This window comes from Bos indicus, chromosome 4 (assembly GCF_029378745.1).
Source record: "Bos indicus isolate NIAB-ARS_2022 breed Sahiwal x Tharparkar chromosome 4, NIAB-ARS_B.indTharparkar_mat_pri_1.0, whole genome shotgun sequence".
NCBI classification, from domain to species: Eukaryota; Metazoa; Chordata; class Mammalia; order Artiodactyla; family Bovidae; genus Bos; species Bos indicus.
The window spans coordinates 69,865,677-69,926,624 of NC_091763.1; the positions used below are offsets into that span (position 1 = coordinate 69,865,677).

Genomic DNA, 60,948 nt, shown 5'->3' on the forward strand with positions numbered 1-60,948 from the left:
GGAAATGAGCGAATTAGATTTACACCCAAAAAACAATGGCTAGTGAGGCATATGGAGCTTGTTTTTCTCATTCATATCAGTTTCAATTGGCACATTCTGCACTCTAAGAAATGCCATTTTCACAGTGGTCCCCATAGTGAGCCTAGAGCAAAAAGTCAGAGAGGAAGCAGGTGGGAAGGAGGCAGAACAGGGCAGGTACAGAGGTCTGTAACACCCACTTGTACAGACATTTACCTACACGCAAGTGCCTATAAGCACCTCCTCAATCACTAAACTTGAGTGAAGACAGTGGCATAGCATACACAGAGGAATCTGTGCCTGGCTGAAGTCTACATTTTCTCTGTTTAGTTAATGGTTTCCTTTCCTTAGATAACACATTTTTAACCTTGTGTGAGGCAGAAACTTCCCACTATAATGTAGAGTTGTGCCCTTCTTTTCTTGCAATGGCCGGATGTACCACTGCTATCCTTTCTGTTATTACTATGTCAACTGCATGGGTCCCACTCTACTCTGTGAGCATCTTCAGCTTGCAGCACCCAGAATGGGTCCCTTGACAGGACAGAGCTCTAATATCCTCAGACACAGAGAAGAGATGATTCCCTGTGCCTTGGATTCCAGCTGCCATGGCTATGGAGCCAAACTCCTTGAAGAGCAGTCAGTCAGCCAACTGGGGCCTTGCCATTAACTGAAGAAAGGGATCAGCCATGTAGGAACTAATTCAGTAGTAGAGCAAAAAAAAAAAAAAAAAAAAAATGGAAAGAAAATAATCTGATTGCCATTTCTAATTCTTTACAAATAACTATTCTTCCCTGGACATTCTCTCATGGTGACAATCATGAGGCAATATGCTTATGGGATAAGAGGCAGATTCAACAAACACCGTTTAGCTTCTGTGACAGGGACAATGCATGCTCCCCAAATATGAGCTCTCTTCCATTTCCCAGCCTCCCTTGCTGTTAGGAGGCCATGTGACCAGTTCCAGCCTATGGGCTGTGGGGGAAGTTCTGTGGGTCAGTTCCAGGCTGAGGCAGTCAAGAGCCAGTTGGCCACTTCCATCTCCTTCCCCTGCTAGAGTCTCCCTGAAGGCCACCTGCTCCTGAGAGCATAGCTACAAGATGAAAAAGGGCTGCCCAGCCAGCAACAGACTTTACATGAACAAAGAAATGACCCTTGTGTTCAATCGCTGATATTCTGAGGTTTCTGTGTTACCACAAGGTGGAACAGTCTCCTCCGGGCCTCACACTGTGAGAATCTAGGTAGGAAACACAGAAAGGTAAGAAATAATCCTGATATTAAGGAACTTATAATCTAAATTGAAAGAACAGATAGGCAAATATTCCCATATCAAATGTTGAAGTTGAGGCCACAAAGCTGGTAAATGGATATAGATTCAAATGGCTTCATAAGAGAAAGGTGATTATTACATGTGGGTAAAAGGACAGACTAACAGACTTAGGTCAAGGATCTAAGAGATCAAATTTCATTAAGTATGGTGGCCATGCATCTGAGGTGGCATGCTAACTCCTTCTAACTATAATATGGAATGTTTTAAAGCATGAAGGAAAATAGAATAGTGTAATGAACCCTCATTCCACTCAGCACCCAATTTGAAGGTTATTGTCCTTTGCCAGTAAGATTTTCTCTACTCCATATGCGTCTTTCCCTTTTGTAATTTTTTTTTTTAATTTTAGAGGCCCTACTTACTCTGCTGTCACGTAAGAGCAAAAGAAATCTTATAAACATCAGCTAAAATGTCAAGAGCCACCTAACCATGTTGTGTTTGCTGAGCTTACACAGCAAAATGTCTAGCCAAATTGCTGGCAGCAAACACACATAACACATGGCCACGGAGGGGGACAGAGCCAGAGACCCAGACGGGCCCTTCACAAAGCACCTACCAGAAGAAGAAAGACCACAAAATGTGGATCTGTCCTTTAACTGCTGGGACACATGGTCCTGAGATTCAAGGAACTGTCAAGAAGGCTGTATTCTATCAGGTAACATGGCAAGTGGCCCCTGACTCTGGACCCTATTTTTGGCTTATCACCAAGAATAAGTGGTTTCTATGAGGCAAGGCTATGGTTTTTTCGGTGGTCATGTATGGATGTGAGAGTTGGACTGTGAAGAAGGCTGAGCGCCAAAGAATTGATGCTTTTGAACTGTGGTATTGGAGAACACTCTTGAGAGTCCCTTGGACTGCAAGGAGATCCAATCAGTCCATTCTGAAGGAGATCAGCCCTGGGATTTCTTTGGAAGGAATGATGCTAAAGCTGAAACTCCAGTACTTTGGCCACCTCATGCAAAGAGTTGACTCATTGGAAAAGACCCTGATGCTGGGAGGGATTGGGGGCAGGAGGAGAAGGGGATGACAGTGGATGAGATGACTGGATGGCATCACTGACTCGATGGATGTGAGTTTGAGTGAACTCCGGGAGTTGGTAATGGTCAGGGAGGCCTGGCGTGCTGCGATTCAAGGGATCGCAAAGAGTCGGACATGACTGAGCAACTGAACTGAACTGAACTGATAAGGCAATGACCCAGAAAAATATTCAATCGCTGGCTCTGGAAGTGAATGGCTGCCTCCTGGGTTTGAGCCTGTGACTTTGGCATAACCACATCACTACCATCCAACCGGATGAGTGACTCTATGGCCTCATGGCCAAGTTCCAAACTTAGAATTATGTTTACTGCTACTATAGAATCAGAGAGGATTTTAGAATCTGAGTGACAGAGAGGGACAAAGTATGAAGACAGACATAGACAGAGACACAGAAGAGGACAAGAGTGAGGAAGCATCTATCCATCCATCTATTCCATCCACACAATGGTGAGACAAAGGTAGCAAGAAGGAGCCAGCAGAAGGGCCAGGCTGAGAGCAGGTGTGAGGCAGACAGGGAAGCACAGAGGTGAACACCAGCTTTTCAAGTCCATCATGAAGAACTCTACTCCAAAATCAATCCACTCCAAGAGAAACTAACAGGCAAGCTGCATCCTGGGCCTTCAGTTTTCTACAAAGCACAGAGCTCAGGCAGCTTTGTCGAACCACCCGTGCAGCACTCTCTGGATGGGTATGAACAACCGGCCTTTGTTCTATTTTCCCAGCTTTAGTGGAAAGGAACAGAAGCAATCAACACAACAGCATATCAGAAGTGGATTATTGGTTTAGAAGGGGACTCAGATCCCAGAACCACCCTCCTCAACAAGATAGTGCAAAGGTCTGAAGAGAAAGCAGAAGGTTGTGGCAGGGGTGATGTGCCAATTAAGAGGACATGTTTGGAGTGACTTGGTGTGGCAATGAGAACAGTGCATATAAACGATCAAAAGCAGGCAGGACCCTCTCCCATCAGTCACAGAGGATGCTTAAGGCCGGCTCCTTTGAATGCTGTTTTAGTAGTGGTCTCATACAATACATCTTAAGGAACATTTATACTGTGTTCACTGTGCATTCAACTGTGGCCACTTCAAAGGTTTAGCCAAGTATTTTATGGCCATGGTAAAGGGTTCTTATTGATTTAAATTACAAGCTTGGCTCCCGTCAGCTCCACTTGAGGGCAAAAATGCAATAAAATATCCCTCAGCACAAGAGACAGACATATCACATTGAAAATCTTAAGAGATCCTTTTCACTATAATCACTTTCAGTGCTATTTATTTATATGGGCAAGGTTATCAGAGAGATTTGTCTACAATCTTTAGGCTTTGGGGAGTTTGTCTTGGTTTGGATGCTTGCTTTTTAAAAAATCTAGTTCAGACTTGGGCCAAAAAAAGGTCATGAGTGCATTCCACCTCCCCTGGTTTAGTTCTGCACCACTCCCTGGCTACTAACAGGGGGTTCTTCCAAGAAGAGTGACAGTGACATACTGGCTATCATGGCTGAGGGATTATGGTTTTCAGTCCTCTGATCATTTGCATATCCAGCAGGCCAAACTCAGATGAATGAGAGGTGTCACGCCGTGAATGACAAGCCTGTCAAGGCAATGGAAGGCTGTCCCAGAATTAACTGTCAGGGAGACAAACTCCACTCTGGAGACAGAACCAGGAACAAGCTATTGGAAGACTCTAAAATTGAGAGGGGTTCGAAGCTGTCAATATGAGACACTGTTTATCTACTCACTAAACCCTGTGATAATCAGCACAAAGGAAGTTGCTTTATGCTGAGAAAAATGGAGAAAATCAAAGCAGCATGCTCTGGTCTGTTTCATTCCTGGTTCCCTTATAATAATTTGCCTGAAACATAGCCAAGACAGAGCTAACCCCTGGACATACACAGAAAATAGCAAATGACTATTATGTATCTGACATTTGAAATAACATGTTTCTGGAGGGTTGGCATTACAAGACTCATTTCACTTCAAAATGTTATTCCTAATGTAATTTTTTAAAATTCATAAGAGGCACTTGCTAGAATTCAGTGTAGCACTAAAGTCACTCAAAAGACAGAGGTCAAATTCATTTCATTTCTTTTATGTTTTCTTCTCTCTGCTAGATGAAATAAATGATTAAGCCTAGAACACTTGGCAGTTCAGCGAATGTGCTCCATGGCACCATTACAAGATCGATTTTCTCAATACAGGAGTCTTTCTAGGGTGCACATTGCTTAGCTGACATCTGTCGCCGTTGTCATGGCAGCGCTCTCTCCAGCATAGTGAGAGGTCAGGCCTGACAGGAAAGGCCTCGCCAGCTCTACCCCAGTCACTTCAAGGTTAACAGCCAATGGACCAAAGAAATAGGCAATTATAGTACAGTCAATTCCGGTTAAGGAAATATCTGAGAAGTAAATATGGCTGATAAGTGAATGGAAATGAAACAGCCAATGCTATTGATGCAATCCCATAATATCAATATCATTTTGTGGTGCAGTTTGGTTGTTTCTTGTAAAATTTCCATGATCAAACAAATCTAGCATGAGAAAGGATAAGCAAAACTTCATCATGCTGCCATTAATCTCTGTACTTGAAGAACAGAATTCCCACAAATGGAGAGATGAAGAGCAGAAGAGCAAAGGTTCTTCCAGGAAAAAGTGCAAAGAAGATTCCCAGGGTCTCCATCCCCTGTTGGTTTAGTCCCTAATTTTTCCAGCTGCGTGTGTGCCTAAAAAAGATTCTCAGCATCTTGAAGGAAATTGCATAAAATAATGTTAATACTTCTCATTGCAACCTCATAAAGTTATCAGGATAAAAATTCTTCCTACAGTTTCAACAACCCTGAAAAATATCAAGCTTTCCAAATTACCTACATGTTGGAATTAATAATTTCCCATAATATACATTTCTACTAAAGCATAACTTTTGATAGACATTCTTTGAATAGAATTAGAAAAATGACAGTGGAACTAAACTGTAAAGATTTTCAATTACAAGTTGCATACCCCAGGAATTCAGTTACTGACAACTGCTGCAGGTTGCAGTATTTGAAATTCATTACAATACATGCAGTCATATTACCCACTCCTGATTAAATCCTGCAGTTAGTATGAAGAGATCTTTAGATTTCATCAGACACTTGAAAGAATGACAATGACTCTTCTTCAGCTGTGAGATTTTGTTACAAGAATGGAAAATTAAGTGTAAAAAATAAACGTATGTCACCATGGTAACTTGTCTCAGATTTTTGTCAAAACGTTCTTGTCTCTGGTCAGTGTAGACCATAGTGACTGCTGAGGTCTTTGGTCCATCCTTGGCCACATCAAGAGGTGGAAGCTCACCAAGCAGTGGTCAAGTTGCACTTGTCAATTTGCTACCCAGAGTTTCCACTAATAAACCGAAGCCATCCATGTCGTTCACCACCTTCATGGGTGGAAGCTGGCTTAGCACCTAAACTGGCGAGCTGACAATATTCCCTTCAGCCTCACCATCTCTTAAAAACCAAAGACTTCATTTGAAAATCCAGCATTATTTTAGAAAGGTTCTGTGTGGATGAAAGTGTAACCCACTCCAATTAGCTTAAGCACAGAGGATTTTATTGTAAAGACACAACAATCTTGAAAAGGGTTAACAGCATAAACAGGAAACACACTACCTGCAAGCCAAGTAAAATAAAAACTGGAATTGGAAAACCAGAATCCAGGTTTATTCTCTCTACATACATTTCATCTCTACCATGTTTTTCTTCTTCTTTTTTTTTTCCTTGTTTCTTTTTTTTTTTTTCAATTTATTTATTTTAACTGGTGGCTGATTACTTTACAATATTGTATTGGTTTTGCGATACATCAACATGAATCCGTCACAGGTGTACACGTGTTCCCCATCCTGAACCCCCCTCCCACCTCCCTCCCTGTACCATCGCTCTGGGTCATCCCAGTGCACCAGCCCCAAGCTTCCTGTATCCTGCATCAAACCTGGACTGGCGATTCATTTCTTATATGATATTACACATGTTTCAATGTCATTCTCCCAAATCATCCTACCCTCTCCCTCTCCCACAAAGTCCAAAAGACTGTTCTATACATTTGTGTCTTTTTTGCTGTCTTGCATACAGGGTTATCGTTAGCATCTTTCTAAATTCCATATATATGCATTAGTATAGAAGTAAGCCAGAAAGAAAAACACCAATACAGTATACTAACGCATATATATGGAATTTAGAAAGATGGTAACAATAACTATGTTTTTCTTCTTTATCTCTCTCTTTCGGCAAGCTTCCCCTGCTTTCAACGTCACTTAACCTGGCACAACCTTTCAGTCTGGCGCCATCCTCATCTTACTAATTCAGCTTCTCAATGTCTGAATTTCAAATCCACATAAGACAGAGCCTGATGAGCTCAGCCCAGACAATAGATTGGCTCTCCCACAGTCAGGTGCCCAGGTGGATTTAACCAGCCAGAGTGGGCATAAGAGCAGGCATGGTTATGCAATTTAAATATGACAGACCAAGTCCACCACTTCAGTAAGGCAACACACTCAAAACATGTCTTCTGTGTCTTCTACAATGATCAGAGATGACACATAAATTGAAAATCCTCCACATGCCCAAAAATTTCACCAGTGAGCAAGGCTTCTAAAACATAATAATAAAATAAATCTTAAAAAGGATGCTGAGATGGTTATTGAACAATACAACCACGAACTTGTATTAGTTTCAATATTATCAGAGTCATCCCCATCAACGTATAAAAAACAACCTTGCCTAGCCACAGAAAAAGTACACACTCTTAAGCCTTGACCTTTACAACAGGCTTGAGCCAGCACTGTGCCCTAGAGAGTGGCCTGCATTTGCCCTGCATTTCCGTCAACATGAACCGTTCTGCTCCCTGTTCAAGCTCCACCTTCTCCCTTTCTCTGTGTCTCCTTCCAGTGCTTCCAGTCCATATTCACCCTGGACCACACTATAATTAAGCATAACTAACGCACAGTAGCTCTCAAAGAATAACCAGCAAGTAATGAATGGCCCCTGGAAGTAGGGTATTTGCTCAAGCAGAGAGTTTAAATGGATACTTGATGTCATTTGTTAAGAGAAAGCATACGGAGCCTGTCCTTGAGGGCCAACTCAGATGCCAATGCCTCATAAAACCTTCCCTTGACTACACAGATGAAAAATCAATAATCTCGCCTCAGAGGAAGCATTTATTGTCTCTATCACTGTTTTCCAAATGTAAGAACTTGTGGATCCTTGAAACTGTAAGCGCACAGACCTCAGTCTGAGAAATAGTCCACTTGCAGTTAAACCCTGTCACCTAACAAGCCCCTTGAGCCACAGTCATAAAAGCAGGACCTGAAATTAATATATGGCATGCCTAAGTTATTAGACTGACCCTCCAATGATCCAGAATATTCTTTTACCAATGTTTAGATCATCACTAAAATAAAAATACAAATCATCATCATCACTAAATTTCAATTTTAAATATCTAATTGTTCTATGCAGGGCCTGCGCAGTCTGACATACCCAGAAGGCTAGAATTCCAAGTCACTGGTCCCACATGGAATTAACCAGATACCACCTCTGCCATTTTCAATGTGGCTATGTAACTCTAGCTATTGAAAATAAACACCCTCTGTAGTTTGGTAAATTACATCTTCAAGTTACACTTGGTCAAAGCCATAAATTCAAGGCTTGTTTTGGGCGGTGACAGATTTCTAACTTATTCACCTATAAACCTAGTCAAAACACTGATCCTGGCTTTTAACAGACCCCATGATTCTAGACAAACCATCTGAGCAGGAACACCTATCATTCGCTAAACAAGAGCACAGAGAACTGCTCTATATGCTCACAAGTTATGAAAATACACTATTGACTCCATCTGAGGATTTTTCTGCTTATTTACCATCTCTGGTCAAAACTGAGGATTTCTGTATTAGACATAAAGATGACTTCTTTTATCTTTTGTCCTATTCTTTGAGTGCTTTTTTTTTTTTTTTTTCAAATTTGAGCTGTGGCTATTTTTCAGTTCTTTATTCAATATATAAGATGCCAAGAATTGTGCTGGGCATCTGAGAATACAAATATCTCACAGCATAATGCAGGAGACAGATATGTAAATAAGCAGTGCAATGGAATAACTTCTGCAAACAAGATATATATTAAAGGCTATGAAAAAGAAGAAAATTGTTAACACTCCGGCATTTCAGGAGAGTAGCAAAAAAAAGAATCTTTTCAGTCGCATATTGTTACTAGTTATAGATAGCTGCATAACAAAGACCCCAAAACATAGCAGCTTAAAACAGGTTTCTTTTCACTCAGTTTCTGTGCGTCGAGAATTTGAGTTAGCTCACGGTTTCTCATGAGGTTGCAATCAGGATCACTCACGTGGCTATTGGGAGGCAGCCTCACTTAGTTCCTCTCGGTGGGGTTCTCCATGTGGGGCTGCTTGAGTGTGCTCATGAAATACCAGGTGAATTTCCCAAGAATGAGTGAGCTGAGAAAAGATGGAGACAGAAAGACAGGTCCTAATTTTGGGCATCATCACTTTCTACATATTCTCTTCCTTAAACATCATCAAGTACAGTTCACACCTAAAGAGATAGCGACCAGACCCCATCTTTGGAACAGAAAACTATCAAAGAACTCATGGATATATTTTTCAATCACCATGAGTACTGAGGAATGAATAGGAGCTCTCTACAGAGAAGCTTAGAAAAAAGAGAGAAAGAAAGAGAATCTAGAGCAGTCGAGGTGGAGGAAACAGCACGGACAGGTGTGAAAAGCCTTGAGTTTCCAGAAAAGTAAAGCATTCACTGGAGATGTTCAAACTTATCTGAGCCTTTTAATTAGATAAAATCTTACAAAGAAGCCCAGTATGCAAATCAAAGAAAATGAGCTCTACCACAGCTGAAGCTAGGTAAAGGAGGGAGAGGGGGAACTCCCTCACCCAGGCAGCCTTTGTGAAAACTCTTGGAGGCCCTAGAATACCAGAGTTGTTTGAAAACCACTGCTATATACAGTGGCTGTTATTGGTTATCTGTAGAAGCAAGGCATCGGAGAAGGCAATGGCACCCCACTCCAATACTTTTGCCTAGAAAATCCCATGGACGGAGGAGCCTGGTAGGCTGCAGTCCATGGGGTCGCTAGAGTCGGACACGACTAAGCGACTTCACTTTCACTTTTCACTTTCATGCATTGGAGAAGGAAATGACAACCCACTCTGGTATTCTTGCCTGGAGAATCCCAGGGATGGGGAAGCCTGGTGGGCTGCCATCTATGGGGTCGCACAGAGTCGGACACGACTGAAGTGACTTAGCAGCAGTAGCAGAAGCAAGGCATACTCTCAGTTAATCTTTGTCTCATCAGGTAAGAAATTGTGCTCTTGTTCTGTCACTGGGCTACAACTAAATAAAAACAGATAAAATTATCATTTAAAGGAGAACAATGATCTTACTGCAATGCAGAAAAACCCCAATTTTCCTAATGAGTTATATTTCAAGAATTCACTTTAAGATGGCTCTTAAAAAAAAAAAAAAAAAAAAACCTCTGTATAAGTTGCTGCTGCTGCTGCTGCTAAGTTGCTTCAGTCGTGTCTGACTTAGCGACCCCATGGACTGCAGCCTACCAGGCTCCTCCATCCATGGGGTTTTCCAGGCAAGAGTACTGGAGTGGGGTGCCATTGCCTTCTCTGTCCGTATAAGTTAGCTACTGCCAAAAACATGTGTAACAAACCATCTCAGAACTCACTGACCTAAAAAAATTATCATTTATTCTCACATATCTACAGGCCAGCTGGAGGTCAGCTAAATTACATTGATTATGCTTCAAGTTGCAGGTCAGCTAAAGGGTAAGCAGTTATCTACAGAAAGTTCATCTCACAGAGACCAGAAGTGCAGAAAGGCACAAGGAGGTAAGCAGGAAAAGACAAAGCCTCTTAAGTCCTAGGGTTAGATCTGGCATACTTTTGCCTACATGGCTGGAGAAAACAAGTTTTATAGGTAAGCCCGAAGTCAAGGAGTAGGAAAGTGCACTCTGCCTACAAGAGGCTAAAACAAGAGGGTGAAGCACTAGAGCCAGTCATTCAATCCACTACATTCTGAACACATTTTCCCATAAAAACAAAACTTTAGTTGTAGCCTAACATCTTAGCTCACCAAAACTGATTTAATGCCAAGAGGAATAACAACAGTAGCTAGAATCGAGTATGTACTAGATGCAGGCACACTTTTTAAGTAAACTGAGTGTGTCTTTCCAGCTTACTTTCTTCACCCACTTTCGACAATGTACGTGCTCTGCATCTTCATGGTTGCCTAAACCCCTCACCTCTGTGCCTCACTCATGCCTCGTTTCCCTCCTCCCAATCATGTCGGTCCCCAGATTTAGAACTTGGAACACCTGCATGTAGAACCTCTCAGCTGGCTGCCAAAAGGAAGACCATCTGATCAATTCAATTCGCATTCACATACGAATAGCCCACCGCTTCTTCACACTCAAGACATCTGTTTATTAAGGGGTTTGTCCCATAGCCTAGTGATCCTCCCACCAGTGAGATTCAAGATAGTAAACTGAGAAGAGTCAGAAAGCCTGGAATATTTTCAGAGAAGGGGAATGTGTCCTAGAGATGCCTGCCAGTTACTCTCATTATGTGAAGAAAGTGTCATTCATACACGGGGAGCCTGCTGTATTCATTTTATTACTCTCAGTTCCAATATTTTCTTTTCCTCTCTATGCTGCTACAGGGAATTGAACTCACCAAGAGAAGATAAATGTCAGTGTTGTGATTTACATCTCATTACAGGACTAGTGTTGTTTCCCATTTTGAAATTTACTCTATAGGCCAAATCTTTGAAGACATTCTTTTTTTTTTTTCCTTTTGACATTAAAATGACATATTTCAAAATTTCCTTTCGCCATTAAAATGACATATTTCAATGTGAAATATACCTACTCTAACTTAGGAAGAGCTTAATGATTTGGACCTTGCATTGGGTTTTCACGTGAACATCCCTATTTTAAACAAATAAACAAAAGAAGAAATTACTGTCTTGAGAACATTGCAATTAATCATCTTTGAAAAATGTGTTTACTATTAAAGACATCATAAAGAAAGATACCATGGATTACACTTTAGTAACACCACTTTTCTACCCTGTACAAATGTCTGTGTACAGACAAAGGGCAGTAGAAAGTTGAGGATTGAAGATACCATGTAAAAGACTAACCTGAATAATTTGGACCAAAAAAATACAGCTTTATTGATTTTGAGGTATGAATTTATGTATGGTTCTTCATTTCTGCTGATGTTTTCATGACAAAAATTAGCAATGCCTCGTGACAGTATGATTATGTCATATTTTAGCCATTTTGATCAGTCTTTGAAATAGTCAATATCCCCCGCCATTGCTTTGCCACACAAATTATGGTACCCAGCATTAAGGTCCCTGAGGATGGGCCGGGAGGAACAGTTATTTCTCTTCTTGTCTAGTCAAATGCCAATAACCACAGAATCAACTTCAAGGAGGCTGTGTTAGGTCAAGGTTTGGGGTGTTTTAGCTTAAGAACTCCTTCTCACATTTTTTATTACATATTTGGCCAGAAATCATACAAATTCCATGCTACCCAAGTGGGGGGAAATGCTTTTCTCTTGCTTCTTAACTGTGAAAGGGGGTGTGTGATAGTATGGTTGGAAAGGTAAGTCCCACCCTTACCAATGGCAGGGTAGCCAACCAATCATGAGCTTGCCCTTCTTATTGTCTCATTTAGCATGAACTCACAGGTTAACCGGAGAAGGCAATGGCACCCCACTCCAGTACTCTTGCTTGGAAAATCCCATGGATGGAGGAGCCTGGTAGGCTGCAGTCCATGGGGTCGCTAAGAGTCAGACACGACTGAGCGACTTCACTTTCACTTTTCACTTTCATGCATTGGAGAAGGAAATGGCAACCCACTCCAGTGTTCTTGCCTGGAGAATCCCAGGGACGAGGGAGCCTGGTGGGCTGCCATCTGTGGGGTCGCACAGAGTCAGACACGACTGATGTGACTTAGCAGCAGCACAGGTTAACAGTTGAAATGAGGCATGGGGTTCAGAGCAACATCTCAAATTCCAGGTCCCACATTTACCAACCATAATGATGTGGGCAAGTTACTCACCTCTCTCTGCCTCAGATTCTTTACCTACAGGTGAGGATAACCATATATACCTCTCAGAGTAATCATAAAGATGGAACGAGTCCATGTGTTTGAAGTGTTCAGAACAGTGCCTGGCACATAATAAGCACTATATTTGGGTTTGTTGTCCTCGTCACGTCATCATCATCACCATCATCTGTGGATTCCTTTTAGCTATGCAGTCTCCCTTTCTCTTAACTCCAGATACTTGAGAGTAGCTAAATCAGCTCATAGCTGATTCGAATTCTTGGATTCCTTCTTAAACATTATTGTTGGGAGTATAGCTTGGACAACCACCAAGATCTTGACATGATCTAATACAGCTGAAGATGCTCATTCTCTATGAGCCAGCAAAGCTACTCTCAGGCATATACAATGAGGAAATTCTTAGATCTGTGCACCAAGAGACTAGATTGGATTAGAATATTCACAGCCACATGGTTTGTAATAACAAAAAAAAAAGGAGACATTCAGATGGCCATCAACAAGAGGATGGATAAATAAGCCTAGAGTATTCCTATAACAGAATAACAAACAGTTGTGAGTATGAATAAATTATGCTACATGTATTAACTTGAACAAATCTCACAAATATAATATTGAGTGAAAAAAGTTAGTCATAGAAGAATATATCTGTATGATTCCATTTACAGAGGGTTCAAACATTGGAAAATTTGTCTTTAAAGAGCAGGAGAATGATATGCATGAAATCATGATAGTGGTTTACCTTTGATAGCAAAAGGGTTGCTCTTGGAGTCTCCATGGTAGTAATAATGTATTTTAATTTGGGTAAAAGGTATGTAGACATTTTATTGCAAAGTTTTATAACTCACATAGGTTATAAAATTTGTAAGTATTTTAACATTTTATTCAAAAGCTCTTCCACGAAGAAAAAATAAAACCACCACCTTGCTAGTGCCCCGCCCTGTTTCCCTCCTGTGGGGCTCCACACACACTTGTGTGCGTGTGCTAAGTTGCTCCAGTCGTGTCTGACTCTTTGTGACCCTATGGACTGCAACCCCCCAGGCTCCTCTGTTGATGGGATTTTCTAGGCAAGAATACTGTAATCCATTGCCATTTCCTTCTCCAGGAGATCTTCCCAATCCAGGGATCGAACCAGAGTCTCTTACATCCCTTGCGTTGGCAGGCAGGTCCTTTACCACTAATGCCACCTGGGAAGCCCCACAGACTCACGGCAGCACAAATTTAAGCCAGCCCCAGTTTCTCCTCTTCAGTGCACTGGGGAACTCTGCTGCAGGTATTTTTCTGTTGTTGTTCAATCTCTAAGTCAAGTCCAATTCCTTGTGCAACCCCAAGAACTGTAGCATGCCAGGCTTCCCTGTCCTTGACTATCTCCCTGAGTTTGCTCAAGCTCATGTCCATTGAGTCAGTGATGCCATCCAACCATCTCATCCTCTGTCACCTGCTTCTATTCTTGCCCACAATCTTTCAGAGAACCAGGGTAGGGATGTGCAGTAGGGTCTGGTTAGGAAGGTACTCTGCCTCTATTGACATTTTTATTTTCTTAATAGAAGAATGCAATATTATCCCAAAATGACATGGACACCTCATCTTACAAACACTGCTCTGCCCATCGCCTCACAGGCAGAGTTGGGTTTGCTTTCCCTGTTTGGTAAAGAGGAAATGGAGGCACAAACCACCACACTCCTACCACCTAACTGTGCCAGTCACTCTGCTTCCTTCAGGGGGCTTCTGTTCTGTTGATCCCCAAAGGTGCCTTCAGACACTACCTCTATAAACCATCTGCAAGTTCTTTTGGAGGTAGGAGAGTTATAAATCTTAAATTTAAAAAACAATGAGGGGAACGGCACCTTTGGGATTAAAGCCCAACTCTCCTGATTACAAGTTCCATAACTGAACGTCTTCTAAGTGGGATTTAAATCCATCTGCGGTGTTTGCTAGGCACCACGTGCAAGCTCAGAGTTGGGGAGAGAGGAGGGAACGCTGAAAGCTGGGGCCAGTGGCACACCTGCAGTAAGGGCACAAGTCACGGACGAGAGCCACCAACCCCCACCATGGGCCCCTCCCCGCAGCCACCCAGGGCTCCTCTTTGCATCACGTATTTGTTTCTAAGACTCGGGGATGGGAGACGAAAGAAAGGAAGGAAAGGAAGCAATTTTTCTTCTTAATAGGTTTGCTCTTCTTGCTCTGGGTGGAATCAATGCAAGTGGGGTTGAACACACTCCCTAACTTTCCCTCCCCTCAACTGCTTCCTTCCATTGTAAATAATTCAGACAGAATAAAATAATCATGTGCTGGTAATTACCACCACCCCCTGCCCCTAAAGAGTGATGACTGCAATGTGGTCTTCCTGGATGTTATGGTGCCCGGGCTGCTAGCAAGTTGAAGCTGGGATGTGTGTGGCATCTGAAGTTGAGGGCAGGAGGGCTGTTGGTTGTTCTCCCCGAGCAGAAGGACAATGAAATGATGCCGCTGTGCTTCCGGGGAAATGGTTGGCATTCTGCTAAGGGGCCTGGAAGCAGCACAACGTAAACCAGCTGCTCTAAAGCAAATTCTCCTTGTTTTTCACCCTAATTTCTAGCTTCATGCATCAGAATAAAGCTTCTATGAGAGGCTCCAAGGCACCCCTACCCTCATCAAGAAAACGTATGCCTTTTCTCCCAGCTTCACCACTTCACAGAATTTTTATTTAGTGGGCTTATTTCTTCATGCCAACACCTTGCCACCTGTGTGGGCCTCATTAGCAGGAACCTTTAGGAGAGGAGTAAGCAGTTGTTCTGCTTCAGAATATCAGTAAAGTTCAGGCAGCAATGGCACTAGTTACAATAAGAGAGTGAGCATGTCTCGACCCCGTAGAACAAAGTGGTGGCAACTCACCAAAAAGGGAGGGAGGGGGTCTCCCAAGAAAACTGTGTGTGTGAGCAGTAGTGGGTAAGGGCTGTGTGGTGGAAAGGATGTCATTTGGATAACAGTCATTTACAGGGACTCTCTGCTTAATAATAGTTCCTTCAAAAAAGACGCTCTGCAGACTCATCACCTTCACGGAGAATTAAAGAAGCTGTAAACAATAACTTTAAAAACAGCATAGATGGGGCTGTTATGATCTCAGCTTGTTACTGACACTCAGCGTGCACGCATGCAAAGTTGCCTCAGTCGTGTCCGTCTCTTTTGCGACTCTAAGGACTATAGCTTACCAGGTTCCTCTTCCACGGGATTTCCCAGGCAAGAATACTGGAGTGAGTTGACATGCCCTTCTTCAGGGGATCCTCCCGACCCAGGGTTCTAGCTCACATCTCGCAAGTCTCCTGCATAGGCAGGCAGGTTATTTACCACTAGCACCACCTGGTCAGCCCAATAGTCTTTAAATAAAAAGTTGGACTAAAGAGACTAAATGCATAAACAGGTAGATCAAACCCTGGCTCTTCCTTCTTGCTCTTACCCAGTCCTCTGAGCTGGTGGGGCAGCCTCAAGCAGTGGAGGGAAGTAGCCTTCAAAGCTCGAGGATTCCCCAGGCTGCCTGATACGACAGGAGTAGAAGCTGACCCCTTCTCTCTGGCTGTTTCTCAGGCCAAGGGTGACAGAGGCCACGCGGCTCTCAATCTGACCTGTCCTATGCTGTAGGTACTAGGCACATATGGCTATGCACACATCAATTAATTTTAAATAAGATTTAAAATTCAGTTCCTCATCTCAAGAACACAGCGGCCACACATGGCCAGTGGCCACCCTAGTGGTCAGAGCAGACACAGAACACTTCCATCATCTTAGAGAGTTGTACTGGACAAAGCTGCTTTAATACCGGCACACTGTAGAAGAAATGCAGGTGTGCTGACCACTGGGGGGAAGTCTTTCACAAGAGAAGGAACAGGATTCCCAGGGTGATATCATTTCCACATTTGGTGCAACTACTGAAATCAGGAAGTATCCACGGGAAACTGCGCAACACCCAGTGTCTTTAAAATCCTATTTCTACATTAGTGAGTCTTAAGATATGATTACAGGACCTTTTCAAGTACTTAATAAGTATAACCCTCAATTTGGTTAATTTTCCTCTTCCATTGGATGTTCTTACTTACTAGCATAGGGAAGTTTTTGGACAGAGGAAAAAGCATAATCTGGGTGAAATTATTTTCCATATTGTAAGAGAAGAGTAGTGACTGCAACGATAATATGAATTTTTGCATTAAAATATTACAAAATACATGAGGTGGAATAAATTCCAAGATATTAGCATTTGGAGTCGCAAAGAGCTGGACACAACTCAACAACTGCACAACAGCCCACAACCCCTCTGTTCTACCTGAGAGAGAACCAGGGTCAACCCTCAGGTGCTTTGTCTCCCAGCTTCAATCAGGAATCAGGCACTGTGCCTGGCTCTGGAGGGTAAAAATGACCCAGAGAGCAGATGCCAACCTCACTATCAACCCAGGGAATGGGAAGTACAACAATAGGCTGCCCTAGAAAGGCGTCCAGCAGGGAAGGGGCATGAGCCTGGATGAAGTCTTAACACCATGTGCAAAACTCATTTTTAAATGCCATATTTAAATAACACAAATATTATGGTGCTAGAAGATTTCAGTATGTTTTACTCTAAAAACAGCCCAGACTGTGGAATATTGGTGTACTGCACTTAGCATTACCATCACTGGGGGGAAAGTGGCATTCACATTTCTTGTTCCTATAATTTGAATACGATCAGAAATTTCAAGAGATTTCTTCTGACATCTAGAGCATCACACATTTGTTTCAAATATTATTCATCTTTTTTAAGGAACTCTGATATTTGACTTGACGTGTGTTCCTCTTGATCTTCCACCTCAGTATCCAGACATTTACTCAATCACTTATTTATTCATCTATTATTTTTTCCTTTGTTCATTTACACAAATGTTTTCCTTTCAACAAAAACATAGCAAGCATCTGCTGTATGTAAGGCACTAAGTACAGAGCTGTGGTGGATTCAAAGATGCATCAAAAGCCTCTCCAACTAGCAGGCTAGGAAAGACTAGACCTTCTGTTCATCTGGTCATCTTCCCAAGCCCTGTTTACAGGGAGAATCGCCATGTGCTGAGATCTATGTTAGGATCTGATCAACTTTCTTGTAAGATTTTGCAATCATAAAGGAGAAACAAACAATTAACCTTATAAAGGCGGTGCATGACTACACAATGATTGCTAAGGGAAGTATAGGCAAAGAAAGTGCTTGGGGGTTTAGAAACAGGGGTGCCCGCTTCCCACCAGGAGAACAGTGTCACTCCCTGAAAGAGGCGCCTTTTGAACTGGATCTAAGAGCTGGAGGCGCACAGGCTGAAAAGACAGGTCACAGGGGTTAACGGGGAACCTAAATGTTGACTGGTCTAGAAACTTACTACCCGAATACCATCCCAACTAACAGTGGAATGCAGACTCCAGCACCTGCCTTTATTAATGAAGGGCAGTCACTTTATCCATACTTGTAAATACCTAAGAACTTCTGTCTATTACATCTACTCCGTGATTGGTGCTCCACATCCCAGGAAATAATTATATCATCAGTTATAATGCCAAGCAGCCACCAACACCAGAATTCACTTGCATTCCAACTTGGTTCTTCTCCTTTCCTTAAATGTTTACCTGATAGTTCAATTCATCTTCAGAGTGATAGATCTTTTACAAAAGCCCCAGGAAGTGAAGGAAAGGATTCGTTCTCAACAGGTAGAAATTTGTAATGCAGGTGGTAAGAAGAACCCTGGACTTGAAGCCAGAAGACAACTTATGCCTGCTCTGTCATTTAGCAGCTGGTGACGCTGGGCAAAGCATACACATGCTCTAACCCTCGCTTTCTTATCCTTCCATAAAATGGAAGAAGACAAATCATGTGTGCCTTCACTCATCTATAAAATACTGGGGAAATAGCAGCTATTACTACATTTAGATAAGAGTTTGGAACAGTTACTGTTAATTCATCATCTGCCAAAAATAAATCTAGAATAACTTTTTCTTTGTGAATAATGCCTTTTTCCTCAACAAAATACTAATTTTCTTTCTAATTTAAAGCTACTCATTCTTAAAAAAAAAAAAAAATTTATAATCCACATTGATGTGAGTTCTTCCTGCTCTTTTTTATTTTCTTTCTAAGCTTTTGTTTGTTGTTTAATTTAGGAAAAGCACAAAGGACTTATTTTCTGATTTAAATTTTGAAACTTATCTTTTTATTTCCTACTGTGTGCTTAAATTCATATTTCTTGTCAGGGAGGATATACACGCAGTACCAGGCATGGGCTCAGACCTCAAAGATATTACAATCTGACTAGTTACTTAAGGTCCTTATGATTGATTAGATTTTTCATCAGAAATGTGCACTTTATCCCCCCAACCTCCATGGGAAGAGTGTGCTTCCCTACCCCTCAACTTTGGGTGGGCCAAGTAAACATCTTTATCCAAAAGGAGACACAGGCTGGAGCTTAAAATGTGCTTGTGCGGTGGGGCTTGCCTCCTTGTACTCCTGCCATCATCTGGAGAAAACACTGTCCCAGTTAGCCCCTTGGTCCAAGTCAGGCCAGACCCAGATTCGCAGGACGAAGCAGAGCCAATCCAGTCAGCCTGCAGATCCAGGAGAATAAGTGACATAATATAATTCACACAAACTGGTAACCCAAGGCACACAAATTGCAGAATCCAGCATTCCACACACTGGGATTGTCCCTGCCTCCCTTGGTAACTGTACCTGTTGATAACACCATAATCTTACTGTATTATTCATGAGAAGAAGTGTAAAGAAGGGCCCTACCTGAAGAATGTTATTTTACTTTTCTGTCATTGAAAGCAATGATTTACTCCAGCTTTGGCCAAAATAAAGCACAACTATGAACAAAAGCTAAAACTGGCCCAGACTACAAGTTGTGCTCTGCAGTGGAAGTTTCTGGAACTCAAGCAATTATTTTTCCTTTCAGTGCATCCTTCCTTTTCTTTAAATATAATTTGTTACTTTGGAATAACTTTAGACTTACAAAAAGCTGCAAAAATAGTATAAATGATTCCTATAATCCCTTCTCACAGCTTCCTCTAATGCTATCATTTATTTGGATTTCACCAGTTTTTCTCCTAATGGCCTTTCTCTGTTCCAGAATCCAACAAAGACTCCCACAATCCTTTGTCTCCTTAGTCCCTTCAAATTCATGATAGTTCTTTAGTCTTCCTTGGCAATCATGTCCTTGACACTCTTAAAGATTACTGGGCAGTTATTTTTCATAATGGGTTTGTTTGTCTGATGTTTTTTCATCACTGGAGTGAGGTTATGCATTTTTAGTAAGAATACGGTGATGGTGTTTCCTTCTCAGTGTAGCATGGGGGGCCGGGCAGGGGAGGAACTGTCTTATTACTAGTGATAGTAACCTTAACCTTGATCACTTGGTTAAGAGTGTATCTGATGGGTTTCACCACTGTAAAGTTACTATTTCTCCTTTACAGTTAATAAATATATTGAGAAAGATACTTTGAAGTTGTACAAATATCTGTTTCTCTTCAAACCTTCAGTGCTGATTTCAGCGTCCATTGGTAGATCTTGTTGCAACAACTGCTGTGGCACGTGCTGAACAGCAGATCACACCTGGAATTAGAGGGAAGCAGCTAATGAACCACCCCTTCACTTTCAAATCTCTATTTAACCAGTAATGAGATTTGAACTAAGTGTGCAAAGGGGTAAAAAAGGTCCAGTTCCTGAAACGAAGGTGCCTCCGGCATAATTTCTGGGCTGCTTTGCAGAGTCAACTAAACAGCAGCTGACAGATCTTGCTTAGAAGGCAAAGAGAACAACTGGGACTGCACCCAAGTCCCATGCTAACCAAGGGGAACAAAGCCATGACACAGACGAGAAAACTGCAGTACTATGTTCAACACAACCAGGGGCTCAACTTGTTCAGCTGGCTACCTTGTTTTCCATTTGTAATTATAGTCACAAAGAGACAGCCTCCTCGCGTGCGACCCTACAGCAGAGCCCCAGACAACATCCTCATTTTCAATAACTCTTCCCCTTTATCTCACTCTGCCTGATGCCTAATAAGCTGATTGCTATTTACTTTGGACCAACAGCTAATCTGTTAATGATTGATTTTAAATTTTTACGGTCATTTGTCTCTGGCAGGACCTGAGACTGCAAAAGGCAGTCCTTTCCTACCTGATGAATTGGCTTTTTCTTTAAGGAAAAAAAAAAGAAAGAAAAAAGAGGAAAAAGATTTAAGTCAAAAGTCTTCATAGTTGCGTTCTGCTGACAAACAACTGACATTCAGTGAGAAATTTCAATGCAAAAAAAAAGAAAAAAAAGAAAAGAAATGTTAACTCTTCCTCTAAAATTCATCTGCTTTTGAAATAGTCAGCAAATAATAAAAGTGGACATTTTGCTAATGGTGGCATGGGGTAAAGACCTTCTTCCATACGAAGTAAATTGTAATTGTACCATAAATTTGCAGAGACTGAGATTCTTAATTAACCAAATTGATGCTCATTGTCCAACTGGGATGGGATATCTAAACTAATGTCTTTACTGTCCTTTAAAACGATCTAAATTGCACACCATAGGATATGCATATTTTTTGCAGAAAAGTAAATTTTACTTTCAGTGAAAAAAAGAAAAGTCTATTGAATAGACAATGGTTAAACTTGTATCACACAGCAGTGCTCTGCAATTTAATCACTGCTTCTAAAAATGAAACCATAGATAACTACAGTGTTCTAAAAAGTAGAGGGAACACCAGGCATGAAAACACTGAGTGCATTTATAAACATCGCTTCTTCCACAAAGTCAAGCTTGCCTCAGAGATGCCATCTCTAATTTTGTAAATGAACACAACCCCATGGCTAGTATTCCCATCAAATATTTATTAAAACGCACCCCAAGACCTCTCATCTCAAAATGGAATTAAACTCATCCAAGTGTCTCTGAAAGATGTGAGTGATTTCAAATGTGAACCAGCATTTCCAAGAAGTGAAAAGGAAGGACACTGGTTCGAAATGATGTTTGGGTACCTGTAAGTGGTAGCAGGTCTTCCTGGAGGGCCAGTGTTATAAATTAGCAGATTCGACATTTTACAGAGCCTCTAAACGGAAAGGCTCAACTGTGTGAAGGATAAAAGCCCTGATCTTATTAATATTTTAGATCCTGCAAGACAGTGAGGCTCCATCTGCTGTCAGCACTACGTGAGAAAGAACGGAGGCAGAAGGGGGACAGAAACCGCGGCCTCCCAAATGGTCTACTGACCTTCCTGAGAGGCAGATATCATGTGACAGCGTTTGCCTATCTCAGCAGACATGCTGGAAAACAGGAGAAAGTGTTAAATATAACCAGGTGGACAGTGATGAATTGACATACTGAAAAAATCGAACGCTTCAGTAATCAGCCTAAGGATCTGATATCAACAACATTTTTCAGTTTTGTCCAAATTCATTGAAAGGTGTACTTTAGCAAGTTCACTTCTCATTGGTAAGACCTTTCATCTTTATGCTGCTTTTCTGATTGGATTCTGTGTCATCATCAGTTTGGGTGGCTCCGCACACAGGAAGCAGACAGACTGTTCACTTGTGAGAGAAGGAGGCCTGGGATAAGCACAGATATAAATGGGTTTTACTCCAACATTAATTAAAGAACTATTAAATATCTATCACAGTGGTTATTTAGAAAGAATTATTAGAGCCATGGTATATGAAAATGCATCAGGTACTGTGTTCTAACAGCACAGTAGACCTGAAACATTAACATATTGCCTTCTATTTTGCAGTAGGAAGCTTCTATAATTCTAATTATAGAACTCTAATTAATGTCTACATGGCTTCAGATAACTCCATTAAATCATTGGAATATTTATATTATCCAAAGACAATCTCTATCCATTAGAATAAACAAATCCTTTAAAATAACTTTTAAAAATGCTACTGATAAGCTTTTCTTTTTATGAGACACATAAGTCATATCATTTACTTTAAGGTTTATTCATCTCTGTAGCAGTATTCCAAAAAATTCTTTACCTCTAAAACACTTTTTATCCCTGGTACAGATGGATGTAACAAGACTGTCAGCTGAGGTCCTTCCCTCCTTTGAGTGTGAGTGATAGTTGCTCAGTCATGCCTGACTCTTTGCAACCCCATGGACTATAGCCTGCCAGGCTCCTCTGTTTATGGAATTCTCCAGGCAAGATTACCGGAGTGGGTTGCCATTTCCTTCTCCAGGGGATCTTCCCGACCCAGGGATCCTGCATTGCAGGAGAGTCTTTACCATCTGAGCCACCAGGGAAGCCTACTATTAATCTCCTTTGAGACTGAAATAAAAACTTACCCAAGTCTCCAACCCTAATCTTGTGGCAAGTTCAATATTCTTCCCTAGATTTCTGAGAATTCCCAAGAGTTTGTGTTCTCATAGTCACTTCTCTCTCCCCAGTGACTTCTTTGGGGTGAGTTCTTGATCTCACTGTCTCTCATCTTTTATAGCTGCCCATACCAACCAAGATTTTGAAGGTAGTCCCTTTTACTTAATTTGGGCCAAAACACCACTCCAGTAAAGTATCTATGTGGAGGAGACTTTGTTTCCTTAAAAGTCTCTCATCAGGTCCCATCATTTGCCGCCACCTCGCGTTCTGCCTTACTTCATCTGTCTCTTCTCTTCTTTCTCCTTTGCTTGCCCCCATTCCCAAATTCCTGTAAACTTATTCCACAGAGCAATTTGCTATCTCTTAGCCTAGCTCCAGACTGTTCAGACTATCTCCTGGGGACCTTATCTTCATAGCCAAATACTTCTATTAAGGTGGCAGACAGTCTCCTCCCTAAAAGGAATTCCTGGCTGGCTCTTAAAATAACAGCATTTTCCTCCAAGCTGCTCATATATTACAAGAGATATGTGACTCATTCCTGCAAACATTCAGGAAAAGAAACACAAAGGACAACTAACTTTGTGATAAGCGCCATAGGAAAGCATCTACAACAGAAGGCCTACAGCAGACAGCAAGATAAGATCAGAACCTGGAGGCAGCTATAACTTGGGAGGCAGGATTCTGAGGCCATCCTGGTTTCAAATTCACCCTGGAAAGGACCAATAAAAGGGTTGATTCATAGATAGCCAGAGGGCGAGGGCCGTGTTGAGCTGGAAATGAGCTTCTAGCCCAATGTCTTCCTAAGACTCTGAGCTCCTGGCTTTTCCCAGATATTTTAGTGTTGGAACACCACAAATAGTGTTGTATGTGACTAACTTCCTATTGCAGACTAAGCCCGAACTTAAGATGAGACAATTCCCTGCTGCATGGATGGGTAGAAAGAATTCCAGGAACTGACCAGAAGTCAAATTCTTTCCCTTTACCAGCTTGAATACACAAGATAAAGCATCTTTCCACTACCTGTAAGTGTCAAGCCGATCAGAACTATATGGAGATCATTCAACCTGTGACTCACAAACCCACATTAGATCAACAGCCTTAACGGGATGTTGAAATACCAGATCCAAGAACTCAAATTGAGAGGATGACTTGATTCATTAGCAAATTCAGACACATCCTAACCCCTTTAAGACAATTTAAGCAGAGGAATTTTACCTTAAAATGTTCAAACAGGTTTCTATTCAATGCATTTTTTACTTGCTCTCATAACAAAGAAATTATGACTTCTAAACAGATAATAAAAGTAAGTCAACTAGGTTCAAACCTAAACAAAATTTTCATTAGTTCAGTGCTGTAAGTGTATATTCAATGTCTACTGTGTTTAACTCAGTAGACTTGCCTCAGTGGGAGGCAAGTGTGAATGCCCATCAGTATACACTGGCATAAAATCATTGCAGATTGCTTGTAGGTGGTGGGGAGGGAATTGAGTAATTTTATCAAAATTTGTTTCAACTCATAGAAACATTTACCCATATTATAATATGCTGGATAAAATTTGCCCATGCACTGAGAAGTTGCATCTCAAGGTCTGTGAAAGAAAATGTCTTGTAATTCATCCAACATTGTCCTTTACATCGTAATAATATTATTCACCCCATGCTTATTGAATTAATATATTTGATATGTGAAAATAAATAGCAAGGGCTTCCCAGATAGCTCAGTGGTAAAGAATCTGTCTGCCTATGCAGGAGACGCAGGAGACGTGGATTCAATCCCTGAGTTGGGAAGCAAGCCTGCAGAAGGAAACAGCAACCCACTCCAGTATTCATGCCTGAAAAAAACCCCACAGACAGAGGAGCCTGTTGGGTTACAATTCACTGGATCTCAAAGAGTCAGACACGACTGAGCAACTGAGCACACACACAATAAATTACAAACATTTTCATTCCTACTGAAAGCCAGGCACCATTATAAAGCTTTATATATGCTAACTCAAATCTACATTACAACAACATTATAGGATAAGGACTATCATTTTTCCCTCTTTACAACAGGGGAAACTGAGGCATGGAGAGACAGTATAATCATCCAAAATCCCACAGATAACAAGTCACCAAACTAGGATTTGAACACAGGCAATCTGGCTGCCCAGGCTTTCTACACTTGACTTGTAGCCCTCTCCAGCTTCCACCGAATGTGGGTCCACAACTGATCCTCAGCAACTCCACAGTAGCAGCACCAGAAGCAAGAGCTGACTTCTTGTGATCTGATTACCAGTAAATACTTGAGGGTGGAGGACCCAAGAAAACCCCAATAATCCAACCTAACTGCAGGGAGGGCAATAGCCGAATTAAGGGAATTTGCATTACAGAATATTTTAGAATGTATTGGTTTGATTAATTCCAAATGCATATAGTGCTCTTAACCACAAGCCATTAAATGATTCACGTCTAGGTTCCAGTTCAGTTGCTCAGTCATGTCTGACTCTTCACAACCCCAAGGACTGCAGCACGCCAGGCCTCGCTGTCTATCACCAACTCCTGAAGTTTACCCAAACTCACATCCATTGAGTTGGTGATGCCATCCAACCATCTCATCCTCTGTCATCCCCTTCTCCTTCTGCCTTCAATCTTTCCCAGCATCAGGGTCTCTTCAAATGAGTCAGCTCTTCAAATCAGGTAGCCAAAGTATTGGAGTTTCAGCTTTAGCATCAGTCCTACCAATGAACACTCAGAACTGGTCTCCTTTAGGATGGACTGGTTGGATCTCCTTGCAGTCCAAGGGACTCTCAAGAGTCTTCTCCAACACCACAGTTCAAAAGCATCAATTCTTCGGCTCTAGAGCTTTCTTCAGAGTCCAACTCTCACATCCATACATGACCACTGGAAAAACCATAGCCTTGACTAGATGGACCTTCACTGGCAAAGTAATATCTCTGCTTTTTAATATGCTGTCTAGGTTGGTCATAACTTTCCTTCCAAGGAGGAAGCATCTTTTAATTTCATGGCTGTGGTCACCATCTGCAGGGATTTTGGAGCCCCCCCAAAAAATAAAGTCTGACACTGTTTCCACTGCTTCCCCATCTATTTCCCATGAAGTGATGGAACCAGACGCCATGATCTTCGTTTTCTGAATGTTCAGTTTTAAGCCAACTTTTTCACTCTCCTCTTTCACTTTCATCAAGAGGCTCTTCAGTTCTTCTTCACTTTCTGCCATAAGGGTGGTGTCATCTGCATATCTGAGGTTATTGATATTCCTCCCAGCAATCTTGATTCCAGCTTGTGCTTCCTCCAGCCCAACGTTTCTCATGGTGTACTCTGCATATAAGTTAAATAAGCAGGGTGACAATATACAGCCTTGACGAACTCCTTTCCCCATCTGGAACCAGTCTGTTGTTCCATGTCCAGTTCTAACTGTTGCTTCCTGACCTGCATACAGGTTTCTCAAGAGGCAGGTCAGGTGGTCTGGTATTCCCATCTCTTTCAGAATTTTCCACAGTTTATTGTGATCCACACAGTCAAAGGCTTTGGCATAGCCAATAAAGCAGAAATAGATGTTTTTCTGGAACACTCTTGCTTTTTCCATGATCCAGTGAATGTTGGCAATTTGATCTCTGGTTCCTCTGCCTTTTCTAAAACCAGCTTGAACATCTGGAAGGTCACGGTTCACATATTGCTGAAGCCTGGCTTGGAGAATTTTGAGCATTACTTTGCTAGCGTGTGAGATGAGTACAATTGTGCGGTAGTTTGAGCATTCTTTAGCATTGCCATTCTTTGGGATTGGAATGTTCCAAGGACCTGCTTAAATAAGCAAATAAATACTATTTGTATATGAGGTTTTATATGCCAAAGTACTAAAAATAATTTTTTAAGATTTTTTTTCTTTTGATGTGGACCATTTTTAAAGTCTTTATTGAATTTGTTACAATATTGCTTTTATTGCTTATGTTCTGGTTTTTTGGCTGTGAGGCATGTGGGATCTTAGCTTTCCAACTAGGTGTCAAAACTTTGTATTGGAAGGCAAAGTCTTAACCATTAGACCCCCAAGGAAGTCCCCTAAAAATAATTTGTTAACACATTCCAAGGAGTATATTACTTGGACTATTTGATTTCTTTGTGAACCATTTCTCCCATGAAAATACCAGAGTAAATACTAGCCTGAGCTAGTGCACACTTTGAATTAATGGAGGATGCATTAGTGAGGACATACTGCCACAGTTACAGCAGGTCTGCATGTCTAACATAGTCTGTGAGACATTGCAACACTGTGAAATGTGTCTTGCTCTACTTCATCTTACATTGAGCACCCCCTTTGTCACAGCCACTTGGCAATCCTGAATATATCTGTATTTGAATCAGGCAGCTGGGTGGGCTACACTCCTCCAACTCTCAACATGCAATTCTCTCTTCAATTCTTAGTGCCAACCCTTAATTTGCATATGACATTAAACACTTAGTTGGTCATGCACTTGTTTGATTAATTTTTGCTTAATCATTCTTTTTTTCCTAAGACTCCAAGGAGGAGGTAAATCCAACACAGCTGACTGCCTGCTGTTCTTCCTTTTTTGGGAAAGGCAAGAATCTGTTCAGTTACCTACCCCTCCCACATATTCTGTTGTTGTTGTTGTTGTTGTTCAGTGGCTTCAGTCGTATCCGACTCTTTGCAACCCCACGGATGGTAGCCTGCCAGGCTCCTCTGTCCATGTGGTGTTCCACGCATGAATACTGAGTGGGTTGCCACTTCCTTCTCCAGGGGATCTTCCCTGACCAGGCAGCAAACTCCTGCATTGGCAGGTGGGTTCTTCCACTGAGCCACCAGGGAAGCCCCGAGATAACTCAGGACAAATCCTAACTGAGCCCTGTGTGCTAGTGTGTGTCAGTGAGCAAATGTCAGCTGAAGGGTTTTCAGCAAAAGTCAGCTGGAGGGTTTCTGAGTTTCTGAATGCAAACTTATACAAGGATCAGAGAGGCTCTCCCCATTTCTATTGGATGTTACTTTGTCTAGATGTGATGTCTGGCACCATGGCAGCCATTTATGACCATGAGATAAGCTAGGGTGAAAATGATAGAGCAGAAAAATGAGAAGGACCTGGGCCAGGCATGTGTTAGTGAGCAATTAAATTAACCAGCCACAGAACTTCTCTCCTTATAAACCTCTAGTTGTAGGAAATAACAGATATCCTCACCAGTTTAGTGAACACTTTCTGTTGCCCAGAGCTGAAAGCATCCTAAAAGAGATAGCAGGAAATGTGACTGTATAATTCACTTTAATTAATTTGTTCAACACATATTAATTGAGCATTCACTATCCCTAGGCATTGTTCTAGAACTTGGGCATGAGCAATAAATAAAACAGATAAATCCCTGCCCTTATGAACATACATTCTAATGAGGAATTCACTTTGTGAAATGCCTTATATGCTCATCACAGCCCAAAGTGAGAAGAGAAAAGGTATCCAATCCTGGAAGGATGAGAGGAAAGTTGCATTTATTGTGCATCAGGACACTTAATCAAAGGCTATTCCATTCAGTCACTATGGCTGCATGGTAAGCTTGGTGCTATGGCCCCATTTTACAGAAGAAGGTGTTGGGGCTCAGAGATCATATGTGGAAGAGCCAGGATAAGAATCCAGATCTTCAACACCAACTCTGACACTTTTTCAGCCCTCCTGCTACATCAAGGCTAAAGGATGTCCAGTGGTTCAAGAACTAGAGATCAACCAGATCCTGGTGTCCAAACAGATGGACACATCATGGAGACATATCTCTACCTGGTACCAACACAGGGCTATTGTGTGCCCCGTAAGGACTGTAAACAGGACAAGGCAGTAAAATTCAGAACAATCCCAAACATGGATGTCTGGCAACTGTGAGATAAACATTCAGAGTTTTTGATGAGTTGGTGACAGTGCAGGAAGGAATAGAGACGAGCTCTCTGAAGGGTCTGTGATTTCCTGGCCTGTCAGCTCTGATCCAGACTGCCCTGCAAGGGATGTGGCACCACCCTCTGTAGATGATAAACACAAAGAGCTCGGTGATCACAGATAAGCTGACAAAAAGAGGGCAGTCAGAGGATGGGTGCTGTTTCACTTGAGAGCTGCCTGTTTTGCTATAATTATGCATAAAGGAATCCTTCCATAAATTTCTGTCCGGGATGCTATTTAATGACAAAATGATGGAGGCTTTCATTTATTGAGCATCTGATACATGCCAGGCAGTGTGCTAAGTCCTTTCTCTGTAGGATCATATTATGAAGTTAATTCTACCAATAATTTTGTTTTTACAGATGAGGAAACCAGGGCACAAAGCATTTTCATCATTTATCAAACATCTCAGAAAATAAGGGGCAGAGATGAGATGTGAACCCAGTCTGTCTTTTAACTACTGGTCCATACTCCCTGTGTTGAGGATTTATAGAACTTCAAGGCCCTGTGTGCTTACATCCTCCACTCCGACTTAGGATAGCTTACCCAAAGTGAAAGACTAGGTTGCTTGATTGCTTTGTTTTGTCCAATCTGCCATGGGCTGATAGAGAGTTCTACCATGTCTATATAGAACAGTTCCATCACATATGACTTATAACCCAACCTGCTCTATGTCCTATAAGACCATCGTCTTGACTACTTGGATGGTGTGGCAATGTCAAATCACTATGAAGGTTTTCATTCTGAACATTTCCTGTCAGTCTCCATACTGTCTCATTGTGGACCAGCAGCAAATAGTTCAAGACAGGCACTGGTCCACAGACCATGCTTTGCCCAGCACTGACCCAGGACACTTAACAGGCAGCCCCTAATCCTGAAAAGGCAAGAGGGTCAGTTGACAACGATGAGTGTTTATATGTACAGGAACATCTTAGAGAAGGAAAGTCCAACATTTAAAGATCCAAATGAAAAAGGGGGGGAAAGAAGCAAAGACATTTATAAAAAGGTAGTTCACAGACCTAAAAGCATCCTTCATTATTATAAACTGCTAAGATGTATTTTGGAGAAGGCGATGGCACCCCACTCCAGTACTCTTGCCTGGAAAATCCCATGGATGGAGGAGCCTGGTGGGCTGCAGTCCATGGGGTCGCTAAGAGTCGGACACGACTGAGCGACTTCACTTTCACTTTTCCCTTTCATGCATTGGAGAAGGAAATGGCAACCCACTCCAGTGTTCTTGCCTGGAGAATCCCAGGGACGGGGGAGCCTGGTGGGCTGCCGTATATGAGGTCGCACAGAGTCGGACACGACTGAAGCGACACAGCAGCAGCAGCAGCAACATGTATTTGTTGAACAGTAGAACAGAAAAATAATTCTGATAAAGCCATTCATTGGAAAAGCACACAGTCATTGGAGGGGTAGATCTAATATTAAATAGAAAACAAGATTAACATTCAAAATTACCTACCTAATGTGATCCCATCTCCAACACATCCAAATCTGCTATCAAGAAAGGAGTGTGTAAAATATCCTGTCCTTAACTGCAATTTGGTAAATATTTTAGCTACTGACTAGTATCACTTTTTTCATTAGCATACATATTCATATCTCCTAATTTTAAGAAAGTTGTTATAGGGGAGTTCCCTGGTCACCTAGTGGTTAAAATTCTGGGCTTTCACTGCCGTAGCCCGGGGAACTGGTAGGGGAACTGAGATCGCACAGCAACAAGGCAGGGCCAAGAAAACAAAACAGAAAGCTGTTACAAATTCATACTCAACTAAGGTATAAATGACTGATAACTCCTAATATTTCCCAGGGAGCATTTGCCTTTTAATGGGAGATCGATTCACAAAGAGTCAGACACGACTGAGCGACTGATCTGATCTGATAGTTAGCTGAAAAGAATTAATGCAGTAGGTAAGTTGCAATCAGGTAACAGATGAGGTTGGCTGGAACCCCTGATATCACATGGCCCATGCCTCACAAGCTTGTCCCAGCTCTTCTTCCAAATGAAAAGAATAAGGGCGCTGGCTGACACCAACAAACCATGAGGCCAAAAATACAGTTGGCTGCCTGGTTCACTCACTTAGGAGGCACATATGTGGAGGCTTTTGAATTATTTAGGATTTAAAACTCACCTACTTCCGAAAAGAAAACACTGATGAAAGTTAAAAACAGATTACAAACAGTTTACGATATCCAAAAGACAGATAGAAAGATATTAGTAGAGTGGAGCAACAAATTCATTTACATTTTCCTCCCAGGACACAGCATTATTTTTTTACTCAACAAAAATTTGCTGATTGTATCTTCCATAGCACCTTCCCCAGCAGGTGTTCCAAATGAACAGATTTAATCAAAGCACATCAACTTCAAGGCTTAGCTATTTCTTCCTAAGGAAACATGTCTAAATTGATATATAAATTAAGAGTATTTGTTAAATTTCAAGCAAACAGCATATTCTGTTCACTGTTTTATTTTCCCACTAAACCATCGAGAGCATCTCAGGCCTGAAGCACAATTATGCACATCGTGTGTTATCACTTTATAATGGATTTAGAACCCAACAGACTCTCTTTTCCCTCACCTCACCACCAGATGATATCCACATAGGTCGAATCTGGTGTCAAGCAAATTAAAAGTGTTATTTTATTATCCAAAGTAATTGTTTAAGTATTAAAAGGCCATTATGCTGAATTGGCTATGTTGGTGATTATGCCATTAAGAATGTGGGGCTAACTATCGGTTGAACTGAATGCCCATGTTCGTGAAAGCTTTCTTTAGGCTCTCCTATATGTGGCAAATCATTCTTAACTGGGTACTCCAAATGGTCTTTGTACCTCAGATGTATTTTTCTAAGCCATTAACACATTGAAGGCCATCCCCAAACTCCCCAAGCAACCATTAATTAACAGTGTAAGATGAAAGAGCCAGGCCTCCCATTGTGATGTAGCTGGAACTAAACCTTTCAGCAGTGATGGTGTTCAGAACCAGTCACTGGATGAGGTCTCTTATTCACAGCAAATATTTCTATCATGAGAAGAAGGAGACTGCGGAGGAAGGCTATTAAAACAGTGCTTTTATTCAGAGCACTTTTTAAACATCTGGGGGGGGGGGAGTACAAATATGTTTTTGAAAGATTCAAGGAATCTCAACCTTGTGAGGAATTTTGAAATGAACTCCTTAGCCTGACCCTCAAACAGCTCCCATATCTGAGGACCCAGTAGGTGCTAAGCCCTACATTAGGTGTTTCAAGTATTATCACTGATGCTTACCAATTCCTGCAAGGTTTCTGTTTTATAGATGAGGAAAAGAAGCTTAGAGAAGAGACTCTTTCCAAAGTGTCATGGCAATCTAGAAGATAAAACAAAGATCCATACAGGTCAGTCTCCAAAACATAGGCTTCTATTGCACACTGACCCCCTAAAACAGCAATCTAGCTCCAAGCTTATATCCTATGCCAGAGGGTAGCTTGTTCAAGCACATATCTAAGAACCATATGGTTAATCATAAAACCAACAAAACCCTGTAAAGTATCCAGAAATAAACTTTACAGGAAACAGGCAAAATCTGTTTGAGATACACACACACACACATACACACAGAGGGACATGCAAACAAAGGCTTGAACAATTGGGAAATCATGTCTCATTCATTCTCTTCTAAGACTCAGAATTGTGAAGAAGCCAATTCTCCCCCCACCCCCAATTAATTTATAAATTAAATGTGATTTTAATGAAAATCCCAACAGGATCTTTCTTGAAACTTTGAAAAATAATTGTAAAGTTCATCTGGAAGAATAAACATTCAAGAATAGCCAGGGAAATTCTAGAAATGAATATTGAGACATTAAAAAGTATGGTCCTGGCACAAAGATGCAGAGTGATCAAACAAAATGACCATGATAGAGCCCAGAAAGTATATGGGCATTTAGTACATAATAAAAGTGGCATTTTCTATCAGTGGTAATAAAATCAATTATTCAAGAAATAATCTCAAAAAACTAGCTAGCCATTTGGGAAAAAAAACAGAGCTGGATCCTAGCCTCTTTATACTGAGTTGAATTCCAGAGGGATCAACAATTTAAATGTAAAAATTAATACTATAAAGCCATAGAGGGAAAAAGAAGATTCTTATTATCTGGGGAAAATGGCAGTCTTTCTTATCATGAGTCAGAGGCCAGAAATGAAAAGGAGAAAACCTGATAAATTTTATTTTGTAAAAAAAAAATGTAAAATCTCTATAATTTACAAAAAGGCAAATAACAAAACTATTTGCAACAAATACAGTTTTTAGAGTTAATATCACTTATCTAAAAAGTATATAAAATACTCTTTTCTGGAACTTCCCTGTGGTCCAGTGGTTAAGACACTGTGCTTTCAATGCAGGTTTGATCCCTGGTTGGGGAATTAAAATCCCACATACTGAGCTGTGCAGCAATAAAAAATGTCTTTAATTTAAAAATAAATACTAATTTCCTTATATTTTCCACATTGCTTGATATTTTTACAATTAGCATACACCATTTTTCTTTTTTTTTTTTACTTTTAATTTTATTTAACTTTACAATATTGTATTGGTTTTGCCATATATCAAAATGAATCTGCCACAGGTATACATGTGTTCCCCATCCTGAACCCACCTCCCTCCTCCCTCCCCATACCATCCCTCTGGGTCGTCCCAGTGCACCAGCCCCAAGCATCCAGTATCGTGCATCGAAGAAAATAATAAAGCTATTTTTATTTTTAAAAGAAGTATTTGCTTAACCATGCCTATTTCCTCCAGCATATAGCTTCCAATATTTAAAGGAACCAAAAACTTGAGTAACCAGTGAACTTTAGACCATACCATTGCAACCCTAACCACAGAGGGTCTCAAAGCTGAATGCCCTGAAGAATCACTCGGGATAGTTTTATTACTGATATCAGGGTTAGAGGACTTTGCTTTTAAAGTTTAACAAGCATTTTGATGTGTCACATCTGCTAACCTCACTATGAAAACTACAGCAGCATATACAATCACAGAACATTTTATCCTGCAAAAAAGTACACTGAGACTATCTCCACATTACCAGGAGATGCAGAAATATCTAGTGCTTCTTCAAGCAGCTCCACTGCCCACTGAAGAACTGCTTTCTGTCTTGTAGCTTTGGTGGCCTCTTAAGACCTGACATTAGAATCTTGGTGCCAGAAGAAATTTACTGTCTAGGTTTATCCTCAAGATGGCTAACATTTTAGGCCAGGAAAAAATTCTCTGCAGCTCTGTGATGTGAAGTAATGGGAGGTCTGTCTTCCCCAGTTAAATGACTCCTACAGGAATTCAATCTTCTGCACGCAATCTGAATTTCATTTGCTGGAGATGTCACATATGTTTTCTTAAAAACAAACAAACAAACAAACACTTCTGCTTCTTTATCGGAACTTTCCTGCTTCATCCTGACGATCTGATTTTTTCATAAACTTGGAAATGAACTTTCTAAGTCTCTATTGGCTCCTGTTTTCCTCTCCGGTTTTCACTTCAATATCAGGATCTTCACAGGCTTTAAGTATTGAGACACTAGTACAGTTCACCAGGTATGTGTGATATATTCAAAGCTATCTTGTTTGACTGAGGCTTCCCAGGTTGTGCTAGTGGTAAAGAACTCGCCTGCTAATGTAAGAGGCAGAAGAGATGCAAGCTGGGTCCCTGGGTTGAGAAAATCCCCTGGTGGAGAAAAGGGCACCCCAGTTCTATATTCTTGCCTGGAAAATCCCATGGACAGAGGAGCCTGGCAGGTTACAGTTCATGGGGTTGCAAAGAGTCAGACACAACCGAAAGTCATGCACCTTGTTAGATTAGAAACTTAACACTTTAAGTCAATTGATGGCATGTCTAGACTTAAATGAAATCTACTCTGTGAGATCTTCCTATAATTGGGTTTTTCAAAAGGACTTGAAGGCCTTAGAAATTGATCGTTTTTTCCTAATTGTCTTTTCTCTTCTTTCAACTTTTAGGGACAGTAGTTAGGTCCTATAACCCACATGTTTAAATTAAGCTTGCAGTCATTTCTCTCCTCATACACAGGTATTATGGTACTAGATAAAAACAATTGTTAACTCTTTATTGTTTATCCAACAGTTCATTCCTCTGTTCTTCAATCATTATTTGATTGATTCTTACTGAGTACCAAGATAAAATTTGATTACTTTGCTAGATCACAAGCATATAAGAATTTTGGAAACTAATTCTGAGTTATATAATTTTTTTCATCCCCATGCTTCCCCCAAAAGGAGCCAAACTCCATAATCACAACATAGCTCCAGGAAAATCAACTCTACAACTCCTATGAAGGAAGTCTCAATAATCTTGGTAAATGGCCATGAAAAATTTTGGAGTAATGTCTACCAATGGGGCACTAACAACTAGCATTATTTTCCTCTGGTGCTCATGGCCCCTAGATGGGTGCTTTCTGATCTCCTAGTCTTCACTGGTGTAGAAATACTCAGGCGTCCTGCCACCCGCTGATACATACGACACCGCTCTACCAGCTGCTCTACATCATACTGGTTGAGGGACAAACTCACAATGACCATTCTTCCAAAATAAAATTTACTCTCCTTCAATCTGGGAGTGGATCACTTGAAGACTTTTTAAGTTAATTAATTAGCTTGTTTGCCTGTGTTTGGGTCCTAGTTGCAGCTCGCAGGATCTTCACTGTGTCATGCAGGAACTCTAGCTGCATCACATGGACTCTCTAGTTGTGATGTGCCAACATGGTAATTCCATGGAATGTGGGATCTTAGTTCCCCTACCAGGGATTGAAGCCACGTCCCCTACACAATAAGGCAGATTCTTAACCACTGGACCGCCAGAGAAGTCCCTGAGAGTGGACTGATAAAAGACTGCTGTCTGAACAAGAACTGCTTGTCTCCAAAGTTCTGATACGCCAAAGCCTTTGACTGTGTGGATCACAACAAAAACTGTGGAAAATTCTTAAAGAGATGGGAATACCAGACCACCTCACCTGCCTCTTGAGAAATCTGTATGCAGGTCAAGAAGCAACAGTTAGAACTGGACATGGAACAACAGACTGGTTCTAAATCGGGAGAGAAGTATGTCAAGCCTGTATATTGTCACCCTGCTTATTTAACTTCTATGTAGAGTACATCATGAGAAACACTGGGCTGGAGGAAGCACAAGCTGGAATCAAGATTGCTGGGAGAAATATCAATAACCTCAGATATGCAGATGACACCACTCTTATGGCAGAAAGCGAAGAGGAACTAAAAAGCCTCTTGATGAAAGTGAAAGAGGAGAGTGAAAAAGTTGGCTTAAAGTTCAACATTCAGAAAACGAAGATCATGGCATCTGGTCCCATCACTTCATGGGAAATAGATGGGGAAACAGTGGAAACAGTGGCTGACTTTATTTTTGGGGGGGCTCCAAAATCACTACAGATGGTGACTGCAGCCATGAAATTAAAAGATGCTTTCTCCTTGGAAGGAAAGTTATGACCAACCTAGACAGCATATTAAAAAGCAGAGACATTACCTTACCAACAAAGGTCCATCTAGTCAAAGCTATGGTTTTTCCAGTAGTCATGTATGGATGTGAGAGTTGGACTATAAAGAAAGCTCTAGCGCCAAAGAATTGATGCTTTTGAACTGTGGTGTTGGAAACGACTCTTGAGAGTCCCTTGGACAGCAAGGAGATCCAACCAGTCCATCCTAAAGGAGATCAGTCCTGAATATTAATTGGAAAGACTAATGTTGAAGCTGAAACTCCAATACTTTGGCCACCTGATTTGAAGAGCTGACTCATTTGAAAAGACCCTGATGCTGGGAAAAATTGAAGGCAGGAGAAGAAGGGGATGACAGAGGATGAGATGGTTGGATGGCATCACCGATCTCCATCAATGGACATGAGTTTCAGTAAACTCCAGGAGTTGGTGATGGACAGGGAGACCTGGTATGCTGCAGTCCATGGGGTCACAAAGAGTTGGACATGACTGAGTGACTGAACTGAACTGAACTGAAAGTCCGGATAATGATTTGGGATTGGCACCTGCTCACCCAGGCAGTAATAAAATCTCTCTTCATCTCTCAACAACCTTGTGCTGCTGCTTGATTTCTGAGAAAATTAAAAATTTTCTCTCAGTGTCCCGACTTTGCTCCAGGCCCCCTCCCAAAATAATATCAAGCTGGGATCTGTCAGGGGTCTTCTTTGGAAGTCATTACCATGGATTTCACATACAAGATGATCTCATAGGAAGCTATTTTGGAAATCCCCAGTATCAACGTGTGGGGTAGATGGCTTCATTCTGTGAGGTTTCAGCAAATCCCCTCGGATCTCCCACTTGCATTAGTGTAATTCAAGACTCTGAGCTGTGACCAATAGGAATGGCAAAGCATCCTTCTTCAATAATTCAATAATTTCACCAACTTCCCATATCTTAGATGACTCATTAGTCATAAGAGTTGTTATCATGACATGTGTTTTGTTTGGTCCCAAGCAGTCTGCTTGTGTTTATTTTGCTTCTAGATAGCCTCCAATACAACTTGGAAAACCCTGAGCCTAAAAATTGGGGGAATTACATAAAGTTCATCAGGAAGTCAGCACAGACTTTAAGCAAGTCTCTCATGCTTTGGGACAAGATGGGCTGGGTAATAATTCTCAAGTTGTCAGCTTGAAGGAAGGTCTCTAATCAATAGGCCACAGGGTTCTCTCTGTCCTTAGACATGGTCTCAATCAAAACGCTTCCTTCTGCCCCAGACAAGGCCATGGATGGCATGCTTATCAAACCCAGTGAAATTCATTCAGCATATGTATCCCAAGAAACAGGACACTTGACATCCAACTCTGCAATATTTCTCAGGAAAACCACTCAGGTCGTGTCTATTCAACTTTCAGTGAAGATAGGGTTTAGTTGCTTATGAAGAGCAAATTATCAAAAGATTTACACTTCTGTAAATCTTTTTTTTGTTGCCTGGCATTGTTTTGGTTTTTTTTCTTCATTCTCATTAGCATTGCTTTGTTGGAATGGGGGTAAAACATGTATGCAGACTTTGGAATTATGGTAAGTGTCCATGGTAGTTAGTTCCAGCAAATTATAGCCAGCATTTACTACCATCTTAAAGGAATACCCCATGATATCACACAGTGCTCCTTGACACACAAAACAGAAAATAAAAGTCCTTGCAGGCAAGTTCAAGTCCTATAGCTCAAAGGCCATTGAATTTCAGAGGTGATAAAAATATTAGAAATTATCTAGGCTGTATGTTCCATCTTACAAATGAGGCACTTAAAAGCTCCAGGATTCTCAGAACTTTCAAATACCCCACAACAATCAGAGAGACAGCCTGAAAGAGAAGCCCACTCCTTCCTTATATGTCACTCCCTTAATGTTCCAGCATGGGAACTCAATGCCTCCTTTTAAGTAGGTGGTGCCTCCCCTTCAAGTCCCCATCCTTCCAACACATTCCCCGTGAGCCCGTCACACCAGCATTCCTCCAAAATTCCATCCCTTTATTGTGACTTCCTCTGTCTGGAAGTCCTTCTTTGTCAGGCTGGAAACCATTCCCAAACCATCTTCCAGCTCAAATATCAGACTTCAGGGAAACTATTTACTCCATCACAGTTAGTTGCTTATGTTCACTTTGCCCATATTAAGGAATTTTCAGACTGGTTTCCATCCCCCTGTCTCTCCCACTGTGAGCTGAGGAACAATGACTGTCAGCCATCTTGAAAATCCAGCTTCAGGCAGAGCCAGGTATATGGTGAAAAATAACTGGACATATTAAAACAATCAAATCAACAATGACAATTAAAAGAAAAAACATTAGGTCAAGCCCCATTCCATAATTCCATTCAAGCCACAGAGATGAAAAAGACAAAGGTTTTCCTCTCAAAGGGCTTACAATCCAATGGAGAATTCATTTATAACTTAACAAATATCTGCTGAATGATGAATTAATGTGATCTAATTCCAATTCTCCCGTGTTGACAAGCTATTACCAAAATTCAACCGATCTCAGGGTGTTTTGTGGAGCCATCGTTTTTTATCTTGATTAACGAGACTTCCTACTTTGTAGTCTAACTTCCTTCATTTCATTGCATTTATCACAGCCTCCAGTGCTGGACTCTTACCATAAAGCTGTGCAGAGAACATAGTGGAAAAATTCACCCACACACAAGTGTCCCCATGAAAAAGCTATACATTGGCCTGGAGTGGGGAAATAGGCACACACATATTGCTAGTTGGAGTATAAAGCAGGACAATCAATCTGGTTATCAACTTGGTGATATGCATCAACATTTTAAATGTACACCTCTTAGTCCCAGCATTTCCACCGTTGAAAATTTACCCTGTGAACAAATTTGCACAAATCTGCAAATATATATTCACTGTAGTAGGATGGTTGAAATAGCATAAATTTTAAAATCAAATCCATATCCTAGATCCATATCCATGTAATCATTACAAAGGATGCAACAGATCTAAATGCCCTGAGGAGAGATGTTCAATATATTATTAGTTTAAAATACAGGGCATTGGAGAGTAAGGTTTGATGTTATCCCACTTGTGTAAACAAAGAATTGATACACGTATTTTTATATGTATAAAAATTACTAAAATATACAAAAAATAGTAACATTGTAATGGTTGATGGTAGAAAAGAAAGGAATAGGAGAGTTACTTATTTCATACACTTCTGTAATGTTTGAATTATTTTCCTATTGAATATATTCTATGATGTCTAAAAGTGTCTTCCACCTTCTTATCATCTCCTTGTTTCATCAATTTCAGTTTAACCGACTTGGTTTTCTCAAGACTAAGGTTATAGATTCTGTACTAACTCTCTCAAACTCATACGCATTTCCCAAACTTATTCTCTCCAAACCACTTTTTCTGTTGTAAATATGACCTTCCCAAGGTTTTTAGCTTATGATTAACCAGATGAAGCCATCAGTACATAGACCTCCAATCTAGGTTTTGAATTACAAAAGGTACTTTGGGGGGGAAAAATGCTAACTCAATTGCGTCAGTTAAAACATCAGCGTTAGCAACACCACGGTGTCATGATGCAGGAGGTTAAAGATCCATGGGCTCAGGGAGTCACAGCAGGGCTTAACTGGGGCAGTTCTGGTTCTGCCATTAGAACCATGAGCACTCCAATCTCAATGAAAGTGCATAAGACACCACAATTATCTCCGGATCATCGACTCGGTAAACCCAAACAGCTCCAGTCTATCGTGTCAACGTGTATTCTGGGAGTCTTTAATGCACGGATCATTGGCAAGCTGCGCCATAAAAGCCCTGTAAGAGCTGTGGCCGTGTGTGCAGTCAATGCACACTCAGGGACTCCCCCAGGTCCGCATCATTGGCAGCACATCGTGTCAATGCATACTTCAGGAGCCCTGTGCATGCTAAGGAACCATGTACACCAAAAATACTTCTGAAATAGTTGTTACAGGACATACACAGCATTCACTCCTCTAAACGGCATGTCAGCAAGTTTAGTGTGCAACAAATAACTCCTAAAAGGCACTAAACACTCCTAGAGGCCCAACTTCACACACAGATGGTTAGTCCAGGGGACTGTGGCATGACTGTGGTGGGAGCATGGGTCTCTCCTTACAGTGAACAAAGGGATAGGAACAGCCAGTTTATGCAATCGAAGCCACTGCTTCTACTCAGTGCTGTCAAGGTTTTCAGTATAACACTGACTACTTCCTAATTATCTGCCTGGGTATTTGATGCTTAAGAACTAAGAACATTCTGTCTCTCCCTTGTCTTGTTCCAAAGCACCTGCAGTGTAAGGTGAGAGGGTTAGAGGAAAGCACCTTGGGTCTTAAGCCTCTAGACTAGTACCTGCCCAATAGAAATATAACGTGATCCACATGTGTCATTTTAAATGTTCTTTGTGGTCACATTTTTAAAAGGTAAAAAGAAACAGCCTTAATAGATTTTAACAATATATCTTATTTCACCCAATATATCCAAAACATTATCATTTCAATGTCCCATCAATATTTTAAATGATTGAGACAGTTTATTTTATTTTATTTTATTTATTTTTTGGCTTCACAATCTAGTCTGTATTTCACACTTACAGCACATCTTCATTTGGACCAGCCACACTTCAAGTGCTCAACAGCCCCACGTGTCCAGCGGCTGCCCCAGGGACCGCACAGCTACACAGGCCTAGAAAAAAGCACCCATCCCAAGAGCTTAAATGTTCACTGCGCCCCGTCGACTACCTGTCTCAAAGCAGGGGTCTGTCTAGCCTGCGCCTCCTCTCCTGGCAGCGCTGAACCTGCCGAGCCGCCTTTTCTCAGCCGCTTCTACTGGTGAATCCGAGGCTTTGAAATATTAAAAAGGACCACAAATAAGCTTTCAGAAACGGGACAGAGCGACTTTAGGCCAAAGTGATACTGTCAAGGTCCGGTCCTCTTTCTTAGAGGTGGAGATGAAGAGAGCGAGGGGCTGCTGGGTGCGCGGAAGGGGAGCGGGGACAGCGCCCAATGCGAGGATGGCAGCCTCCCTGCTATACTACACCGCCGCCAACACTTGCGGATCAGCAGGGCTTGTGGGTCACGGGGAGTCGGCCCCAGAGGCGTGGTTGGGGTCTGAGGCTGAGTCGGACACAAAAGGCAAAGATGCGAGGAGAGGGAGACAGAGACAAAGATGCGGGGTAGGGAAGAGAGGAGAAGAGCCAGGGCGCTGGTACGGGTGCGGGCGGCAGACAAAGCCGGCGGCTATCAGGGGGAGAGCGAGCGCCGCGCTCATCCGGGGACTCGCGGGACGTGGGAGGCGGGGGGCAGCCGGCGCCCGGCGCCCGGCAGGCCTATTTGAATATCAGGCTCTGCCACACTCTGGGCGCCGCTGACAACTTCATTACCTCCGCGGATAAAAATGACTGCGGGCGAATGCAAATGGCGCGCCCGTCTCGCTGCCTGCCTCCGCTCGGCCGCCGGCTGCGGGCGGGGCCCAGCGCCCCGCGCCCGACCCACCTCCCCCCCTGCCCCAGGCCCCGCGCGGCGCCGCCCCCTCCCCGCGCCGGAGCCACCTCCCCGCTCTGCCCCCGGCCCCGCGCAGCTCCGCCGGAACCCCGCCGGCCCGTGGGTCTAGGAACGGAACGCGGTGGCGGGGCCCGGGAATTGCTAATCTACTTTGATTTGCTCGTGAATGTTAAGAAAATGCCCAGCTTCTTAACTGTCGTTGAATTAACGTGTGAAAATGCCAGAAAAAAAGACTACCCTGTGCATGGGATTCCTAAGCTTGAACCCTGGTAAGAGGAGGCTGGACCTCATTGGTTTCCAACCACCACGCCCGAGGTGAGTAAGTTGGACGAAAGCATCCCCAGCGCCCATCTTTGCCCACTTAGCAAGCAGGAGAGAGGGTTTGCGACGCCCTATTCCCAACCTTTCGGGTCCTCCTGCCACCAAGGCGTTGCTCAGTCACCGTGCAGATCCCCCTCCCAAATTCCTGGCCCAGCTGAGCAGTCCACATGGGAATGGACGCAAGTCTTGCGCAGAAGGGAAAGCAGTGTTTCCAGAGCCTCTCTCTTTCCTTTGCATAGAGAAGGAGGGGAGGGCTCACTCCCTGGCAAGAAGTCACCTCCTGCCTTGGACAGCTGCGGTTATTGCGTGTGGACTCCTTGCGAACTTCCTGAGGTCGTTTTTATTAATAACACCAGTAACAGCAATAACAATAATAGTAAACATCTACTGGAGGCTTATTATGCACAAAACATTATGCCGACTGCTTTACCGAGATTATTTTATTTTTGCCACAACAACCCTATTGCTCTCCTGGAAACCAGGGCTTAGCCAAGCCTTGCAAGGAGCCCAGGGTAAGCCAGCTAGGAAGCGGTGGATCATGGGTGAGAAAGAAAGCCTCCCTCCCTCCAGAGCCTGTGCTCTCAACCATTCTGCAGTTTTCTCGGCCTCTCTTTCAGCTCACGTTGCTATACCATGCCCCCTTCCTTCTTCCCTATCTCCCCCAGCCCCCGAGGCCATTCCTCCCTTGTGGCTCAAGGGTAAACGCTAAACAGTATAAATCAATCAGATCAGTCCCTTCTTTTGTCCAGGGCTTGGCTCAGAAAAAAGCACATGACCCGTCCTGGCCTACGCGGAAGTTGGGGGAACGTCTGCGGGGTAGGGGCGGGTCTGAGAAATGCTTCCCTGCGGGATATCTGAGCGCTGTGTATAGTTTCAGGGTGTCTACCACCTGGTGGCGCTAGTGGCAAACAACCAGCCTGCCAATGTAAGAGACAGAAGAGATGCGGGTTGGATCCCTAGGTTGGGAAGATTCCCTGGAGGAGGACATGGCAACCCACTCCAGTATTCTTGCCTGGAGAATCCCATGAACAGAGGAGCCTGAGTGGGGGTTGGGGGGGGGGGGCGGGGGGCGGGGGGAGATAGCCCATAGGGTCGCACAGAGTCGGACACGACTGAAGAGATTTAGCACGCACGCACCACCTGGTAACCAGCAACAGAGCTACGCTCAACAGAGACAGATTTGCAAGATTTAGCGCAATTAATGCCAGGGCTGAAGTTTAGGAAAGTGGCGTCCTAGTCCTTTCTCTATCAACAGTGAAATCATGCTGCTGCTGCTAAATCGCTTCAGTCTTGTCCGACTCTGTGCGACCCCACAGACGGCAGCCCACCAGGCTCCCCTGTCCCTGGGATTGTCCAGGCAAGAACACTGGAGTGGGTTGCCATTTCCTTCTCCAATGCATGAAAGTGAAAAGTGAGAGTGAAGTTGCTCAGTTGTGTCCGACTCTTCGAGACCCCGTGGACTGCAGCCTACCAGGCTCCTCTGCCCATGGGATTTTCCAGGCAAGAGTACTGGAGTGGGTTGCCATTGCCTTCTGCTTCATGTTTATTCAGGATTTTATTTAAGGTTAATTCCTTTTTGGAACAAGAGATAATATAAAGAAGTTAACAAATGAAAATTCGAGAAATTTGGCTGTGTCTATTCCCCACTCTGTTTCTGTTTCTTTATCTGTAAAATGACGCAAGAACTTCTGCTCCTGGGCTCTTCAAATGGAACCTCACAATCCCAACTTCTCCTCCTGGGCACGCACATCCAACCTCATTCAGTCTCAAGGCTCTCAACAGCTTTTCCCCAGCTCCCTTTTCTATCAGGACTTCTCTTTGCCTACAAAGGCAAGTCATCCCTTCCCTCCCAGGGCATCAGACCCTCCATCTAACTGTGCTGCAAGCACACATCCAGGTGTCTGAGCTTGACTGCCTTTAAAATGTTGTTTTCTAGCCTTCAAGTCGGAGAAGGCGATGGCACCCCACTCCAGTACTCTTGCCTGGAAAATCCCATGGACCAAGGAGCCTGAAAGGCTGCAGTCCATGGGGTCACAAAGAGTCGGACACGACTGAGTGATTTCACTTTCACTTATCACTTTCGTGCATTGGAGAAGGAAATGGCAACCCACTCCAGTGTTCTTGCCTGGAGAATCCCAGGGACAGGGGAGCCTGATGAGCTGCCGTCTATGGGGTTGCACAGAGTCTGACACAACTGAAGCGACTTAGCAGCAGCAGCAGCAGCAGCCTTCAAATAGTCTCTCTGGGGCACTTGCATCTGGTTTTAAGCATTTTGGAAAACAATGGCTACTTAACCAGTCACTTGCTTGGTTCCCTTGGCAATTGCTTTAAAATACAGAATCAAATTAGAGTGGAAATTTTCTTTGATTGTTTCATTAAAGTCATGCACACTTTCTATTAAAATATGTAAAATATAGTATAGTATACTATATATGTGCTATAATATATACTGTAAACTTAATAATTCATCCAGAATCAATAAGTGGTGACCAGCTCAAATACCCTCTAATGTTTCCCACCACCAAGTAAAGGAAGCCCAAACTCCTTAACAAGACATTCAAGACAATTCACAGTCCACACCTAACCAGCTCCAGCCTTATCTATCTACCATTCAGTTCAGTTCAGTTGCTCAGTCATGTCCAACTGTTTGTGACCCCATGAATCGCAACAGCTGAAGCCTGGCTTGGAGAATTTTGAGCATTACTTTACTAGTGTGTGAGATGAGTGCAATTGTGTGGTAGTTTGAGAGTTCTTTGGCATTGCCTTTCTTTGGGATTGGAATGAAAACTGACCTTTTCCAGTCCTGTGGCCACTGCTGAGATACCCCTAGGTAGTCATTCTAGTGCATTTCTTCTCCCACGACATAGTACTTCAGTAGGTTGGGTGCCCACATTCTCTAGAATGCCCTTGAACCTCATCTCCAACTTTTCCAAGTCCAGATTAAATACCACTTTTTTGCAAGAAGCCTTTCCCTTTCCTCACATTTAACGACACAAAATACTCAGTTGTCTAGTATTTGTTTTCAGTAAATTTAACATGTTTTGTGTTTATTGATACCCAGTATTCTAGAAATAATTCCCATGTCCAAGTAGCAAAGGACATAAACATTATTATGCAAACAAGTGGGTTGTAAATATTATAGCAGACTGTATAATAAAGCTCATTCCCAGTTTAAGGATGAGCTGTTCTCATAAAGGGATTAAAGCTTCTTTCACCTTGTTTGTGTTAGAAAAACTTTGATGCAGGTAATAAAAAACCTGTCTCTACTAGCTTAAACAGCAAACAAAATGTAGTATTTCCTGTAGGAAGGCTCAAGATAGCAGGTGCTGAGGTTAATTAATTCATGTTTAATATTGTCAAGGACCCAGATTGTTCTCATCTTTCCACCACTCCATCTTCAGCTTACTAACATTGTCCTTAGGTAGTTCTTCTCAGGGTTCCAAAATGGCTGCCATAGTTCCAGGCATCACTTGAAGATATGTAAAGTCCAGCCTCCAAAATGAGACTCAATTCAATTCAGTTCAGTCGCTCAGTCGTGTCCGACTCTTTGCGACCCCATGAATCGCAGCACCCCAGGCCTCCCTGTCCATCACCAACTCCCGGAATCCATCGAGTTGGTGATGCCATCCAGCCATCTCATCTTCTGTTGTCCCCTTCTCCTCCTGCCCCCAATCTCTCCCAGCATCAGAGTCTTTTCCAATGAGTCAGCTCTTCACATGAGGTGGCCAAAGTACTAGAGTTTCAGCTTTAGCATTATTCCTTCCAAAGAACACCCAGGGCTAATCTCCTTCAGAATGGACTGGTTGGATCTCCTTGCAGTAGTCTTCCTTTAAATTTCTTCTTACGAATGAGTCAGTTATACCAGCAGACCCCTCAGAAGATCTTTCTTCCTATTTATTTGGCCAGAACAGGACCATATGCCTCTCTGCACAATTTCACTAGCAAAGGAGATGAGATAATCATCACTGATAACAAATCAGGATTTACCTTTGAGTTATATTGGTGAGGAGGGAGTACGGGAAAGGCAAGAATTAAGACAGGCAATATCAAAACAAAAGCTGAATTTTAGTCAGTATCTCAGTCATCTATTCCTGCATACAAACTATCACAAAGCTTACTGGCTTTAAAAAAAAAGTCTATTTTCCTGAAGAATCTGGGCTGGGGAGAAAGGAGTGATTCCCAGGGAAGAAGGGAAGATTATTAGGTAGGTATTTAAAAGTATTTCTCTGCAATTTATTATGGTATATGATTTGAAAATCAAATATCCTCATATTTAAATTATTCTTGTGAATATGTATGTGTGTCTGTGCTCAATTGTGCCTGTGTGCACCAGGCTCCTCTGTCCACAAGATTTCCCAGGCAAGAGTACTGGAGTGAGTTGCCATTTCCTTCTCCAGGGATCTTCCCGACCCAGGGATTTAACTCACATCTCCTGCATCTTCCTGCAGATTCTTTACCACTGAGCCACCTGGGAAGCCCCCAAATTATTCTTATATTGGTCCTTTCCACAAAATATGGTATACATTTTGTATATTTGGAAAATATACACACAAAAATTGTGTATATTGATTTAGTCAATAGTAAGTTGGCTAAACTCAACTGGCAATTTTCTTAGAGGGTGGTAAAATCATTTTTACTCTTTTCCTTTGTTTTTTTCCTAAAAACTAGCTACATAATGGACTCCACATCTTAAGTTTTCCTTTCAATAATAATGCTTAAATGAAGGAAGTAATTTTTGCCCCAAAATCTTTAGCTTGCAGATATCTAAGAATTAAGATCAGGAGGATAGCAAGTAATTTTTTTGATTTAGCAAATAATTTGTTAATGCAATTACTAACCATGGGAATATTACCCTTTTGAAAATCAGTAAATCACAGAAGCTTTTGAAGACATAATAATTAAGTAATCATTCCCCTCTTTTACAGGGCTGGTAGGAAAATTGCAACATACAGTCTTTGTTTTGTAATGTCATGTTATCGTAAATGGACCTTCTAGTTCTCTTGTAACTTTATATACCTGAGGCAGAAAAAAAAAAAGTTCTTAAGTGGTTACTATAGTTAGATTCATATCATTTACTAAAATAATATATGGTATTCCTTTTGTGACTATATCTTCCATCTTCTTATAAATGTATAACTGCCGCTATAACAATACCCAGTCAGATGATGAATGTTCATATATTAATGCTACCTCTCTCCCTTTTTTTTTGCCCAAGAAACTCATGGCAGCACTGGAACAAAATTGAATGTATTTCAACATCATCTTTGTGAATCATAGACCATTAAAGCCGAAATCAGCCCCAGAATCAGCTCTCTCATTTGATAAGTGAAGAAAGAACTTAAAGAATTTTCTGGAAGTTTCCAGGCTAATTAGTGGTAGTGTGAGATCTCATTATCTTGTTTTCTGGTTGACTGGTCTTTACACCACATAATACTATTAATGATTAACATTAGTTAGTTAGTTAGTGTTAGTCGCTCAGTCGTGCTGACTCTTTGCGACCCCATGGACTGCAGCCCATCAGGCTCCTCTGTCCATGAGATTTTCCAAGCAAGGATACTGGAGTGGGTTGCCATTTCCTTCTCCAGGGGATCTTCCCAACCCAGGGATCGAACCTGGGTCTCCTGCACTGCAGGCAGATTCTTTACCGACTGAGCTACAAGGGAAGCCCCCTTAACATTAAGGACAGAGCTAAGTTTAACCAGGTTATCAAGTCAGATTCTTTAATGTGGAGTTGGTGGTGCCCACTCAGTCATGTTCCTGCAGGGGGCAGGGTTTCCATTCTATCCTCAGGGGCAGAGAGCTTATCCTGTAACCTCCAGCCCATCATACCCAGAGAGCCCACCTAGCACTATGTATACCGTCAAGCCCCACTCACAGATACCTAAGATCTCCTCAGACCCCTGTTTTGTTACATGTCCTAGCAGCCCAGGAAAAACCAGGGTACGAGGAATGTGCTTGATAAGGTGCTTCTCTCTTCCATGCTTGTTTTTTAGTTAGTGAGGAGAAGGGGGAAAGGAAGAATGCAATTGATAGTGTATTTCTTGCCATCTCCTCGCCATCGCACTGAATTTAGAGCCAAATTTTAAGATTAGAATCTGACAGCTCAATCATATAAGTAGGTTTTTTGTTCTTAAATGCTAGTTGAATTTTCCCCCTTAAATAATTATCTGGATTTAGAAATCCCAGGGTCTGTATTTTTTCAATATGAAATTATTCCATTTGCTTCATTTATTTAAATCCACAACTCATCTGTTCAATTCATACACTTAAAAACAGGAGGAAGGAAAATGTACTCTAACTCTCTAATATTTTTTTAACTAAAGCACAACTAAGAAAATGAAGCCTCTTCATTCCCCTCTTCCTCCACCTTCTCTTCCTCCTCTTCTTCCTCTTTGACCAACAACTGCTATAATCCACACTAATGAGGTAGACTGTGCTAAGAATTTTCTTCACTTAACATTTCTCATTATTAATAAATTTTACACTGACAACTATAAAGTGAACACTTAGGATTTATGCACCTAACCTAATTACATATGCTGCATGTATGCATTTCATTATTTACTTGACAGATTCATTCCTTGATATCATAAATAATTAAACAAGAATCAAATATTAACAATCAGATACATATTAATTCTCCTCAAATCTGTAGAAACAAACTATATTTTTATCTTCAGTTCAACAAGCACTGATTAAAATGTCTTCATTAGGCAAATTTCATAAGCAAAGTTCTTGGTCTACATTTCTAACCTTCTCTAAAAATTAAACCTGGGCCAAATTATTCCAGAATTACTTCATGGAAAAAATAAATATAGCAGTATTTCTAACAAGTCATTGTATTCATAATCTTTCTCAAGCACTGTTGCATCTTATATGTGGAACATTAATCTTTGTGTTTGTTGGGAATTTTCAAATATAGTTTTTATTATAAACTAGGAACCAGCACCATCTTGGTTCTTAGTAGCATATTACCAGAGCTGCTTGTCTTATGAGTTGATGGGTTTAACCAAACAATAATTATATAACTTGTTTAAAGAATAATTTCTAGGCATTGTGGATAATGGTAAGAACTACATTTATTGGGGCTGAAATTTTACCCTGAGATTAAAATGTGTGGCTGTTACTTTTTCTGCTTTTAATGAGCTAGGTTTAAAGTTTTTTATTCATGTATATCAGCATCTTCATTGATCAATCTTTTCTCACATATTATCAAATTTGCTTTGGTAGAGCATACTATACAATTTCATCATTTAAAAAATGTTAAAGATTCATGGATAGCCACATTATTCATAATAGAAGATTAATGCCAGGCTGACAGGTTTTTGTAAAGATCTAACTCTTTTTTTCTAAGTGCATATACCATATCTATGTGAAACATACCTCTGATGTTGCATATTGATTACTCTCTTCTCTTCTCTTCTAAAGCTAAAGAGAGAATATTATGGAATGATTGTCAGGGTTAGTGTGTCTCTGACCTACACATGTACTATTAATAATTTATGAGCTGACTTGAAATACAGCATCAAGAAACCAACTGAGGACCACTGCCACTGCCTGGAATGACATATACTGGGGGTTGACAGCATGTGCACCCAGATTTTGAGGTCCTGTTGTTAAAATATGTAGAGAGACACAAACGTTCTAAGTGCCAGAGCTAACTGAATGGAAAGAAGCCACGCTTCTTTGTTACAAATCTCTAGTAGCTATATTTATGTCTTTTCATCCTATCCTTTCCATGCCATGAAATTTTCTTATTAAATTATTTACTCAGCTTGCCAAGTGAACTCATGGTGTCTATAAACATTAGAGAGTCTCCACTCAAGAAATATGGAGGTATAGTAAGCAGAAGCTCGGGTCTTCTTATTTCCCACATTCCTTCACACTCAGAGGTTGTCTGAGTGGATCCTTCCAGACTGTGTTCTATGCTCACACAAAGATGGTGGGGGTGGGGAGATAGAGTCCCCCCTACCCTCAAAAATGGTATCACACTCTACACACTGTGCTGCAATTTGTTTTTTTCACACAACATATTGAATACATTTCCCAGATCAGCACATATGTTTGTAGTTCTTTTTTTTTTTCCACTTTTTTTCTCATTTATTTTTTAATTGGAGGAAAATTGCTTTACAATGTTGTATTGGTTTCTGCTGAACAATAATGCAAATCAGCTATAATTATACATATATCCCCTCCCTCTTGAGCCTCCCTGCCCTCCCCAGATCCCACTCCTCTTGGTCATCACAGAGCACCAGCCTGAGCTCCCTGTGTTATATAGCAACATCTCACCAGCTGTAGTTCATTTTTTAAACAACAACATAGTGTTCCATTTTATAGAATACCATGGCTCATTTATCCATCCCCTTATCAATAGATTGTTAAGCTTCAGATTTTTCACAATTGAAAAACAATGCCACATACACTGAACATATATACTGTGTACTTGCTTAACTATTTCGCTAAGACAGAGTTCCAGAAGTGAAATTGTTAGGTCAGTAACTAATCTTTTAAATCTCCTTAACCCATCAATTAGGTAAGAATCAATAAGTATTACTATTTAGGATTTAAATATTATAACATTTCATTAATAGATTCGCTTATAATATGTAAGTGTATTTTTTTTAAAAACATACTTTTACAACTTTAAGAGTATGGAGTAATTTTGGGAAAAGATTATGTTTTAGCTACATTAATTTCATATGTGAGTAGCTTTCTGCAAAAGCAGAGTAAAGTCAATATTGTTTCCAATGTTTTAGCAATATGTCATCAAGTCACATGTCTGTATATATTATTTTTAACATCAATGTCCAAAGCAGCCAGTCTTCATTTAAGCAATGCTACCCATAACTAAGGATGTTTATGGAGATTGACAACTGTTAAACCACTGAATGCTTCTCAAAATATATTCAAAAAATTATATGTGTGAAAACATTTCATCTACGAAATCTAATTAAAAGCAAGGTTATATTTATTTGAAACCATAAACTTATAAAATTTCCTGCTTTTCACCTAAACTGTTTGAAGCCTTCTACAAACAGTGTGATGGTTACCTAGTGTGTCAGGTTCTATTATGTGAACTAGAATATGTTTTCAGAGAAGAAGCTTGCATCCGATGACAGACACTTCCTATCTGCTAGGATTCATATATAAAAATTGGAACATTGATCATTTCATGTAGAGATTTTCCATAGCAAGAAGATAAAGGGAAATCTTGTTATGCTAACTGATTTACTAGTCAAAAGTAGCCAGGACATTGAAACCTAGAAACTAGTTAATGGTTTGTAACAAGTCAGAAATAAAGATGTTCAACCAAGAAAATGACATTAAGCAGCACTGGCTACAAGAGAAAAGAGCAGCCTGTCGGAATCACACGAGGACTGTGGTGACAGGTAGACAATAAAACGGGATGACACTGGGTCCTCTCCCCAGGGGTGTTTTCAACAGCTTTCTCTTGGGAGTTTCCATGCACTTCCTTTGTAGGAAACCTTCCCTTTAAAAATGGCAGCAGCCCCCTTGGAGGTCTTATTAAAATTCTCCTTCCACGTTATGAAGTGTGTTGTTTAAGGCAGATGGCAGTGCCCGAACAGTTCATTCTTCATTGTATAAAGGAAAGTGAGGACAACAGTCATACCAAGAAGGTAGCTTGTGGCTGACATATCCCAGTAATATTGCACGGTGGCCATCGTCAGAGAGGAGATGAATCAAAGGGGAAAATCAGTCCGCAATCCCACCTAAGATGGCAGAAAGCATGAATCTAAACAAAAGCAATATGGTATGTAATGAATATTTCATATTCAGATTGATACCCATTATATCTGCAAACAAATTGCATATACCAGTTAAACCTCCATAGCACCACTAGGATAAACAGTGTTTTTGTTTTAAGAGAAATTTCCTTTCACTCATTCTCCACTAGAAAACTGCAGCTAAAACAGTGTAACTCTTCCCACCTCATTACAGACTATAAAGGCTATGCCACGCAAGAACTGAAAGAAAGCCAAGAGCCTACCTATTGCCCCATGACTTCTTTAATACAAGTAATTTCAAGGAATCAATCTACTTTATCTGAAATAATGCTATCACTTTTTTACTTAACCCTGTTCTAATGTAAAGTTAAATAATTTCCTGTATGTCTAAAATAGTATAATGCCACCAAACTATTTCCAATAGAGTAATAGCTTTGAGAAAACTCTTCTAAACCATTTCTCTCTTTTTTTATTCTATCCCAACATATTTTAAGTTATATGACAAAATAAACATTTCATAACCTTTTTCAGCTGAATTTTTTTTCTACTAATGTCATTTCAACCAGTGGGAGATCTATATTTTCCATGCTGCAGTTCAACATCTAAAATTATTTCTGATATAGATTAGCTGTCCCTTCGTGAACCATGAAAGACAAAATCTAAGCCTCTTTAAGCCCGTCTTGTTTGACAGCATGCACGTATTTACACGAAATATAAAGCAAATATTTGTTCTTTTCATACAAGCTGTCAGCACAAACTTGCATTGTTTAGAAACCTGTTTAGACAAACAGAATTGGCATTTACCACATAACATATGGTAAAAGGTCAACAATAGGTAAAATCAAAGATTATCAAAAAATAAAGCTTGACATGCATTTGTGGAACCAAAGTTGATCACATTATGCCATAACTCATACAGTACATTGACAATTAAAATTGCATTGTTTATTCATTGTTTAAGAAAATGTGAGGCTTAATTTTAGTTGCTTACTTATCAGAATATTAACTTTTGGTTCACTGCATGGATAGGTGTAAGAAAACTGTTACCTGAAAAGTTCCCAATTAAAATTGCTTTTCACCTTTTTCTCCACAGAACTTTCTAACTGGTAATACTCTGGACATTTCTTGATATTACTGCCACCTAATCGGGTCACTGAGCTACCAACTCCAACTGCCCAGGACAGTCAGGCTCTTGCTTTAAGGAACTAGTGATTCCTGAGTGTGCAGGAGCAGTGATTTACCAAAAGATCAAATTTGCTTTCCTCCTGCCTTTAGGATTTGCACTATCATGGCTTTCCTGGCAAATGCCTCCATCCTGGGGGCACATTTCATCTACCCCTAGACCTGCTCTGTTGTGAAGCCACAAGGACAGAACTTCTTCTGCTTCCTGTGGACAGCGTCCCATCTGCTGAACACACATTTTAATAAGTGAACTCTATTTCAAGGGAAATACCTATTGGTATTAACAAGAAAATAGCATCTCTACAACATTCTCTGAAAAGAAATGCTGTCAGTGCCACTCATTCTACCTTCAAAGACAAGTCCCTGTAATTACTTTCTCCCCTTCATTTCCTTGTCTGGATAAAGCAACGAGATCAAGAGAACCTATCCATTTTCCCCAGATACCTTCCAAACTGTGCGTCCGCTTTTGCAGGCTGGGATCAGAAATTTCATTATCTGTATTTGTATTAGTAATTCACTGCACAGAGAGAACAGGGGGCAGAGGAGGAGAGCAAGCATGAAAGCAAACAGCAGACAGACAATTGTATATATGCAAATGCTTGCAAATTTCTGCCAGCATCTCCCTATCTATAACCAAGCAACATGGAAGCCTATTCATTCCTCAGTCGCTTCACTGCCAAACATGGTTGTGGATTTGAGGGGAATATTCAGGAAACACTGAACTTTCAGCCACTGAGACTAAATCTAACTCAAAAACTATTACATAAAAGGCTAATGCATAAATATAATCAATGATTTTCTAGAAAGACATGAGATATGCAACCTCCTGGCCACAGAGAGCAGAAAAACAAAGATGCCCTGGGAGGGGGTGGGAGAAGGGATCTGTTGCAAGTGACTGTCCAGCCCAATTGTTAGAAGACTGAAGGGTTGCCTCCAGGCTTAATGTTGTGTGTGTGCATAAGCTTCCTGGGCAAGAAGGGGTATGGGAAACCAAAAAGAGACACGATGAAGAAAATGCCCCCAAATTCATAAATACAAAGTGTTCACTGTCAAATGAATACACATGGTGTTTGAAAATGACAGCAAAAATCATCATGTATTTTGTTTCGCCTTGAAATCAATTATTCTCAAACTGTTGGTAATAGAAAATTTCATGACTTCATTCTTATATGTATACTCTCCTCACTGCAAATCCCTTTCACATATAGTGATTCTATTCATCCTCAAAATTATGTTTCAAGGTAAGGTCAGCATTATACCCAATTTACAAGTAAAGAAACCTGGACATGGAGGTTGAACCAGCTCCACTGTGAACAGAGAGCTAAAGGGGTGGGCCTGAAGAAAATCAAGAGACTTGTGAGAAGAGAAGGGACAGTTTTGTAGGTGAAACAATAGATGTTTACTACGTCTAATAGCTGTCCTTCAGCTACGGCCCCTGATTCATTCTGTCTGGTATTATGGTTAGATGTTTTCATGTGTATCTGCTCTCGGATGGACAGCCTGAGAACTATGTATCTGTTATCATTGTATCTCCTGAAGGACTCAGGACAATCCTTAGAATATAGGATATGCTCAATAAATGTATTTTTGACATTACTGTTTCATTAAACTAGTTTAAAGAAAGTGAAAATGAAGTCGCTCAGCTGTATCCGACTCTTTGTGATCCCATGGACTGTGGCCTACCATACTCCTCCGTCCATTGGATTTTCCAAACTGGTCTTTTAAACTAAAAGACTATTTCAGGTTTTTTAAGTTCTGTGGTGTCTTGTTCCTTTTATTTCATGGATATACATAAAATCTCAAACACTGTTAAATACCTTCTAATACTGTCACAAGAGAAGACTCTACACCTGGACATCACCAGATGGTCAACACCAAAATCAGAATGATTATATTCTTTGCAGCCAAAGATGGAGAAGCTCTATATAGTCAGCAAAAAACAAGACCAAGAGCTGACTGTGGCTCAGATCATGAACTCCTTATTGCCAAATTCAGACTTAAACTGAATAAAGTAGGGAAAACCACTAGACCATTCAGGTATGACCTAAATCAAATTCCTTATGATTATACAGTGGAAATGAGAAATAGATTTAAGGGACTAGATCTGATAGAGTGCCTGATGAACTATGGAATGAGGTTCATGACATTGTACAGTAGGCAGGGATCAAGACCATCCCCATGGAAAAGAAGTGCAAAAAAGCAAAATGGCTGTCTGGGGAGACCTTACAAATAGCTGTATAATAAGAGAAACAAAAAGCAAAGGAGAAAAGGAAAGATATAAGCATCTGAATACAGAGTTCCAAAGAATAGCAAAAAGAGATAAGAAAGCCTTCTTCAGTGATCAATGCAAAGAAATAGAGGAAAACAACAGAATGGGGAAGACTAGAGACCTCTTCAAGAAAATTAGAGATATCAAGAGAACATTTCATGCAAAGATGGGCTCCATAAAGGACAGAAATGGTATGGACCTAACAGAAGAAGAAGATATTAAGAGATGGCAAGAATACACAGAAGAACTGTACAAAAAAGATCTTCACGACCCAGATAATCACGATGGTGTGATCACTCACCTAGAGCCAGACATCCTGGAATGTGAAGTCAAGTGGGCCTTAGAAAGCATCACTATGAACAAAGCTAGCAGAGGTGATGGAATTCCAGTTGAGCTATTTCAAATCCTGAAAGATGACGCTGTGAAAGTGCTGCACTCAATATGCCAGCAAATTTGGAAAACTCAGCAGTGGCCACGGGACTGGAAAAGGTCAGTTTTCATTCCAATCCCAAAGAAAGGCAATGCCAAAGAATGCTCAAACTACCGCACAATTGCACTCATCTCACACGCTAGTAAAGTAATGCTCAAAATTCTCCAAGCCAGGCTTCAGCAATATGTGAACCATGAACTTCCTGATGTTCAAGCTGGTTTTAGAAAAGGCAGAGGAACCAGAGATCAAATTGCCAACATTCGCTGGATCATGGGAAAAGCAAGAGAGTTCCAGAAAAACATCTATTTCTGCGTTATTGACTATGCCAAAGCCTTTGACTGTGTGGATCACAATAAACTGTGGAAAATTCTGAAAGAGATGGGAATACCAGACCACCTGATCTGCCTCTTGAGAAATTTGTATGCAGGTCAGGAAGCAACAGTTAGAACTGGACATGGAACAACAGACTGGTTCCAAATCGGAAAAGGAGTACGTCAGGGTTGTATATTGTCACCCTGTTTATTTAACTTATATGCAGAGTACATCATGAGAAACGCTGGGCTGGAAGGAACACAAGCTGGAATCAAGATTTCTGGGAGAAATATCAATAACCTCAGATATGCAGAAGACACCACCCTTATGGCAGAAAGTGAAGAGGAACTCAAAAGCCTCTTGATGAAAGTGAAAGAGGAGAGTGAAAAAGTTGGCTTAAAGCTCAACATTCAGAAAACGAAGATCATGGCATCCAGTCCCATCAGTTCATGGGAAATAGATGGGGAAACAGTGGAAACAGTGTCAGACTTTATTTTTGGGGGCTCCAAAATCACTGCAGATGGTGACTGCAGCCATGAAATTAAAAGACGTTTACTCCTTGGAAGGAAAGTTATGACCAACCTAGATAGCATATTAAAAAGCAGAGACATTACTTTGCTAACAAAGGTCCATCTAGTTAAGGCTATGGTTTTTCTAGTGGTCATGTATGGATGTGAGAGTTGGACTGTGAAGAAGGCTGAGAGTCAAAGAATTGATGCTTTTGAACTGTGATGTTGGAGAAGACTCTTGAGAGTCCCTTGGACTGCAAGGAGATCCCACCAGTCCATTCTGAAGGAGATCAGCCCTGGGATTTCTTTGGAAGGAATGATGTTTAAGCTGAAACTCCAGTACTTTGGCCACTTTATGCAAAGAGTTGACTCATTGGAAAAGACTCTGATGCTGGGAGGATCGGGGGCAGGAGGAGAAGGGGACGACAGAGGATGAGATGGCTGGATGGCATCACTGACTCAATGGACGTGAGTCTGAGTGAACTCCGGGAGTTGGTGATGGACAGGGAGGCCTGGCATGCTGTGATTCATGGGGTCGCAAAGAGTCGGACACGACTGAGCAACTGAACTGAACTGAGCTGTGAAGAGCCGACTCACTGGAAAAGACCCAGATGCTGGGAAAGATTGAGAGCAGGAAAAGAAGGGGATGGCAGAGGATGAGATAGTTGTATGGCATCACTGACTCAATGGACAAGAATTTGAACAAACTCCGGGAGACAGTGGAGGACTGAGGAGATTAGCTGCAGCCATGGGGTCGCAAAGAGTAGGACACGACTTAGCGACTGAACAACAACAAATTTCAAAACAGTCTCCTTTACTCTAACAGCCAGCATAATCTCACTCATCTTCCCATTCCTTTACTTTTCTTGGGCTCTCTTATTGGTCGGCAGGGTTTTAGAACTCAGTCAACATTTACTATGGTTATATTTTTTTGTTCCTCTGGAGATCAGGCTGAACCACAAGCCATACAAACACCTAGATTGCACCAAGACTACCTTAAATTAAATTGCTCACAATCCAACTCACCATCAAAACCCTTACAAAAATGTCACTTTTTAGTCTGGAAGTCTACTATTTATACAGTTATTGACAAACTTGATTTAGAAAAGAACTATACGTTACTGCAGCAAAACTTAGATCAGCCCTGGGATTTCTTTGGAAGGAATGATGCTGAAGCTGAAACTCCAGTACTTTGGCCACCTCATGCGAAGAGTTGACTCATTGGAAAAGACTCTGATGCTGGGAGGGATTGGGGGCAAGAGGAGAAGGGGACGACAGAGGATGAGATGGCTGGATGGCATTACCGACTTGCTGGACGTGAGTCTCAGTGAACTCTGGGAGTTGGTGATGGACAGGGAGGCCTGGCATGCTGCAATTCATGGGGTCGCAAAGAGTCGGACATGACTGAGCGACTGATCTGATCTGATCTGATACATATCTACAGCAAAACTTAGGATGAAGTAGTAATGTTGAGAACATCTCAATCAGATAATAAAAGGTTAAGAAAAAATTTAATTTTCTTTACACAAAATATGTTTGTATTCTAAACCAGTATTCTTGCCTGGAAAATCCCATGGACAGAAGAGCCTGGCAGGCTACCGTCCATGGGGTCACAAAGAGTCGGACACACTGAACATGCGTGCACACACACATTCTAAACCACTGTGTAGCTGCATCTGACTTACCAGTGTTTGTCTCTCACCTCCCCAGTCCAGCACAATCCAACACGGTGCTTTCAGGACTTTTGAATTGCAGTGTGTGTACAAGGCAAATGCTCCTCAGTCCAGAAGTTTCTGTCCTTCCCTGTGGCCTCACACCAGCCTTTTCCACACAGACCCTGGCCATAGATTGGGCTTAACATGTATAGCATGACGTGCGTGGGTTAAAATAATTTTCTAAAAGGAGTTGTTAATTCTTGTGATGAACTGCCAAAGAAGGTCACAGTCTCTTTCTCCAAAGCTCCTTAGAAATAAAGCAGATTTTCACAGAATGACTTTTAGAGGAGGTCCCATGAAGGTCAGAGGATGAACTTAGGTAAACCAACAAAGAGAGAAGCAAAAACAGGATGCAAGCTAATGTTTGTTATTCGTTGAAACTAAACAAAAGGAGGAGTTTGGGCAAGTTCTCTTTTCAGGGTTAGACTGCAGGTTTCACTCTACTCACTTTTGCTCACAGGGAAAAGATAATCAGCTCTAAGTATAGCCGACTGTTTCCACCCTCGGCCCCCCGGGACTGTTCACACTCCACACTCCTCTCCCAGTCCTCCTGTCCACATCCTTCAGGAGAATTCTGTCTTTGCCAGACTAGTTCCTGAGCTACGGCTGCCCAGGTTGAACTAAGTGTGGGCAGGAATCGAGAGAATTAGGTTTACATTAAGAAGAGTAAATAAGGTTAGAGAACAAGGAAAAGACAAGAGCCAGTATGGGGTGGGATCTGGAAGTTTGGAAAGAGACTAAAGTTTCACAAGTTCAAAAAAAGGTGACAAGATTTGTGAGATGTAAATATCTATATCTATCTATGTATATCTATCTAGAGACAGACCGAGAAGAGGACTGAGGCTTTTAAGAAAGTTTTGGAGGTGAGTATCAGAATCCTTTGGTATTTTTAAAAGAGAATTCAGTAAGGATTTAAATTATTTTTCAATTGCTTTTTAAAAGTCAGCCTGGGCTTCAGCTTTAAATGGGATTATATGACATAGCAGACTACATTTGGAAAAAATACTAGTCTGTCCATCAAGTCAAATATTCCAACTTAATCATCCACTATTTATTGAATATCAATTACTCTATTACGTACAAACTGAGCTAGGCACAGTGTCTCAGAAACAAATTAACCAAAAGAAATATTTCACCAAAATATTTAATTGAATGGTTTCTTTGATAACTGAAAAGAGGAATCTGAAGAAAAGCTTTGATTGACTGCCACGTAGACCTCATGAATGGACAACTACATTACCATGTCTCTTCTGCCACAGAGAAACGGGACATGAGGCACTGTAACAGCAGCTTCTTCTACACCCTCCGGACAACCAACGCTTTCCAGTTCCAGGAGGCAGATCTCTCTGAATCACCTACCACCATTCCTGAAGTTGATCTACTGCTACTTTTGCTAGTTCTACCACAGGAAAGGGGCTTTAAGAAGGGTCTGTATACCTTTTGCCTACATAGGAGTGTAACTCATCTCTGACTCTGGAACTCTCTCTGTATTAAACTGTGGCTGGTGCTGGGAGGCTACGGTGGGCCAGAGATAAAATGCATTCTTCATCCTCCAGGGGCTTCTGCCTGAAGGGAAGATGGGTGACCAACCGTGCAGCACAGGGGTGTGGGTGCTGCCAGGAAGGCAGTGCCAATGTGAAGTAGGTCCTGAGTGGAAACAGCAAAAGCGTCCCCGCCCTGCAGGGGATGTGGCCACAGTGGGCATCTGCACCAGGAGACATTTCATTAGAGTCCTGAACAACTAGGTGACATGAACCAGGCAAGAAGGCATGAGTGAGTTCAGTTCAGTTCAGTTCAGTCGCTCGGTCATGTCCAACTCTTTGTGACTCCATGAATCGCAGCACGCCAGGCCTCCCTGTCCATCACCAACTCCCGGAGTTCACTCAGACTCATGTCCATCAAATCAGTGATGCCATCCAGCCATCTCATCCTCTGTCGTCCCCTTCTCCTCCTGCCCCCAACCCTCCCAGCATCAGAGTCTTTTCCAATGAGTCAACTCTTTGCATGAGGTGGCCAAAGTACTGGAGTTTCAGCTTAAACATCATTCCTTCCAAAGAAATCCCAGGGCTGATCTCCTTCAGAATGGACTGGTTGGATCTCCTTGCAGTCCAAGGGACTCTCAAGAGTCTTCTCCAACACCACAGTTCAAAAGCATCAATTCTTCGACGCTCAGCTTTCTTCACAGTCCAACTCTCACATCTACACATGACCACTGGAAAAACCATAGCCTTGACTAGACGGACCTTTGTTGGCAAAGTAATATCTCCGCTTTTGAATATGCTATCTAGCTTGGTCATAATTTTTCTTCCAAGGAGAAAGCGTCTTTTAATTTCATGGCTGCAGTCACCATCTGCAGTGATTTTGGAGCCCCCAAAAATAAAGTCTGCCACTGTTTCCACTGTTTCCCCATCTATTTCCCATGAAGTGATGGGACCAGATGCCATGATCTTCGTTTTCTGAATGTAGAGCTTTAAGCCAACTTTTTCACTCTCCACTTTCACTTTCATCAAGAGGCTTTTGAGTTCCTCTTCACTTTCTGCCATAAGGGTGGTGTCTTCTGCATATCTGAGGTTATTGATATTTCTCCCAGAAATCTTGGACATGACTGAGTGACTGAACTGAACTGAATGGGTACACAGCTAATATAGAACTATATAGAATAGTACACTATTTATACATAGAACATGTA

At 41.5% G+C, this 60,948-nt stretch overlaps 1 long non-coding RNA gene across 2 annotated transcripts; it reads right to left on the reverse strand.

Annotated features, from left to right (window-relative positions):
- Positions 1–17,673: 17,673 nt before the first annotated feature.
- On the reverse strand, positions 17,674–41,740 carry LOC139182727 (uncharacterized). 2 transcript variants are annotated; one of them, XR_011566266.1, is made up of 6 exons: positions 41,655–41,740; positions 41,014–41,115; positions 32,049–32,127; positions 21,749–21,801; positions 20,023–20,101; positions 17,674–19,095 (listed from the first exon to the last, which is right to left on the reverse strand). It is a non-coding gene; the product is annotated as an uncharacterized lncRNA (long non-coding RNA). The 2 variants fall into 2 exon arrangements; XR_011566265.1 differs by lacking the exon at positions 41,655–41,740 and having other exon boundaries at positions 41,014–41,648.
- Positions 41,741–60,948: the final 19,208 nt, after the last annotated feature.